Below are 71829 nucleotides of genomic sequence, written 5' to 3'. Positions count from 1 at the left end.
GAAATGCATTCTCTGGCAGTCCAACAGATGAATCTGGGTTTGGCAGATACTAGGAGAATGCTACCTGCCCGAATGCATAGTGCCAAATGTAAAGTTTGGTGGAGGAGGAATAATATTCTGGAGCTGTTTTTCATAGTTCGGTCTAGGCCCCTTAGTTCCAGTAAGGGGAATTCTTAACGCTACAATATACAATGTCATTCTAGATGATTTTGTGCTTCCAACTTTGTGGCAACAATTTGGGGGAAGGCCCTTTCCTGTTTCAGCATGACAATGCCCCCCGTGCACAAAGTGACGTCCATAGAGCAATGGTTTTTCAAGATCGGTGTTGAAGAACTTGACTGGCCTGCACAGAGCCTTGACCTCAACCCCATCAAACACCTTTGGAATGAATTGGAACACTGACTGCGAGCCAGGCCTAATCGTCCAACATTAATGGCGCCACACCAAACTGGAAGTCTTCCGACTAGCTTGGAAGGACGGTACCGTGCAGTACCGAAGAGCCCTTACTGCTGCTCGATCATCCTATTTTTCTAACTTAATTGAGGAAAATAAGAACAATCCGAAATTCCTTTTTGATACTGTCGCAAAGCTAACTAAAAAGCAGCATTCCCCAAGAGAGGATGACTTTCACTTTAGCAGTGATAAATTCATGAACTTCTTTGAGGAAAAGATTATGATTATTAGAAAGCAAATTACGGACTCCTCTTTAAACCTGCGTATTCCTCCAAACCTCAGTTGTCCTGAGTCTGCACAACTCTGCCAGGACCTAGGATCAAGAGAGACGCTCAAGTGTTTTAGTACTATATCTCTTGACACAATGATGAAAATAATCATGGCCTCTAAACCTTCAAGCTGCATACTGGACCCTATTCCAACTAAACTACTGAAAGAGCTGCTTCCTGTGCTTGGCCCTCCTATGTTGAACATAATAAACGGCTCTCTATCCACTGGATGTGTACCAAACTCACTAAAAGTGGCAGTAATAAAGCCTCTCTTGAAAAAGCCAAACCTTGACCCAGAAAATATAAAAAACTATCGGCCTATATCGAATCTTCCATTCCTCTCAAAAATTTTAGAGAAGGCTGTTGCTCAGCAACTCACTGCCTTCCTGAAGACAAACAATGTATACGAAATGCTTCAGTCTGGTTTTAGACCCCATCATAGCACTGAGACGGCACTTGTGAAGGTGGTAAATGACATTTTAATGGCATCGGACCGAGGCTCTGCATCTGTCCTCGTGCTCCTAGACCTTAGTGCCGCTTTTGATACCATCAATCACCACATTCTTTTGGAGAGATTGGAAACCCAAATTGGTCTACACGGACATGTTCTGGCCTGGTTTAGATCTTATCTGTCGGAAAGATATCAGTTTGTCTCTGTGAATGGTTTGTCCTCTGACAAATCAACTGTAAATTTCGGTGTTCCTCAAGGTTCCGTTTTAGGACCACTATTGTTCTCACTATATATTTTACCTCTTGGGGATGTTATTCGAAAACATAATGTAAACTTTCACTGCTATGCGGATGACACACAGCTGTACATTTCAATGAAACATGGTGAAGCCCCAAAATTGCCCTCGCTAGAAGCATGTGTTTCAGACATAAGGAAGTGGATGGCTGCAAACTTTCTACTATTAAACTCGGACAAAACAGAGATGCTTGTTCTAGGTCCCAAGAAACAAAGAGATCTTCTGTTGAATCTGACAATTAATCTTAATGGTTGTACAGTCGTCTCAAATAAAACTGTGAAGGACCTCGGCGTTACTCTGGACCCTGATCTCTCTTTTGAAGAACATATCAAGACCATTTCAAGGACATCTTTTTTCCATCTACGTAACATTGCAAAAATCAGAAACTTTCTGTCCAAAAATGATGCAGAAAAATTAATCCATGCTTTTGTCACTTCTAGGTTAGACTACTGCAATGCTCTATTTTCCGGCTACCCGGATAAAGCACTAAATAAACTTCAGTTAGTGCTAAATATGGCTGCTAGAATCCTGACTAGAACCAAAACATTTGATCATATTACTCCAGTGCTAGCCTCTCTACACTGGCTTCCTGTCAAAGCAAGGGCTGATTTCAAGGTTTTACTGCTAACCTACAAAGCATTACATGGGCTTGCTCCTACCTATCTCTCTGATTTGGTCCTGCCGTACATACCTACACGTACGCTACGGTCACAAGACGCAGGCCTCCTAATTGTCCCTAGAATTTCTAAGCAAACAGCTGGAGGCAGGGCTTTCTCCTATAGAGCTCCATTTTTATGGAACGGTCTGCCTACCCATGTCAGAGACGCAAACTCGGTCTCAACCTTTAAGTCTTTACTGAAGACTCATCTCTTCAGTGGGTCATATGATTGAGTGTAGTCTGGCCCAGGAGTGGGAAGGTGAATGGAAAGGCTCTGGAGCAACGAACCGCCCTTGCTGTCTCTGCCTGGCCGGTTCCCCTCTTTCCGCTGGGATTCTCTGCCTCTAACCCTATTACAGGGGCTGGGTCACTGGCTTACTGGGGCTCTCTCATGCCGTCCCTGGAGGGGGTGCGTCACCTGAGTGGGTTGATTCACTGTTGTGGTCATCCTGTCTGGGTTGGCGCCCCCCTTGGGTTGTGCCGTGGCGGAGATCTTTGTGGGCTATACTCAGCCTTGTCTCAGGATGGTAAGTTGGTGGTTGAAGATATCCCTCTAGTGGTGTGGGGGCTGTGCTTTGGCAAAGTGGGTGGGGTTATATCCTTCCTGTTTGGCCCTGTCCGGGGTGTCCTCGGATGGGGCCACAGTGTCTCCTGACCCCTCCTGTCTCAGCCTCCAGTATTTATGCTGCAGTAGTTTATGTGTCGGGGGCTGGGGTCAGTTTGTTATATCTGGAGTACTTCTCCTGTCCTATTCGGTGTCCTGTGTGAATCTAAGTGTGCGTTCTCTAATTCTCTCCTTCTCTCTTTCTTTCTCTCTCTCGGAGGACCTGAGCCCTAGGACCATGCCCCAGGACTACCTGACATGATGACTCCTTGCTGTCCCCAGTCCACCTGGCCATGCTGCTGTTCCAGTTTCAACTGACCTGAGCCCTAGGACCATGCCCCAAGACTACCTGACATGATGACTCCTTGCTGTCCCCAGTCCACCTGGCCATGCTGCTGCTCCAGTTTCAACTTCCACCTGACTGTGCTGCTGCTCCAGTTTCAACTGTTCTGCCTTATTATTATTCGACCATGCTGGTCATTTATGAACATTTGAACATCTTGGCCATGTTCTGTTATAATCTCCACCCGGCACAGCCAGAAGAGGACTGGCCACCCCACATAGCCTGGTTCCTCTCTAGGTTTCTTCCTAGGTTTTGGCCTTTCTAGGGAGTTTTTCCTAGCCACCGTGCTTCTACACCTGCATTGCTTGCTGTTTGGGGTTTTAGGCTGGGTTTCTGTACAGCACTTTGAGATATCAGCTGATGTACGAAGGGCTATATAAATAAATTTGATTTTGATTTTTTTTTTTAATGCCCAACCTCACTAATGCTCTTGATTTTTTCACTAATACCCATGATTTTGGAATGAGATGTTCGACAAGCAGGTGTCCACATACGTTTGGTCATGTAGTGTAAGTGAAAGGCTTTTGTAACAGTGTTTCTTTAATTTGCATTGGAATATTTGCATTAGTGAAATGTTGGAGAGATTCAGATGTTGACTCACATGTATTGTTACATTGACAAGTCCCTCACATCTGTTAGAATGGCATTGATGCTGTAAAATGGCTTGATTTGAAATAAGCTGCAGTGACGGTGTTTTCCAGTAGCAATGCGCGGATGTTTCATGATCATTTTCAGCTTTAAGATCTACTGATTAGAAGTAGTGTATAGTTGTAGCTGATAAGATGTATACTACATACTAGAATTTGTGAATTTGTGCTAATGAGATGTTATGATATTTGATGTGGATTGGAAATCAGTTGTCAAATGAAAATAATAACAGCAAAAAAGTAGTAGATTCATGCATGGATTTATTTATCTAGTACTATAATTTTTTGTTATTTATAAAATATATACAGGAAATGATGACAACAAAATAATTGCTAGCCTCACAATAACATAAAAATACAATCTCATGATACATCAAGACAAAAATGAGAGCTGTTCTGCAAGTCTGAGTTCCATCCATTTGTTACCACCTATGAGAGGCAAATTTCTGTTGCATTTGTTTGTTTTGGATGAGTATAAAATGTATGTCAAGTATATTTTCAACTACATTGAGTGACACAGTATGTGAGTGTATAGATTTGCCTTGTGAACTGGGTTGACTAGATTTGGTCTTATTGTTGAGCTCGGCTTAAGATTTCCTCATTGTCAATTATAGCCCTCCAAACTATCCATCGGACTGTCTGCCGACTCAGGTGAGATCATAGAGAACAAGAGATGGGTTCAGATGAATGTCAATACACTGCCCTGTTTTGGTCACTTCTGTGTTATCTGGAGTGACAGAGTCCAATCATTACAGCTCAAAACAGTATAATGTCCATTTGGTGAAAGTAGTGTGTCTTCAAAAGCAGTCCATGTAGAGCATCAGACAAGGGTAGAAATCAGAGGGTGGGAAGTGCAGGATGAGGGAAAGTCTATGCAGGTCCCACAGAAGACACTTCTGTCTTGCTTGTTGACACAGAAGTTTCATCTTCTTCTGCTTTCATCCCTACAGCAGCCAGCATGCAGCCACGGAACTGGGAGGGAAAATAATGAAAAGCACTGAGCATGACACATTAAGCAAACAATATATTACGTTGCTGCTAGGTCAAACTCAAAGAGTAAGTAAAAAAGGTAACATTTTTTATAATTTTCCCAACCTGTTTGTTCATCAACACATAGATAATGGGGTTGAACAAGGCTGAGCTCTTGGAGAAGAAGGCAGGTATAGCCATGGACTGGGCACTGAAGGCAATTCCTTTGTTGAAGAAGATGTAGGCAGCGAGGGTGGCATAGGGGGTCCAGGCGATCATGAAACCACAAACCATCAGGATGCACATACGTGTCACTTCCTTCTCAGCTTTCTGGGTAGATGCTGAGTCCTGCTGGGAAGCTGCAGCCTGAGAATGAAGATAATCAAGACATCAGAGTGGAGAACTATCATTTTGTACTATGTACACTATGTGGAACAGCTAGATAAATGTTGTTTGTGTAATAAGTCACTTACCGCCTTGACTGTGAGGACAAGACTTCCATAAGTGAAGGCGATCAAACAGACTGGGATGATGAAGTGGCAGCTGAACATGTAGATCACATATGATTCATTGTTGAAGCCTTCGGCCAAGGTGTAGTAGTCAGGTCCACATGAGCATTGCATGCCCTCTGGGATGTACCTAAGATAAATAGAAATGCACAAAATGATCATTGTGTGTAAGTGAGTAGGATTGGTGGTGGATGGAGCATGACTTGAAAAGCATGTAAATAACATTTGATGTCACTTCAGAATTCCTACACTGGTTACAGCTTACCTGGACCAGCCAAGCAGTGGGGGAGCAGCACAAGCCATAGCAGCTATCCAGGTGAATGCAACACCAGCACCAGCATGGGTGGAAGTGAACGTGAAGCTGCCCATGGGCTTGCAGACCACAATGTATCTCTCGACAGCCAGCACTACCAGAGACCACAGGGCAACCTCACCTGGAGAATGAAACCACAATCCAAAGTCAGTTACTTCAGTTCTAAATGGATTTAAATAACTTTTAGGCCAGTCCTTTTAGTTCCAAATTGATTAACAATTACTTTGGATACAGTTTATCATTAATTTAAATCCGTTAAATCTAAAGTGGATTCTATAGGTTCTGTATTTTTGAAGATTTCTTACCTCCAAGTGTAGCCATGAAGCCCTCAATAGCACAGCCCAATGGTCCCCAGATGAAGTAGCCATTGACAGCAGATGTGATGGTGATTGTGAATCCAAAGAGGACCATTATCATTCCAGCTGCAGCCAAGTTGACCAGGATGAAGTTAAGGGGTTGCCGGAGCTTCTTGTTTGTGGCTGTGACATACAGGGTCAGACCGTTGATGGGGAATCCAAAGCAGATCAGGAAGAACGTATAGACAGCAAGACAATAGTATTGCCATGGAGGCGCCAAGTAGTACTGTTGGTATAGAAAAGGACTCCTTACAAGCCCAGTCCGGTTGGACATGGGAATGTAGAAGTTGCTTCCTTCTGTGCCGTTCTGCATCTTTACTCAGTGGATGTCCAATGAATGCAAGAGAAAGGCAAGATGAGATCTGATCTGGCTGTGAACCTTTTGCCTATGCTAGGGTGTCCTGGCAGGGAGTTTTATACCCTTTTGGGGCCCTATGTCATTGGCTAAAATTGGCTGAATTAGCTTAGGCGGGGTTGTTACGAACTAATTCGTTAATTGATCTTATCCTCAGATATTAGGGAAGGGATTATAACACGTAATCACTGTGGATTTTGTCTAACTCATCAGGGAATAAAGATTATCACACTGACCTTGTTTAAACATTTGTTTTTAATGTAAAACATGTTTTATTATTGTTTGTTTTTTATTACTATACCTCTGTAGGATAATGTAACTAAGTATGGATAGGTAGTCTATAGCTTCTGCTTGCACCCAGTTACCGTGTAAGCGTTTTTTCAGGACACGTATGTTTGAACAGTGTTCAAATGACTAAAACCAGACATTGAGTATGTAGTAAAAATATTGTTTTTTTTATAATATCATCTTTGAGAACTAGCAATCGTCAAAATAAAAACTAGACAGTCAGAGAGACATGAAAATTCCAAAAACAATGAATTTATCAGTTTTGATTTTGTTGTTATGTTTGATCAAAAGATCACAGGATTAGCCATGGCAAAATGCATAGAAATGCAGGAAATTAGCTTTAAAATGGCAACATTTTCTCTCAGCTCCATCCAGAAATTACAGGAAATTGGCTTGCATTTTCAAAAATGTTTCTACTACGCCAAGATGTAGGCCTAATAAATATTAGAAAAGATCCAGCTGTGCCAAGGGACTGACAGTGCCTATTGCCATCCCCTTGCTACGTCTCATGGCACGCCCACCACCTAAGCCCTTTTTTTCCAGAAAAAGAGAGACATTTATGAGCATCTGGCGACCCCATTGTCTTAGGTTAGATAGCACAACAACTGTCTGCAATGATCTGGCTGAAATGGCTTCTGGCAACTGTCAGAAGCAGTGTATGTGAGCAGAGTTGAGCTGTTGGAAATCCCACTCAAGGCTCACGGAGCAGTGCTTGTGCACAGCTCCAGCGCTCCTGGTTCTTTTCAACCGTTACGCTAAAAACCACTCCTCGCTCAAAGGGAAAAAAACTGCCACTCAGAATTCGATCCATTAATTAAAATCAACAAAATCACACCCATCTATTTTTGTGTCTAACTGGACCCACCATTAGGTTTTGAAGTATTGAAACCATATGATTTGAATGGCAATGGCTATAGCCTACAAATAAATAAATTGTGAAGCATTTGTGAGTGCAACACACTAGGATGGCAGGAACATGAACTACCCATCATTTAAACAACATTGTGTTGTACTAAATCATTATAGTTTATAAATTGCGCATATAGGCTGTGACATACTTAGATTTAAACATGAAACAAAAAAAAATGCCTTATTAGGCTCAGTTGCCAGTGCCTTTTAATTCACTACTAGAAACACAAGTTTGGACAAAGTCTGTGGCTTCAGGCTCATACGATGGTGCCTGGAGATGAGGCAAGCAGCGGAGAATTCCCTTTCTGCACTTGCAGAGCCACTGGGGATGCAAAACACCCTTTGGGCCACTCTTGCCAGGCTGGTCATGGATGCGGAGTGGTTTTTAAAAGATTCTACGAAATAACCCAATCAAAACCAAAAACTCCTTGAAAGAGGTAATTTGTCAGGCCTATTGGTCCAAAATCAATGATAACCTATTGTATAGAAAATAGAATGAAAAGAAACTAAACTTTAAAGAGATATTTTCTAATTACTTTGCTAAAATGACACACTAAGGCAAGCTAACCACCTCCTTTCTAAATGTATTTTCAGATTTCACAATGATTCCTTAGTTGTGGACATTGCAAAGGATGCAATTTTGAATCCAGTGAAAGAAAGAAATCAACTGCCAAAGGTTGCAAGTTTGAATCCAACAATAGCAAGTTGTTTTTGAGATTTTTGTTTTAAGCCTATCCCAAACCTTAACCCATACCTTAACCATTCGCAGTTAATGCCTAACCTTAAGAGTTTGAGTTAATGGCTAAACCTTAAACATTTGGAGTTGATAATCTAACTGCACTGTCCAATTTACAGTAGCTTTTGCAATGAAAGAATGCCATGATACTTTTTGAGGAGATTGCACAATTTAATTTTGAACGTGAAAAGTTATTAATAGACAAATTAGGCACATTTGAGCAGTCTTGATATATCACTTTGAACAGAAATGCAATGGTTCATTGGAACAGTCTAAAACTTTGCACATACACTGCTGCCATCTAGTGGCCAAAATCTCAATTCCCCCTGGGCTGGAATAAAACAATGTGGCCTTTCTCTTGCGTTTCAAAGATGATGGTACAAAAAAAATACAAAAGAACGGTTGTTTTTTTCTTTGTATTATATTTTATCAGAGCTATTGTGTTATATTCTCCTATATTCCTTTCACATTTCCAGAAACTTCAAAGTGTTTCCTTTCAAATGGTACCAAGAATATACATATCCTTGCCTCAGGGCCTGAGCTACAGGAGGTGAGGGCACTCGGAGTGTGGTGCCAGAAAAACACCTCTCACTCAATATCAACAAAACAAAGGAGATGAATGAGGACTTGAGGGAGCACCCCCCCCCCTCCCCCTCCCCATCCACATCGATTGGTCCAGCCACACAGACAGCGTGATGAAGAAGGCACAACAGGGCCTCTTCAACCTCAGAAGGCTGAAGAAATTTGGCTTGTCACCTAAAACACTCACAAACTTTTACAGATGTACAATTGAGAGCATCCTGTCGGGCTGTGTCACTGCAATTGCACCGCCCTCAACCGCCAGGCTCTCCAGAGGGTGGTGCGGTCTGCACAACGCATCACCAGGGGCAAACTTCCTTCCCTCCAGGACGCCTTCAGCACCCGATGTAACAGGAAGGCCAATAAGATCATCAAGGACAACAAACAACCGAACCACTGCTTGTTCACCCCGATATCATCCAGAAGGCGAGGTCAGTACAGGTGCATCAAAGCTGGGATCGAGAGACAGAAAAACAGCTTCTATCTCAAGGCCATCAGACTGTTAAACAGCCATCACTAACACAGAGAGGCTGCTGACAACATACAGACTCAAATCTCTGTCCACTTTAAGTCAGTTAAGAACACATTCTTATTTTCAATGACGGCCTAGGAACAGTGGGTTAACTGCCTTGTTCATGGGCAAAACTACAGCTTTTAACCTTGTCAGCTCAGGGATTTGATCTTGGAATTTGTTAGATTACTTGTTAGATATTAATGCATTGTTGGAACAAGAAGCACAAGCATTTCGCATTAACATTTTTATTTTATTTTATTTTTTATTTCACCTTAATTTAACCAGGTAGGCAAGTTGAGAACAAGTTCTCATTTACAACTGCGACCTGGCCAAGATAAAGCAAAGCAGTTCGACACACACAACGACACAGAGTTACACATGGAGTAAAACAAACATACAGTCAACAATACAGTAGAAACAAGTCTATATACGATGGGAGCAAATGAGGTGAGACAAGGGAGGTAAAGGCAAAAAAAAGGCCATGGTGGCAAAGTTAATACAATATAGCAAGTAAAACACTGGAATGGTGGATTTCTGCTAACCATGCTAACCATTTCTGTTCGCAACATCTGCTAACCATGCGTATGTGACCAATAACATTTGATTTGATTTGATACAGGCAATTTGAATTGGGTATGTCATTTTAGGCGAAGATTGAAAAAAGGGGCGGATCCTTAAGAGGTTTTTAAGCATCTGCCTCTGATTCCAAAGATTGCAAGTTCAAGTCCAGCGATAGAATGCTTTTTTGGCTTTAAAAAAAAAAAACTATCCCAAACCTTCACTCTTACCTTAATCATTCGTAGTTAATGCTTAACCTTACTATTTTGGAGATAATGTGTAAACTTAACCCTAACCTAAAAAATTCTGAGGTAATGCCTAAACTTAACCTTAAATAATTCCACATTTGACATTTGCAACAATTTGACAGAAATGGATGAACGTCTAATTCTGACTCGTGACTGCGAGCTAATTGACAAGTGCATGCTGGGCTAAGCATGCCCTGAGCTCCTGAAGTGAAGTGAGCTCTACTGGAGATGTACTGGAGCGAAATTGGAGAGGGCGAGAATGCCGGTGCTGCAACCTTTGGGAAAGTCGCTCTGCGCTCCAGTCAAATTGGGTACGCTTCTCGCTCCAGGTCTGCTCACATGCTGGTGACCCTTGATCCCGTCCGGAACATGATGTCAGGTCTAGAGTGTTTTAAGCTCCAGAGGCCCTATGCAAAATGTGATGGTCACTTTCAGTAGCCTTAAACTACTGAATGTTTTTGGACTTTGTAGAAACACAAGTCATGGAAACGTTGAGAGAGATATCACTGCACATGGATACTACACTGGAGTTTGGCGGCACAGCAGGAGTTAAGTTTATTCCGGGTCGATACTGAACAATATATATAGTCTCTGGGGCCTCGCAGATCTTTTGAAAATGATGAGCATTTTTTCCCAACACACATCTGTACGGTGTGCCACAAGTGCATGAAGCTAAAGGTAGGCTATAGAATGCAATATCTAGTGCTTCTGTGATTCTTGGAGAATATAGGCTTGTAAATAACTAATAATACAACTGTGAAAAAAATGTATTCGTAATCAAACGTTTAACTACAACATGTGGTTAAATTATTATGATGATCTCATGGAGTGTGAGTACTCACACTCATAGCCCAACATTTATCCAGCCCCATCCCTCATTTGTACAGCAAATCGGTGCAGGACATCATTTTGGCTGAAAAAAGCACTGAACTAATTCAGGATTGTGGCATTAAAGAATTTGTCTCAAACTCATGAACTGTCATTCTTTACATCCATAGCAATGACTTTAAGGTTGCATTTCTCCAGCTGCCATTTTGCTGAAACTCAAACTCCATATTGTGACTTTAAATTGACTGTTTGTTATCCTTATGTTTTGTTTTGACTATTCCAGGTGGAGAGATGGACATAGTTGGATCCACAAGAAAGGTTTTGCAGACCATGAAGGAACCATGAAGATATTCACATCCAAGAAAATGCATTTTATTCCTTTTATCTGATAAGAATGGAACTCTCCTGATATTCTATAGCATACTCATTATTAGGCATGTTATTCTTTTACACCCTCTTTTTTCTGTTCTAAAGAGCTGTTCCACTTTTAAAGCTAAACATATGTGTTTAAGGCTGATGACACAATGAACACTAAGTCAATACCAAAGTGTGTCTCTCTTATTTGTGTTGCTACATAAGCCCTTCCATTACTCATAAAATACCACTGCTACCTTACTAGCTACTCTCTGGTCAGAAAACTGTTTTAACAGTAAATCTGATTTAACAGAAACACACTGACATTTACATGAGGCCAATATTTGATTGTTGTACTTTACACCATTTGTTCACTAAGTCTGCTTGTGACAATAAAAAGATTAGGAGCAATGGAGTATGTATTTGTTTCGGTCACTTTAATGTCAAACTAGTTGAACTATCTTTTTAAGCTTTTCACAAGTCACCATATACTTCAAGGTGTAGGCCTTTATTTCATTACTTGAAATGGCTAATGAGTATCTGAAAATCTCAGAGGCTAATGAGTGTACAGTATATGCTGTGATTTCTTACATGACTTAAGTTATTTCTAACAGGTTGTCCATGCAGAAATAAACATTGTGAACTCAATTGATGAGGTTAAGCTTGCCTTGTGTAATAACATGGGATATTTTTACATCTGCTCTGCACGCCTATGTGTCAAGATTACACTAATCTTGCATAAATAGTGGAACAGGATAGGGATAATACTATGCCACTAAAGGACTATAGCCTTTATTATGGAGTGGCACACTAGAACTACGGCAAGGTAGTAATAGAATGGTATTTAAAGTGATAGTTCAGCTCCATGAGTTAAAGTGTGATAAATGTGTAGATATCTAAACCAAGGTAGTGGGAATGTAGAGAGGCAATTCACTGCATTTTAACCTCAAATCCATCAGACCTGGGTTCAAATACTATTTACTGTATTTGAATTAGTATCAAATACATTTCGAAAAAAGTATTTGACAAACTTTCTTTGAAAATACAAATAGTTTAGTATTGGAATGTATTTGAAAATATTTTAAATAATTGCTTAAGCAACATTAGCAAGTTCAAAATAAGTTCAGACAGGATCAACACTGGGTCAGCATGGATCTCCGAAGGAAAGACATCAGCAACAGTGGGTGGAATTGAAATCATGAAGCGTGAGTTGATTAGTCCCATGTGGCTCTGTTAGTAGAGCATGGTGCTTGCCATGCCAGGGCTGTGGTTATGATCCCCCATGGGGGAACAGTAGGAAAATGTATGCACTCACTACTGTAAGATGCTCTGGATAGAAGTGTTTTCTGAATGCCAGGATATGTACACTGAGTATAAAGAACACCTGCTCTTTCCATGACATAGACTGAGAATATTAGGAAGGTTCCTATGTTTGGTACACAAAGTTTATATTGACTAGATACTCTAAGGGACGCTCTAACAATGAAAATACATGTATTTTAAAAAGGAAGGCAGTTTGGAGGCAAGATCAGATGGGATCATTCTAAACAATGAGAAAGCAGATATGTGTGTGAACTAGTTAACACAGCCACAAAGTCAGAATTGGCTAGCCTATATTAGGAATGTGTAGAATATGCAACATTAGTGCTAATGATCTGGACTAGAAATCAGTAAACAAATGTAAATGACCAACAAAAAGTAGTAGTTTCATGCATGTATTTATCTAGTTTATAAATTTATAAAATACTGTATACACAGGAAATGATGACAACAAAATAATTGCTGGCCTCGCCATAAAATAAAAATAAAATGTCATGATCCATCAAGACAAACATTAGAGCTGTTCTGAAAGCCTGAGGCTCATCCATTTGTTACCACCTATAAGAGGCAAATCAGCTGTTTCTTTTGGACGAGTATAAAATGTATGTCAAGTCAATTCTCAACTACATTAAGTGGCACAGTCTGTGAGCGTAGAGAGAACAACAGAGCCCAATCATTACAGGTCAGTACAGTTTAATGTCCATTTGGTGAAAGAAGTGTGTCTTCAAAAGCAGTCCATGTAGAGCATCAGACAAGGGTAGAAATCAGAGGGCAGGAAGTGCAGCGTGAGGGAAGTCTCTATGCAGGGCCCACAGAAGACACTTCTGTCTTGCTTGTTGACACAGAAGTCTCATCCTCAGGGGCTGCTATGCCTACAGCAGCCAGCATGCAGTTACGGAACTGTCGAGAGAGAGCGAGACCACAATGTCAGAGATGGAAGAGTCAAGATGCTAGAGTACTAGCACAGACAGTTGAAATTATTTGTATGATATAAGTAGGCGTATGTTGTTGGTGACCTGTGACCAACCTATTTGTTGAACACTAAAAAGGAAAGACCAAAATCCCATGTTACCAACCTGTTTGTTCATCAGCACATAGATGACTGGGTTGAAGATGGCTGAGCTCTTTGAGAAGAAGGCTGGGACAGCCATGAACTGGGCAGTGAACGCAGCTCCTTTGTTGAAGAAGATCCAAGCAGCAACAGAGGCATAGGGGGTCCAGGCAATTAGAAAACCCATAACCATCAGGAGGCACATACGTGTCACTTCCTTCTCAGCTTTCTGGGTGGATGCTGAGTCCTGCTGGGAAGCTGCCGCCTGAAAATGAAGAGAAGCAAAATAAATGCTTGTGTGACTTATTAGAAATCATATCCTTAGCACAAGAATCCAAATGCTATGACTTTGTGGGTCTGCTAGTTACATTTTCTGTGTCTAAGAACCACATACCGCCTTGACTGTGAGGACAAGGCTTCCATAAGTGAAGGCAATGATGAAGACTGGAACCATGAAGTGGCAGACAAACATGTATATGACATATGAGTCATTGTTGTAGCCTGGACTCAGAGTATAGTAGTCAGGTCCACATGAACACTGCATGCCCTCAGGGATGTATCTATGAGGGAAAGTCAGTTGATGAGAGTTTTAGATTATACATTATAAGAAGATCATCAGTGTTAACCTTGACTAACAACCAAAATCTCTACAGTAAATATTTTGGTATGTCGACAAAACAAAATACACGAGGCAAGGTGGGATCTTTTTGTGTCTGTAAAATTAATTATATGAAGAAATGTCAGTGGAAAAGCTTTTACCAGCAAATATTTATATAACAACTATCAAAGTAAACTTGGAGTCACGCAATTTACATGTTGTGTGGTCCCCTCCACTATGACTCATCGCTAAATCATGCACTTTATTAGGTTACAGATTCAATAAATGATGATGAACTTCAGAGGGTGGTGAAAGTGGAAAGTGATGAGCATGATGCTTCTTTCCAATAAATAGCAAAGGTCTTATTCTGGTGACATGATAATTGATGCTAAGGCTGCCATTTGACAAATAATAATAATCTCATCATTTAGGTTATATGTGTGCTCTAGCCAACTGCGTGCCAATACCACTCATTATATGACACAACATTTTTTTTGCGAAAACCATCAATAGAGTTGAAAATGCGATGGAAACCCATTTAACTTGTATTTAGTTTATTAAGGAAACATGGAATTTAACCGCAAAAGGTATTTTATGTGAACTTCATCCCGCAGAACCTTATATCTGCAACAAGTCAATTTGATAGAAATACATCACTGGTGGGAAAATGTGTGTATTGTTTTAATGCAGATTTTAGAATATTCGCATGGAAATCTGTCACCAATTGGATGGAAACCTAGCTAATGTCACTAAAATGCAATAACACAAAAAAGCCAACAACTTTTGCTAGAGAATACCATGATTGACCAAATGCATTATATGTGTGATGCATTGTATTGAACCTAACCTATTATTGTCTTTACATCATTGTTTGATCTCATCTCATAGACATTACACCTGAATTTATAATGAGTGTGTAATTGATGTGATCAAAAGATCAGACAATTATATGAATTGCAACTTGCAACATAAGGGGATGGTTTCTCTTAAGCCATCTATTGGATTAGAAAGCATGGTCAATAAAGAGTCTCTATTGAAATAGCTTTTTAGTCCAGGACTAAGCTTAATCTGTGTCAGATAAATGTAGTATCTTTGTGTTTTACTTTTATATCATATTACATGCACTGTACCTGGACCAGCCAACCAGTGGGGGAACAGCGCAGGTGGCAGCCATCACCCAGGTGAATCCAACACCAGCACCAGCATGGGCGACACTGAATTTGAAGCTGCCCATGGGCTTGCAGACCACAATGTATCTCTCAATTGCCAGCACCACCAGAGACCATAGAGCCACCTGACCTTGAATTGAGAATAGGAAAGGGAAGAGATTTGTTTTTGCTTGTCCTGCATTTGTTAGGCAAAGGAGGTTGGAGCATGGAGATGCAAACAACAGAGAAGGGGATCTAATTGCTGCATAATATGGACTGTATGGAATCTTGGATCTTACGATACAACGTTATTTCTAAATGATCAGACTATTATTTCATTACTTCTAAATTCTTTAATCTTGATTGAGACTATCCAAGTATATTTGACAACAATCTGATTGCATACCCAACAAGGTAAACTTTATTGAAACTACTTCTTCATATGTTAAACAATGAAGTCAAGAAAACTCTGTTGCTGTGAACACTAATTAATTAATGTACCATATGGGGAGAAGACAGCAGGAGAGTGAACCTTTATGCTCTCGCCAACTTCATTTGCTGTCATTGTAATGCCAATTCAATAAGAAACAGACTGGCACCCTTGCTAGCCAAAGTGAACAACCTGCACAAAAGATGTCTCACCTCCAAGTGTAGCCATGAATCCCTCAATGGCACAGCCCAATGGTCCCCAGATGAAGTAGCCATTGACAGCAGATGTAATGGTGATAGTGAATCCAAAGAGGACCATGATCAATCCAGCTGCAGCCAAGTTGACCAGAATGAAGTTTAGAGGTTGCTGGAGCTTCTTGTTTGTGGCTGTGACATACAGGGTCAGACCGTTGATGGGGAATCCAAAGCAGATCAGGAAAAACATGTAGACAGCAAGCAGATAGAATTGCCATGGATCCGCCAAGTAGTACTGAGGGTATATAAAAGGACTCCTTACAAGCCCAGTCCTGTTGGACATGGGGATGTAGAAGTTGTTGCCCTCAGTGCCATTCATTTTGAGTAAATGGACAGGTGGTAAGGTGAAGAAAAAGTTGAGTAATTTGGTCAACCCTGTCTCTTTGGATGCAGCAGCTCTCTAATGCAAATGTTGTCTTGAGATTGATTTTATACAGTTTTGTGGAGGCTGCTTTCAGGGGATTTAAAATCTGTTGATTAGATTAGTCGGGGATTATGCGATTCAAAGTCTTACAGTTGTCTAACCTCTGATTCCAGGGGATTTGGATATTTATTCATAGGCCTTTGAAGTGTCTATGATAGTTCAAGTTGTAGAGACATTTCACAGGTTGGTATAAAAAGAACAAAAAGGCTGTGTATGCACCCAATTATCACCTTTATTTTATTAATTTGTTTGTTTATTTGTTTGTCTGTTTTTGCACTCAGCTCCCCGAAAACACAATAATTTCAAAACATTTAAATTACACTAAAATGTCAATTTACCTCAAAGGTCAATGTATAGACTTGTAGTTGAGTCAGAGATTGCACATTTTAATTTATAAACCCAATTATACATCTTATAAATAACTTCAGTCAAATATGTACACAAAAATACTACTAAAATACTAATATGAAGTGAAAATATACAGCAACTAAGATTGCTTGTAGGCTGGGTCCATTATGCTGTGGTTTGTTGAGCTGATAAATGTATATACAGTAGCCTATAAAAGCATTCACAACGTACAGTATGCAGCAAAAGTGGGCATAGCACTTTGGTGTTCTCAAATAAAATCTATATGTTATACTGTTATTCAATTCTGCCACATTGTGAGATGGGGGTCATATTATGTTCACTTGATAATATATAAAAATATAATACCATTAATATATAATACAAAATAATATATACCAATTAGCACACCATTTTATCCAAAGCATCTTACAGTAGTGTACAGATCTGGGTTCAAATACATGCATATTGTATGTCAATTACATAAACTCAGCAAAAAAATAAACGTTCTCTCACAGTAAACTGCGTTTATTTTCAGCAAACTTAACATGTGTAAATATTTGTATGAACCTAACTAGATTCAACAACTGACACATGAACTGAACATGTTCCACAGACATGTGACCAACAAAAATGGAATAATGTGTCCCTGAACAAAGGGGGGTCAAAATCAAAAGTAACAGTCAGTATCTGATGTGGCCACCAGCTGCATTAAGTACTGCAGTGCATCTCCTCCTCATGGACAGCACCAGATTTGCCAGTTCTTGCTGGGAGATGTTACCCCACTCTTCCACCAAAGCACCTGCAAGTTCCCTGTGATTTCTGGGGGAAATGGCCCTAGATCTCACCCTCCGATCCAACAGGTCCCAGACGTGCTCAATGGGATTGAGATCCGGGCTCTTCGCTGGCCATGGCAGAACACTGACATTCCTGTCTTGCAGGACATCACACACAGAACGAGCAGTATGGCTGGTGGCATGCTGTCATGCTGGAGGGTCATGTCAGAATGAGCTTGCAGGAAGGGTACCACATGAGGGAGGAGGATGTCCCCCCTGTAACGCACAGCATTGAGATTGCCTGCAAAAAAAAAAAAGAAGCTCAGTCCGATGATGCTGTGACACACCGCCCCAGACCATGATGAACCCTTCACCTCCAAATCGATCCCGCTCCATAGTACAGGCCTCGGTATAACGCTCATTTTTTCGACGGAAAACGAGAATCCGACTCATCACCCCCGGTGAGATAAAACCGCGACTTGTCAGTGAAGAGCACTTTTTGCCAGTCCTGTCTGGTCCAGCGACGGTGGGTTTGTGCCCATAGGTGACGTTGTTGCCGGTGATACCTGCCTTACAACAGGCCTACAGGCCCACAGTCCAGCCTCTCTCAGCCTATTGCGGACAGTCTGAGCACTGATGGAGTGATTGTGCGTTCCTGGTGTAACTCAGGCAATTGTTGTCGTCATCCTGTACCTGCCCCTCAGCAGGTGTGGTGTTCGGCTGTATCGGTTCTGTGCAGGTGTTGTTACATGTGGTCTGCCACTGCGAGAACGATCAGCTGTCCATCCTGTGTCCCTGTAGCGCTGTCTTAGGCGTCTCACAGTACGGACATTGCAATTTATTGCCCTCATGCATCCTTGCAGTATGCCTAAGGCACATTCCCGCAGATGAGCAGGGACCCTGGGTATCTTTCTTTTGGTGTTTTTCAGAGTCAATAGAAAGGCCTCTTTAGTGTCCTAAGTTTTCATAACTGTGACCTTAATTGCCTACCATCTGTAAGCTGTTAGTGTCTTAAGGACCGTTCCACAGATGCATGTTCATGAATTGTTTATGGTTCATTGAACAAGCATGGGAAACAGTGTTCAAACCCTTAACAATGAAGATCTGTGAAGCTATTTGAATTTTTACAAATTATCTTTGAAGACAGGGTCCTGAAAAAGTGACGTTTCTTTTTTTGCTGAGTTTATTTTCTGTGTATTTAAGTATTTCCAAATACACTGGCCAAAGTTTCTGAATGTCTACCAATGGTAATTGGTAATTGAAACGGTAATGGTAATTGAAACCATTTTTAAATATTGTTTTTCAAAGACATTTAAAATATCCATTAAATATTCTGCTATAAAAATACATTTAAAAATCCATAAACTAGTATGTTGGAGCCCCCTTGTTGTCCTAGGCTCATCTTAATTTGAATGCAAGGCAAACTGGTTGTGGGCTTCTAGGGGTAAAGCATTAGTATTTGAAAGTACACTTTTCAGTGTGTTTGACTATTTTCAACTCCACAGCCAAAAACAACTACAGTCATGACTGAAATTATTGGCATTGACCTTAATCAATAAGGGCCCCAGGACCAATGGAAGCGAAATATCTACATAACATCAAAGATTCACCACCATATTTGATATTAGGTAGTTCTTTGCATCCTTTTTTCGATGTCAAACCCACCACTGGTTAGTGTTGCCAAAGAGCTCTATTTTGATGTCTTCTGACCATAGCACCAGTTCCAATCTAAGTGCCAATGCTGTTCAGCAAACTTCAGGAGTTTACATTTATTGTATGACATGAAAATAGTGCTCTTTGGCAACACACACCAGTGGTGGGTTTGGCAACGAACGAAGGATGCAAAGAACACCATGCCTACTGTAAAATATGGTGGTGAATCTTTGATGCGGTGTGGCATATCACATCAGGGTCACCACTTGTAGTGCTAAGCAATATTTCAAGTATCACTAATATGTCTGAATTCAGACATAGTTTAGCAAGAAACTGATACAATTCAATATTGTATGAATAGATTTCATGCCTACCAATATTGACTCGTATGAGTTTCTTGCTAAAGTGTGTCTATGAATATTAAAGGTTATGTACCTATCTTGTAGTTGTGTGTTGACTACCAACCATGTTGGTTATGTATCTGTAATGTACTGTGTTGAAGCCTCAGGGGTGAGGGGTCAACTTGCAATTGACTGTCTCAAGGACAAATAAACATTATTGAATAGAATTTAGCTTGAACGTGAGTTGAAGCTGACCCCATTTCAGGTCAGTGAAAGGAAAAGCTATCTAAAAGTCAACAGTAAAATCTAGTAAAAGACTTACCTGACAGCTTTTTTCCATTTAGTGACACACTGGCCACGTGTGACTTGTCACAATCACTTGTTTCATCATTCTAGATTGCAGCTGGTAGCAACAAGAAGCACTGCGATGTGTGTGGACCCAAATAGGACAGGACGACACAGTACACAAGTGCAATAAATAAATTTGCAACACACACACAGTAAACTCAGTCCTTCATGTGGTGTGTAGACCGGCCTTAATTTGTGTTCAATGGGCTCATTTATCATGTCCATAAAATACTGTACGTAACATTTGTCCTTCCAATTTGCTCAGTTCAAAGAAAATAAATATCAATAGTGATTAAAACCTTGTTTCATTTATATTTGTTCAAGATTAACATGATTTATTCAACCCATCTCTTGATTACAATTTATTTAAATGAAATGAACAGCGATTTTATTGATAAATGTGATCGAGCAGAGGTAAATGGCAAATATTAATCATGTATGCTGTCTATATCGCTTGCAATTGACATAAGTCAACATCTAAGTATTAAGTATTAAGAATTTTGACTTAAGTTGTTATGGCTGTATTGTTTTAATCTCAGGGCCAGGCGTCCTGCTAGACGTATAACAAATTCTTGTTAATCTAACTGCGCTGTCCGATTTACACTGAAAGCGTGCCATGCGATTGTTTGAGGACGGCGCCCCACATCAACATAAAAAAATATCCCAAAAAGTCAGTTTAGTTGGCGCCGATTTAAGTAATCCACTCGTTCAACGTGCAGAGAAAGGAATCCAAAAAGCTACCGCTAAACTTTGTTAAAACACGTCAAAATATGTTTCTATTTAATTCTCAGGTACCCTAAACTGTAATTAAACTATAATATTTCAAACGGAAAGAAGTATGTTCAATAGGAAAACGATATTAGCAGGTGCGCGTCCTCTTCATCGCGCGCGCACAGACTGATTTCCAACTCTAAGTCTCAGTACAAAAACTCATAATTCTTTCTCGTTTGGGAAGAAAAAAACCTGAAACCTTGAACTAGGACTGTTGACATCTAGTGGAAGCCATAGGAATTGCAATCTGGGAGCTGGATTTGGATATGCCCTTATACTTTCCATTGCAAGAGGATGGGCTCTCAAAGAAAATAATCTGGTTGGTTCTTCTTTGGATTCTTTCCAACCATATCTATTGTGTTATAGTCTCATACATTATTTTGAAAGTTCTACAAACTTCATAGTGTTTTCTATCCAATGGTACCAATTGTATGCATATCCTGGCTTCTGGGCCTGAGTAACAGGCAGTTTACTTTGTGCACGTCTGTCAGGCGGAAATTCAGAAGCGCTTTTATTGATAAATGTGATCTAGCAGAGGTAAATGGCAAATATTAACCATGTATGCTGTTTATATCACTTGCAAATTATATAAGTCAACATCTAAGTATTAAGTATTAAGAATGTTGTTTAAATTGTTATGGCTGTATTGTTTTAAAAACCCAATAATGTTGTGGGTCCATCAGACCTGCAAACATTGGATGAATAACAAAAACATGAACACCACATAAGGGTTAAAAAACAAATGGAAGTATGGTTGTTTTAAGCCTACCCCCCAACAATCTCCTTGATTTAGCACAGACACTTCAAAACCTTATGTCTTATAATACATTTGTGGGTTATTAGGTTGTTGTTACCATTTTACCATGTTCTTTCTCAGTTAATACCTGGTCATTTGACTATTTTGTGCATTTTAACTAAAAATATTGTCTTGTTGAGTGCATGAACCACCAAACAATCAAAAACAAGAATTCAATGACACAGACACTTTTTATCCATGCATTCATTTATCTAGAATTACATTCAGCATTTATAAAATATTTAAAGCAAATTTTGACATACAGCTGGCCAACAAAGTAATTTCTTGCCTCACATAATACAAATTAAGTTTGTAAATTAAATCAATCCCTCAAGACAGATCGTCGTATGGAGTAGACCAAAGCGCAGCGTGGTTAGAATACATTCTTCTTTATTTAAATGAAGAAAACGAAGAACACTTAAACAAAAAACAACAAAACGATTAAGACGACCGTGACTGCTATATAAACACTGCGCTAACATGCAAAATAACATAGACAATCACCCACAACCCACAATGACAAAACAGGTTACCGAAATATGGTTCCCAATCAGAGACAATGACTAACACCTGCCTCTTATTGAGAACCATATCAGGCCAAACACAGACACAGACAAACTAGACATACAACATAGAATGCCCACTCAGATCACACCCTGACCAAACAAAACATATAAACATACAAAGCAAACTATGGTCAGGGCGTGACAACAGAACCATCAGAGTAGTTCCACTAAGGGCCGATTGAGACTTAGTAAATGTACATCTTTCCTATACAATTCTCATTAGTTGATATTCAGATTTACCTTATGCAGGTGCATAACAGTCTTTGCAGGTGTGGTTCCCTTGCGAGCACTGAATACATTTAATTAAACCGCTGAAAACCCTCCCACTTGCTGGCCAACAGATTTTCTCATCCCTTTATATACAGTTTACATTTAATTATAATTTTTGTCAACAGATACATCAAGACCACGGGTTCAGAATATAGGGATTAATGGAAGAAAGCCATCTAAATAGTGTATATGCATGTTCGTCTGTTTCAGCGCCAACTGGTAGATTAAAGATATTCTGATGTTGTAGATCATTTAGACATATTTTGGGGTTAGGAATATATGTATGAATCATAAAAAACAGGTTTGGATAGCCTATAAAATATATATTGATGAATAAAGGATACCGTGGTTTCATTCATCCTGAAAGTTGTCATACTCAAGTTAAATCCATACAATTTTGGAAGTTGGGAAAACTTTTAGAATAGGGGTTGAACAATAGTCAAAAAGTCTTCCCTAATCATCACTAATCATGGAACTGTACGGCAATGGTCCAGTTGTTGTGAAGTGTGTGCCAGGCTCCAGGTTTAAATTGCTACTTGTTCCATAATGATCCCATGTTAGCATAATATGATCCACTATTGCTAGTGACCCTCAAGAACAACTACAAGGACATGACTGAAGAAAGGTAAACGGAATGAAATTATGCAAAATGTAGACTACAAATTGAAGGAAACTAACACTAAAGTGACCGTTATAAATGTACACTGAGTATACAAAGAACACCTATTATTTCCATGACATACACTGACCAGGTGAATCCAGGTATAAGCTATGATCCCTCATTGATGTCACTTGTTGTCCACTTCAATCAATGTAGATAAAGGGGAGTAGACGGGTCAAAGACAGGTTTTTAAGCCTTGAGACAATTGAGACACCCCGGCCGTCCTACAATCTAAGCTAGATGCTCTCAATCTCACACAAATCTTTAAGGAACCTACTAGGTACAACCCTAAATCCGTAATCATGGGCACACTCTTAGATATCTTCCTGACCAACTTGCCCTCTAAATACACCTCTGCTTTGTTCAACCAGGATCTCAGTGTTCACTGCCACATTGCCTGCGTTGCCTGCGTGCGTAATCACTGTCAAACGCTCCCTAAAACACTTCAGCGAGCAGGCCTTTCTAATCAACCTGGCCCGGGTATCCTGGAAGGATATTGACCTCATCCCGTCAGTAGAGGATGCCTGGTTGCTCTTTAAAAGTGCTTTCCTCGCCATCTTAAAAACCACTCTGGGATATGTGGGACGCCCACCTGGCCAAAAGCCAGGGAAAATGCAGAGCGCCAAATACAAATAAATTACTGTAAAAATCAAACTTTCGTGAAATCACACATGTAAGATACCAAATTAAAGCTACACTTGTTGTGAATCCAGCCAACATGTCAGATTTCAAAAAGGCTTTCTGGCAAAAGCAAACGGTGCTATTATCTGAGGACAGCACCTCCGTGAACAAAGAGAGAAAAAAAAGCATATTTCAACACAAAACGCAGAAATAAAAATATAATTCATGCCTTACCTTTGACGAGCTTCTTTTGTTGGCACTCCAATAAGTCCCATAAACATCACAAATGGTCCTTTTGTTAGATTAATTCCGTCGATATATATCCAAAATGTCAATTTATTTGGCGCTTTTGATCCAGAAAAACACCGGTTCCAACATGTGCAACGTGACTAGAAAATATCTCAAAGGTTACCTGTAGACTTTGCCAAAACATTTCAAACTACTTTTGTAATACAATTTAAAGTATTTTTTAAACATAAATAATCAATAAAATTTAAGACGGGATGATCTGTATTCAATACAGGAGGAAAAAAACTGTAGCTAGCTTTCTGGTCATGCGCCTCTATCTAACAGTACACTACACATGATCCTCGTTCTGAACAGGGCTACTTCTTCATTACACAAATTAAAAACCTCAACCAATTTCTAAAGACTGGTGACATCCAGTGGAAGCGGTAGGAACTGAAAGAAGGTCCCTTAGAAATCTGGATTTCCAATGAAAACGCATTGAAAAGAGAGTGACCTCAACAACAAACAAAACAATCTGAATGGTTTGTCCTCGGGGTTTCGCCTGCTAAATAAGTTATGTTATACTCACAGACATGATTCATACAGTTTTAGAAACTTATGAGTGTTTTTTATCGAAATCTACTAATAAGCATATCTTATCTTTTGGGAATGAGTAGCAGGCAGTTGAATTTGGGCATGCATTTCATCCGGATGTGAAAATACTGCCCCCTGTCACCAAGAAGTTAAATAAGCATGCTACATTCAAATACATGTAGAACTAAGAACAGATATAGCCCTTGGTCCACCCCAGACTTGACTGCCCTTGACCGGCACAAAAACATCCTGTGGCGTTCTGCATTAGCATCGATTAGCCCCCGCGATATGCAACTTTTCAGGGAAGTCAGGAACCAATATACTCAGTCAGTTAGGAAAGCTAAGGCTAGCTTTTTCAAGCAGAAATTTGCACCTCAAACAGAAATTTGCACCTTCTCCCAGCTGCCCACTGCACTGAGGCTAGGAAACACTGTCACCCCCTATAAATAAATCAATAATTTCAATAAGCATTTCTCTATGGCTGCCCATGCTTTCCGCCTGGCTACCCCAGCCCTGGCCAACAGCTCAGCACCCCCTGCAGCAACTTGCCCCCCCCCACACTTCTCCTTCACCCAAAACCAGAGAGCTGATGTTCTGAAAGAGCTGCAAAATCTGGATCCCTACAAATTAGCTGGGCTAGACAATCTGGACCCTCTCTTTCTAAAATTACCTGCCAAAATTGTTGAAACCCCTATTAGTAGCCTGTTCAACCTCTCTTTCATATCATCTGAGATCCCCAATGATTAGAAAGTTGCCGCGGTCATCCTCCTTTTCAAAGGGGGAGACACTCTAGACCCAAACTGTTATAGACCTATATCCATCCTGCCCGGTCTTTCTAAAATCTTCAGAATCTGTTATCAAACAGATTACCGACCATTTAGAATCCCACCGTACCTTCTCCACTAAGCAATCTGGTTTCCTAGCTGGTCATGGATGTACCTCAGCCACGCTCAAGGTCCTAAACGATATCATAACCGCCATTGATAAAAGACAGTACTGTGCAGCCGTCTTCATTGACCTGGCCAAGGCTTTCGACTCTGTCAATAACCGCATTCTTATCGGCAGACTCAATAGCCTTGGTTTCTCAAATGACTGCCTCGTCTGGTTCACCAACTACTTCTCAGATAAGTTCAGTGTGTCAAATCTGAGGGCCTGTTGTCCGGACCTCTGGCAGTCTCTATGGGGGTGCCACAGGGTTCATTTCTCGGGGTGACTTTTTTCTCTGTATACATCGATGATGACTCTCTTGCTGCTGGTGATTCTCTGATCCACCTCTACGGAGACTACACCATTCTGTATACATCTGGCCCTTCTTTGGACACCGTTGTCATGACGTTGGCCTAGGAGATAGGTTTATGACAGTCATAAATACCTCTTCCCCCTTTTTCCTCTCTCTAACCTACGGAGGTTACATTTTTCAAAAAACCTTGGTTAACATAGAGATTCTGCGAACATCAGAATGTGGGGGGAAATTAACTATATTTTGGTAATCAGAACAATTGAACATATTCTGTGGTACTTAATGAATATGATGTCAGTTCGGTTGTCATCTGAGACATTCTCATCAATGATAAGATGACATAAACTCTACAGTGGAAAGTCTACACATCAGAGTTATCGGATTCACATGGAATTGATGTTCAATTTAAATTTTTGAATATGAAATTATTTGTGATGGGATGAAATGTGATTTTAGCTTCTAAAATGTGAGATGTGGGTTTTCATAAGTTAGGGCTGCTCACTCAGTGGCCAGCCTCTGTGAAGGGAAATGGTCTATAACCCTTTTCAAACACGCCCTCTTCTCCCTTCCTATATAAGCCCTTGACGACAACATAACTTCCTGTTCCGAGGATATGAGGGCGACGGTCCTATGTCAGAATGGTTTAGATAATAACTACAGAACGAAGCCACCATCAGCATGAGCTTTGGTTGCGAATGGTATGAACCTTTGAACTCTTATTCACTACAGAAGTGATACCTCCTAGCTGTTGAGTTAGCGACCGCAGCTGCAAAAGCAGGTTAGGAAGGAACAGACAGACTCTCGTTGGCTGGCCCTCACTACATATTTGTTGCCAAACCCACTGGCTCCAGTTCATCTATAAGTCTTTGCTCGGTAAAGCCCCGCCTTAGCTCACTGGTCACCATAGCAACACCCACCCGTAGCACGCGCTCCAGCAGGTATATTTCACTGGTCATCCCCAAAGCCAACACTTCCTTTGGCCGCCTTTCCTTCCAGTTCTCTGCTGCCAATGACTGGAACGAACTGCAAAAATCACTGAGGCTGGAGTCTTATGTCTCCCTTTCTAACTTTAAGCATCAGCTGTCAGAGCAGCTTACTGATCACTGTACCTGTACATAGACAATCTGTAAATAGCACACCCAACTACCTCATCCCCATATTTTGATTTATCCTCTTGCTCTTTTGTACCACAGTATAGCTTCTTGCACATCGTCATCTGCACATCTACGACTCCAGTGTTAATGCTAAATTGTAATTATTTCACCTCTATGGTCTATTTATTGCCTTACCTCCCTACTCTTCTACATTTGCACACAATGTACATAGATTTTCTATCGTGTTATTTGACTGTACATTTGTTTATGTGTAACTCTGTGTTGTTGTTATTGTCGCACTGCTTTGCTTAATCTTGGCCAGGGCGCAGTTATAAATGAGAACTTGTTCTCAACTGGCCGACATGGTTAAATTAAGGTGAAATAAAAAAATACAATTAAATTGTGTATGTGTGCCATTCCGACAGTGAATGGGCAAGACAAAAACATGTAAGTGCCTTTGCATGGAGTTTCGTAGTAGATGCCAAGCACACCGGTTTGTGTCAACAACTGCAATGCTGCTGGGCATTTCACGCTCAACACCATAATTTGCAAATAAATTCATTAAAAATCCTACAATGTGATTTTCTGGATTTTTTTTCCTCATTTTGTCTGTCATAGTTGAAGTGTACCTATGATGAAAATTACAGGCCTCTCTCATCTTTTTAAGTTGGAGAACTTGCACAATTGGTGGCTGACTAAATACGTTTTTGCCCCACTGTATGTAATTGTGGCATTTAATTTTTTTATATAAATTAGCAAACATTTCTAAAAACCTGTTTTTGCTTTGTCATTATGGGGTATTGTGTGTAGAATTGATCAATTTTAGAATAAGGCTGTAACCTAACAAAATGTGGAGAAAGTCAAGGGGTCTGAATACTTTCCGAATGCACTGTATGTCTTACCACCAAGTTTTAAAAAAACAATTGTTGAGCAACCCCTGAGAGAAGTATTAAAAAAGGAGACGCTTCTTGGCTGAGGTGTACCTTCTTATACACAGTTACAGTGTGGTGCTTAGACGTGTTTTGTATCTTAATATGGCCTTTCCGTGTATACATTAACCTATTGATCAAATTCATGGTGACATTATAGGTTAAACACAGAGCTTAGTGTCACTGTCAGCACTATCAATCACCGATATCTGACACCAACAGCGACTGTCAGGCACATAAGAGCAGCTTAGAAAGAGGAAATAGATTGCAGAGAGGATTCAGAGTCCCAAAAGACAACAGAAGACTCTGTGCATGCCCCAGAGAAGACAGTCCTGTCTTGCTTGTTGACACAGATTAATCCCCCTTATCACCCATTGAGTTCTTGCCATAGAACAAAGTTGTCAGGGTGTATGAAACTGTAGAGAAAAAATAAGGATCAAAGCCAGGGAATAGATACAGAATTGTACAGACCTGACCATTAAGAGGAATTAGTACTATATCAAATTCTTTTTTTGGTAGCACCTTGTGTATAAATTTCAGTATTTTTGGTAGCACCTTGTGTATAAACACAAATATTTTTAGTAGCACCTTGTGTATAAATGTTAGTATTATTGGTAGCACCTTGTGTATAAATGTTAATATTTTTGGTAGCACCTTGTGTATAAATGTTAATATTTTTGGTAGCACCTAACGTGTGACCAACTGTGATCAAACATGAATTGTCACAGGGGAATAATTATATTTTTGTACATAGTCCAGTCAAAAGCATTCAATGACACAGAAATATTTTAATGCATGCATTTATTAATCTAGAATAACATTTTCATAAGAAGTATTTATAAAACTTATTCAGCAAATGATAATATACAAGTGGCCAACAAAAGCCACACGTATGTAGCCTCACATTGTACCAATTAAATCTCAATCCTTCATCGTCAAAGTATGAAAGTAGTTCAGTATGTCATTCCAAGCTCAACCATTCACAATAGGTATCTTTCCACCTCAGCCATGATTTGGTATGTATGTCACCCTCTTAACATAAATGACAGTCAATATATCAAGTGCATATTTTTGAAAGAGTAGAGACCCCTTGATGTGTGCAGTGTAATTACATATATATTTTAGTAATTTAGCAGGCGCTCTTCTCCAGAGTGACTTACTGTACAGGAGCAATTAGGGTTAAATGCGTCGCTCAATCAAGGGCACACGGACATATTTTTCACTTAGTTGGCTAAGGGATTCGGACAAGTGACTCTTCAGGTACTGGCTCAACGCTCTTAACTGCTATGCTACCTGCAACCACCCATAATTGGCAAGAATCCACTTTGTGTCAAAGTAGCATGACTTGCCTTTTAGTGGTATTGCTGTTCATTAATGCAGGTGTTGCTCAGAGAGGAATTGTTTGTCTCACTTTGAAGAGTGCCCAAAGCTACGGAGCTAAAACAAAACCTTCAAGTGGTTCGTCATGAAAACTCTTGAGGATTCAACTTGCTGGGGGAAAAAATGAAAAATCACAACTTGAAAGTTCTCCTGTGCTCTGGTGGTCTAAGGAAATACAACATATATTGCACAATAAAAATGGGCTATGTTTGATTAAGCAACGTTTTGTGTTTTGAGGACTGTACTGTAAGAGGGCATCTTCTGATTAGAAAATAAATCCACCTAATTGAAAATATGCCAGTCCATGTAAAAAATAAATCCTTGGAAGTTGTTATGCAGGGCCCACAGAGGACACTTCTGTCTTGCTTGCTGAAACAGAGGTCTCATCTTCAGCTCCTGAACTAATTCCTACAGCAGCCAACATGCAGCTACGGAACTATAGAGAGAGAAGGATAATTAGAGAAATAGATTGTTAGCATTTTTCACTTTTCCCAACATGAAGCATTTTTTATTGATACACAAAAGAGAGAGCCCAACATACACTGTATACAAAACATTAAAGACACCTGCTCTTTCCATGACATAGACTATCCAGGTGGTCCCTTCTTGATGTCACTTATACCATTTATACCACACCATTTACGGGGTGAATGGGCAAGTTAAAATATTTAAATTTCTTTGAACAGGTTATGGTAGTAGGCGCACCGGTTTGTGACAAGAACTGCAATGCTGCTGGGGTTTTCACACTTTCACATTTTCATGTGTGTGGGGGGTTGTTTGGTATAGTCAGTGTTTGTTACCAACCTGTTTGTTCATCAACACATAGATGACTGGGTTGAAGATGGCTGAGCTCTTTGAGAAGAAGGCTGGAATAGCCATGGCTGTGGCTGTAAAGGCAGCTCCTTTGTTGAAGAAAATCCAGGCAGCAAAGCTTGCATAAGGGGTCCAGGCAATCAGAAAACCACAAACCATCAGGAAGCACATACGTGTCACTTCCTTCTCAGCTTTCTGGGTAGATGCTGAGTCCTGCTGGGAAGCTGCAGCCTGAAAACAAACAAGGGAACACACATGAAATCAAATAATTGTTTGAAAAAATGTATGGGCAGTATATCTCAACTACATTCAACCACCGAATATCGAGTGATTCATTTGTTGTGTTTAGGAAAAAGGGATAGACAAACTGTCTGTCTGAGCAGTGTACTAGAATTAACCGCCTTACCGCCTTGACTGTGAGGACAAGGCTTCCGTACGTGAAGAAGATGGTGACGACAGGAACACAGAAGTGGCAGGTGAACATGTAGATCACATATGATTCATTGTTGAAGCCTTCGGCCAAGGTGTAGTAATCAGGTCCACATGAGCACTGCATACCCTCTGGGATATATCTATGTGGGAAAGACAATAAATGAGCCTGTCTTAAAATATTTTGCTTTAAAATTTATAAAAGGTTATCACAGTTATTCACTTGATGAAGTATTTGAGTTGTAAACTCCAATCTGAAAGACCATTACTGTAATTACTATACTTGTTAAATGTATTAATCAGATCATTGACTTAGATGCTGTATAACTATACTTATGCAGTATAATCCAATGAGATTATGAGTTTTTGCCCTTTCTCAGAGCCAAATCCAATCCTGAAGGGCAGAATGTTGAGAGGCTATTGTCATCATTCTAAAAACACAAACTCACTAATAAAAACACTACTTCCACCTACTTCCACCTCACCTCACTCCATCTCACCAGATCAGATCACAATATTTTCCAAAACATTCCTGGCCACTATGATTGGATCTTGGTGAACCAGAAACTATTTTAAATTCAGGTGTAAATATAATTAATTATTTCAAATACAGTTTTCACCTCATTTGGAAGAGGAAGTAGTCAGTTTACTGTGCCTGTTAAGTTTTAAGAATACCATTGCAACAACAATGAGAGAACTGAGAGGCAAAGACTGACAAGAGCTACTGTACAGTACTGTAGTAGAGAACTAAACAAGTGCTCCCAGTTTATTGAAGTGGGGGAAGGTCGGCAGATTACCTGCAGATTGCTTGCCTGCCCTCTCTACAGGGTACAAACAGTACCAAACCAATATCAATCATTTACTTCTCATCCAGTTTTGCATTAACTAATCAGACTGGGTATTTAACATTGTTTGTAATTGATCTATCCATTGTGGGTGAATCTTAACTTCCACTTATCTCAAATTTTCACTTACTCTCCCATTGAAATCACTGCACGACAAAGTGAAACTTAAGTGGAAGTTGCGATTCCAGAACCAGCAACTGCCATTTGTGGTCAGCAAGATGAGTTACCCCTTTCAATGTAAAGCTCTGTGAGACCTCTTATTAATCAATGTTTTGAGTTACCTAGACCAGCCAACCAATGGGGGGGCAGCACAGGCCATTGCCATGACCCAGGTGAATGCACATCCGGCACCAGCGTGGGTGGTAGTGAATGTGAAGCTGCCCATGGGCTTGCAGACCACAATGTATCTCTCAATGGCCAGCACCACCAGAGACCACAGAGCAACCTGACCTAGAATGAGACAAGGAAAGTGAGCAGTTATGACTTGTTTTCCATTTGGTTGCTGAGACTTCTTCCAGCATCTCCATCAATGTGTGTATGTCAAACAATTCATATTTTCTTAGACCAGGATTGGTTGCTTATATCAGTTGGTTTGTTCAGACATAAATTGTTGATCTAAATATAGCAACAAAATAACTATAATTTGACCTAGTTTGGCTGTATTACACAAATCCAGTGAGACCAGGTGAGACAACCACATATCACAGTCATAGAATGTACATTTTCCCTTAATCCATTAGTTATGAGGAAAGTCAGTGCTAGTAAGAAAATACACATTTGTCTTATGTGTGTATGTGTGTGGGTGGGGGGTGTGTGTGTATGTGACTAGATGTTCTCTTACCTCCAAGTGTAGCCATGAAACCCTCAATGGCACAGCCCATAGGTCCAAAGACGAAGTAGCCATTGACAGCAGATGTAATGGTGATGGTGAATCCAAACATTACCATGATCATTCCAGCTGCAGCCAAGTTGACCAGAATGAAGTTGAGGGGTTGCTGGAGCTTCTTGTTTGTCGCTGTGACATACAGGGTCAGACCGTTGATGGGGAATCCAAAACAGATCAGGAAAAACATGTAGACAGCAAGCAGATAGAATTGCCATGGATCCGCCAAGTAGTACTGAGGGTATTCAAAGGGACTTCTTACAAGTCCAGTCCTGTTGGACATGGGGATGTAGAAGTTGTTTCCTTCAGTGCCGTTCTGCATCTTTAACCAGGGAGTGGTTGAGATGAAAAGTGGAGAATCTGCTCTAGCTGCAGTCTAGTGTCTGGCTCCTTTATTATCAGGGATTCTATGGGTATGGTTATATACCCTTCTAAGCAGCCTCATCAGGGATCAACTGGTGATCAAGGAGAGTACCACGTGGAGGGGGAGGCAGGGGGTGGGGGCACGTGGGGAGACGGGCGGGGGGATTTGAATGAGAGTGATTGGATAATTGGTCTTGTCATAATCACCTAGATCAAGGGTAGGCAACCCTGGTCCTGGAGTACATTTCATGCTATTGATTTATCTGACATGAAAGACCAGATGTTTTGAATTTAGGCAATCACTGAACTGATCAATTTGGTAAGTTTGGGTTCTAGTTTGGGTTCTGTTCTATATATAAAAAACAGTTTTATTCAGAGATCATGACAGACAGAGCTGATGCAGTCACTCTGGCACCACCATAACATGCAGCCTGCTACTGAGAGTGTGTGTGTGTGTGTGTGTGTGTGTGTGTGTGTGTGTGTGTGTGTGTGTGTGTGTGTGTGTGTGTGTGTGTGTGTGTGTGTGTGTGTGTGTGTGTGTGTGTGTGTGTGTGTGTGTGTGTTGTGTGTTTTAATGAGAGAGATCTGGGATTTTAATGAGAGAGATCTGGATAATTGGTCTGCTCAGAATCACCTAGATGATCTTATTGCAAAACATATACAGTACCAGTCAAAAGTTTGGACACACCTTATCATTTAAGGTTTTTTTTATTCATTATTTTCTACATTGTAGACATCAAAACTATTAAATAACACTTTTGGAATAATGTAATAACCAAAAAAGTGTTAAACAAATCCAAATATATTTTAGATTTTAGATTCTTCAAAGGCTTCAAAGGCTTCAAGGGCTGTCTTCTGTATCCCACCCCAACCTTGTCACAACACAACTGGCTCAAATGAACTTTTAGCAAGGCATACCTGTCAATTGAAAAGCATTCCAAGTGACTACCTCATGAAGCTGGTTGAGAGAATGCCAAGAGTGTGCAAAGCTGTCATCAAGGCAAAGGGTGGCGACTTTGAAGAATCGAAAATCGAAAATAAATGTTTATTTATTTAACACTTTTTTGGTTACTACATGATTCCATATGTGTTATTTCATAGTTTTTATGTCTTCACTATTATTATACAATGTAGGAAAAAGTTTTTAAAAAATAAAGAAAAACCCTTGAATGAATAGGTGTGTCCAAACGTTTGACTGGTACTGCATATTTGGTATCCAGTTTCAAATTTGGGAGGTGGTTTAACATTTAGGGATTGAGGGCTGTCGCCAAAAATATAATATTGAGAGGGAAATAGTGCTGTTTTGTTTTACCTGAAAATGAAGTTAACCACATGTCACCATCTGCAGTAAAAAGGCAAATATACATAATTTGAGTAAGATTCCATAGGATACTGTTTCAGGATCAGCACCTTTCAAATGAGAAATAGGGCATAATTCTTTATCTCAATCAGCCAGGCAGTTAGCAGAACAGGTTCATATGATTTGGATTTAGATTCAGTTAGACAATTTTTTAGACATACCTTTTCTAGTAGGCTTAAATTGAAGATTTGGCAAATAGGAGTGGCAATATTGTCTGCTATTATCCTCAGTAATTTTCCATCCAGATTGTCAGACCCTGGTGGCTTGTCATTGTTGATAGACAACATCAAGAAATGTCACCTCTTCCACACTGAATTTACGGAATTCAGAAGCACAATGCTTGTCTATCATAATTTGGTCAGATATACTTGGATGTGTGGTGTCAGCCTTTGTTGCTGGCATGTCATCCCTAAGTTTGTTTTTTCTTGCCAATGAAAAAGTCATTAAAGTAGTTAGCAATATCAGTGGGCTATTCAATGAATGATGGAGGCGAGTTGTATTTGTTACCAAAAATGTCATTTAAGGTGCTCCAAAGCTATTTACTATCATTCTTTACATAGTGCGTGTTTGTATGTTGAGCCAAAGTAAGCTTTATACAGTGCCTTGCGAAAGTATTCGGCCCCCTTGAACTTGCGACCTTTTGCCACATTTCAGGCTTCAAACATAAAGATATAAAACTGTATTTTTTTGTGAAGAATCAACAACAAGTGGGACACAATCATGAAGTGGAACGACATTTATTGGATATTTCAAACTTTTTTAACAAATCAAAAACTGAAAAATTGGGCGTGCAAAATTATTCAGCCCCCTTAAGTTAATACTTTGTAGCGCCACCTTTTGCTGTGATTGCAGCTGTAAGTCGCTTGGGGTATGTCTCTATCAGTTTTGCACATCGAGAGAGTGAAATTTTTCCCATTCCTTCTTACAAAACAGCTCGAGCTCAGTGAGGTTGGATGGAGAGCATTTGTGAACAGCAGTTTTCAGTTATTTCCACAGATTCTCGATTGGATTCAGGTCTGGACTTTGACTTGGCCATTCTAACACCTGGATATGTTTATTTTTGAACCATTCCATTGTAGATTTTGCTTTATGTTTTGGATCATTGTCTTGTTGGAAGACAAATCTCCGTCCCAGTCTCAGGTCTTTTGCAGACTCCATCAGGTTTTCTTCCAGAATGGTCCTGTATTTGGCTCCATCCATCTTCCCATCAATTTTAACCATCTTCCCTGTCCCTGCTGAAGAAAAGCAGGCCCAAACCATGATGCTGCCACCACCATGTTTGACAGTGGGGATGGTGTGTTCAGGGTGATGAGCTGTGTTGCTTTTACGCCAAACATAACGTTTTGCATTGTTGCCAAAAAGTTCAATTTTGGTTTCATCTGACCAGAGCACCTTCTTCCACATGTTTGGTGTGTCTCCCAGGTGGCTTGTGGCAAACTTAAACAACACTTTTTATGGATATCTTTAAGAAATGGCTTTCTTCTTGCCACTCTTCCATAAAGGCCAGATGTGTGCAATATATGACTGATTGTTTTCAGAGTCTCCCACCTCAGCTGTAGATCTCTGCAGTTCATCCAGAGTGATCATGGGCCTCTTGGCTGCATCTCTGATCAGTCTTCTCCTTGTATGAGCTGAAAGTTTAGAGGGACGGCCAGGTCTTGGTAGATTTGCAGTGGTCTGATACTCCTTCCATTTCAATATCATCGCTTGCACAGTGCTCCTTGGGATGTTTCAAGCTTGGGAAATCTTTTTGTATCCAAATCCGGCTTTAAACTTCTGTACAACAGTATCTCGGACCTGCCTGGTGTGTTCCTTGTTCTTCATGATGCTCTCTGCGCTTTTAACGGACCTCTGAGACTATCACAGTGCAGGTGCATTTATACGGAGACTTGATTACACACAGGTGGATTGTATTTATCATCATTAGTCATTTAGGTCAACATTGGATCATTCAGAGATCCTCACTGAACTTCTGGAGAGAGTTTGCTGCACTGAAAGTAAAAGGGCTGAATAATTTTGCACGCCCAATTTTTCAGTTTTTGATTTGTTAAAAAAGTTTGAAATATCCAATAAATGTCATTCCACTTCATGATTGTGTCCCACTTGTTGTTGATTCTTCACAAAAAAATACAGTTTTATATCTTTATGTTTGAAGCCTGAAATGTTGCAAAAGGTCGCAAAGTTCAAGGGGGCCGAATACTTTCGCAAGGCACTGTATATATGTATATTAAATGCAGCTTTCAAGATCTACCAAAATCTGGTTTTGGTTTCTGGTACAACTATCAGTTCCTTTCTGACTGGGTCTTGCTTGTTATCTACAGCCAAAACATTTTTGAATGAAAAACACCCACTTACATTGCATGCTTAATGTTTAATGGTTGTATATAGTATGATAATCTCAAGTCTCATCTTGAATGCTGCAGGTTAGCTAGCAACAAGTAACATAAAAAAAAAGTTACAGACGCACAAATACTATACCCCTCCTAAAATGCCAACCTCTTTCTCACTCATCATTGAAGATCATTATTCATGATTCATTCATGACTATCAATAATCATCCATATCAGCGTAGAAGTGTTAAGAAACATAATATTTTGATTTACAATAAAAGTGACTCCAAAACGACACAATACATTATTCACCATTCAATTATATTGTGAACAGAAAAATCTGAAATACAACCAAAACAAACAGCAAATGCATCCAACAAGTTTGTACGGTCACAAGCCTGGTGTAATCATTGCCTGCTAGGAATATGGGACCAAATACTAAACTTTTGACTACTTTATTACACATATTAGTGAATTTGAGCCAATACTTTTGGTGCACTAAAATGGGGGAGCTATGTACAAAAAGTGCTGTAATTTCTAAATGGTTCACCCAATACGGATGAAAATGCCCTCAAATTCTATCTGACAGTCTGCACTTGAACCTCAGTCTTTGTTTGATTTCAAATACAAACTTTTGGAGTAAAGAGCTAAAATAAGAAAACATGCTTCACTGTCCCAATAATTACGGAGGGCACTGTATTTGTCCTACATTTGAATGTTTTTACAAAACATTTACAGAATTTTATTCATGGCCCCAAAACTATCATACATTGGAAAAGGTATCAGAGAATGAGGACCAAACGTCAGTGAACAAGGTACTACATACAGACACAGGATATGACCAACAACATGTGACCTACTGGGGTTCAACCTGGGTCTCAAGCATGGCACAAGACAGCATCATTAGTTTTGGGAGGTACTGTAACACAACTCTTCAGGACAGATTTTTCCGAACCACCTCTGAAAATAAGGATGATGACCTCAGGAGAAAGGCTTTGCTATAAGGCATTTATAAAATAAATCTCTTAAAATGGTCACTGATCAGTGAGTTTGCATCATAACATTATTATGGTCTTGATCAATCATTTTGCCGTATTTCCAGATACAACATTTCATGATTATACTGATGAATCATTTGGTAAGTGATCAGCTAATCAAACAGCTAAACAAATCAGCTCAACAAACAAAATAGCAAAGTAAAAATAAAAATAAATTAACTGTATAAAAAAATACATGATTTATGCATCCATTTATTTGTCCCATCCTACATTACATAGAAATACATGTTTATATAAATGTTTATAATACATTTTTACGTTACATAGAAATACATGTTTATTCAATGGTCTCTTAGAATGCATCAATGCATCCAAGTGCAGACAACACAATCAAGATTGCAACATCCAATCCAAATAAAGTTCCATATATGTCTTAACACCAAAAATAAACTACTCGGTTGAGCAACCTCTGAGAGGAGCATTAAAAAAGGACGCCTCTGGGCTGGGGTGTAACTTCTTACATACTGTTACAGTGTGGTACTTGGCTGTGTTGAGAGTAGAATTTCAGACGTGTTTTGTATCTAAAAAACGTGTCCTGCATTCAAATGACCTAGTGACCTCATGGATGGAATGTTATTAATATTTTTCATAATTTAACAATTAATAAATGTTTCTTTTTTTGGGGGGGGGGGCAAAAATCCAGTGTTTCTATGTCAAACTGTTTTGCTATATTTCAGTCTTCTGTGATGTACAGTGGGGCAAAAAAAGTATTTAGTCAGCCACCAATTGTGCAAGTTCTCCCACTTAAAAAGATGAGAGAGGCCTGTAATTTTCATCATAGGTACACTTCAACTATGACAGACAAAATTAGAAAAAAAAATCCAGAAAATTACATTGTAGGATTTTTAATGAATTTGCAAATTATGGTGGAAAATAAGTATTTGGTCACCTACAAACAAGCACAATTTCTGGCTCTCACAGACCTGTAACTTTTTCTTTAAGAGGCTCCTCTGTCCTCCACTCGTTACCTGTATTAATGGCACCTGTTTGAACTTGTTGTCAGTATAAAACACACCTGTCCACAACCTCAAACAGTCACACTACAAACTGCACTATGGCCAAGACCAAAGAGCTGTCAAAGGACACCAGAAACAAAATTGTAGACCTGCACCAGGGTGGGAAGACTGAATCTGCAATAGGTAAGCAGCTTGGTTTGAAGAAATCAACTGTGGGAGCAATTATTAGGAAATGGAAGACATACAAGACCACTGATAATCTCCCTCGATCTGGGGCTCCACGCAAGATCTCACCCCGTGGGGTCAAAATTATCACAAGAATGGTGAGCAAAATCCCAGAACACGGGGGACCTAGTGAATGACCTGCAGAGAGCTGGGACCAAAGTAACAAAGCCTACCATCAGTAACACACTACGCCGCCAGGGACTCAAATCCTGCAGTGCCAGATGTGTCCCCCTGCTTAAGCCAGTACATGTCCAGGCCCATCTGAAGTTTGCTAGAGAGCATTTGGATGATCCAGAAGAAGTTTGGGAGAATGTCATATGGTCAGATGAAACCAAAATATAACTTTTTGGAAAAAACTCAACTCGTCGTGTTTGGAGGACAAAGAATGCTGAGTTGCATCCAAAGAACACCATAACTACTGTGAAGCATGGGGGTGGAAACATCATGCTTTGGGGCTGTTTTTCTGCAAAGGGACCAGGATGACTGATCCGTGTAAAGGAAAGAATGAATGGGACCATGTATCGTGAGATTTTGAGTGAAAACCTCCTTCCATCAGCAAGGGCATTGAAGATGAAACGTGGCTGGGTCTTTCAGCATGACAATGATCCCAAACACACCGCCCGGGCAACGAAGGAGTGGCTTCGTAAGAAGCATTTCAAGGCCCTGGAGTGGCCTAGCCAGTCTCCAGATCTCAACCCCATAGAAAATCTTTGGAGAGAGTTGAAAGTCCATGTTGCCCAGCAACAGCCCCAAAACATCACTGACCTAGAGGAGATCTGCATGGAGGAATGGGCCAAAATACCAGCAACAGTGTGTGAAAACCTTGTGAAGACTTACAGAAAACGTTTGAACTCTGTCATTGCCAACAAAGGGTATATAACAAAGTATTGAGATAAACTTTTGTTATTAACCAAATACTTATTTTCCACCATAATTTGCAAATAAATTCATTAAAAATCCTACAATGTGATTTTCTGGATTTTTTTTCTGATTTTGTCTGTAATAGTTGAAGTGTAAAGTATAATATTGGGATACAAACTCAACATTGAATACATTTCAACCCTATATCTGATATGGTACAGGTGTCTTCTTTTTTGTAAGCCCATACCTATATGTGTGGTGTATACTTTTGTTTCAAAGTACATTTGTTTAAGACTACCAATAAGCACTGTGTGTGACCCTGATTTAGCCCATTGCAGTAAAAGGTTAATATGGCCTTTCCGTTTATACATTAGCTTGTTGAGAAAATCCATGGTGACACTATAGGTTAAACACAGAGCTTAGTGTCACTGTCAGGACTATCAATCACCGATATCTGACACCCACAGTGACTGTCAGACACATAAGAGCAGCTTAGAAAGAAGAAATAGAATGAAGAGAGGATTCAGAGTCCCAAAAGACAACAGAAGACTTGGCCCAGAGAAGACAGTCCTGTATTGCTTGTTGACACCGAAGAAGCCCCCTCATCACCCATTGAGTTCTTGCCACACAACATGGTCAGGGTGTATGAAACTGTAGAGAAAGAATAAGGACCACAAGCCAGGGACTAGATACAGACTCTTGTATAGGACATGGCAATTAAGATGAATTTGCAATAAATTAACAACTTTTTTTGGTAGCACCTTGTGTATAAATCAATTAATATTGTTGGTAGAGCCTAACATGTGTGACCAACTGGGATCAAAACAACCAAACATTAATTCTCATATAATTATATTTTTGCACATATCCAGTCAAAAACATTCACTGACACAAAAACCTTTTGATGCATGCATTTATTAATCTAAAATAACATTAATAAGTATTTATAAAATGTTTTCAGCAAATTATAGCATAAAGGTGGCCAACAAAAGCCACATCAGGAACACCTCCTCTTTCCATGAAAAAGACTGACCAGGTGAATCCAGGTGAAAGCTATGATCCCTTATTGATGTCACTTAATCAGTGTAGATGAAGGGGAGGAGACATATTAATGAATGATTTTTAAACCTTGAGACAATTGAGACATGGATTGTGTATGTGTGTCAGTCAGCGGGTGAATGGGCAAGACAACATATTGAAGTCCCTTTGAACAGGGTACGGTACAAGGTGCCAGGCACATCAGTTTGTGTCAAGAACTGCAACGCTACTGGGGTTTTCACACTCAGCAGTTACCCATGTGTATCAAGAATGGTACAACACTCAAAGGACATCCAGCCAACTGAAAACAACTGTGGAAAGCATTGGAGTCAACATGGGCCAGCCTCCCTGTGGAATGCTTTCAACACCTTGTAGAGTCATGCCCTGACAAATTGAGGCTGTTCTGAGGGCAAAAGTGTGTAATAAATAGAACAATTATGATTGTCGGCTCCTAGGCAATTTAACCTCCCAACAATCCACATATTTGTTATTAGAGACTTCTCTCTTCCTGGATTCCCCGCAGGGGAAGGGACAATAGGGGCACAATCAGCAACTCAATATTAGGAAGATATTTTTAATGTTTTGTACACTCAGTATATGTAGCCTCATTTCGTACCAATTCAATCTCAATCCTTCAAGACAAAAGCATGAGAGTAGTTCGCTATGCCATCTCAAGCTCAAGCAATTATGTAGAGAAGGTATTGTGTGAAGCAATGGAAAAGAGTCCTAATTTGGTATGCATGTCACTTTTTTGAAAAAGAATGACAGTCAGTATACCAAGTGCAGATTTGTGAAAGGGTGGAGAAGCCTTGAAGCGTAATTACATTTACATTCTAGTCATTTACCAGACACTCTTATCCAGAGTGACATATAGTAGAAATGATGGTTAAGTGCCTTGCTCAATCAACAGTTTTTTCACCTAGTCGGCTCTGGGATTCAAGCTAGCAACCTTTTGGCTCTTAACCGCTATGCTACCTGCTGCCCCCTCCCCTGTAATTGGCAAGATTCCACTTTCTGTCACAGTAGCATGACTTGCCTTTTAGTGGTATTGCTGTCCTTTACAGCAGGTGATGCTCAGAGGGGAATTGTGTCTCACTGTGACGGGTGCCCAAAGCTATGGAGCAAAAACCAAACCTTCAAGTGGTTAATCATGAAAACTCTTGAGGATTCACCTTGCTGGGAAAAAATGAAAAATTACAATGTGAAAGTTCTCCTGTGTTTCGGTGGTCTAAGAAACTGCAACATAAAATGCAGAGTAAAAATTGGCTATGTTTGATTATGCAATGTTTTGAGGACTGTACCATAAGAGAGCATCTTCTGATTAGAAAATAAATCTACCTAATTGAAAATATGCCAGTCCATGTAAAAAATGTAATCCTTTGAAGTTGTTATGCAGGGCCCACAGAGGACACTTCTGTCTTGCTTGCTGACACAGAGGTCTCATCATCAGCTCCTGAACTAATTCCCACAGCAGCCAACATGCAGCTACGGAACTGTAGAGAGAGAAGGATAATTAGAGAAATAGACTGTTAGCATTTTTCACTTTGCCCAACATGAAGCATTGTTTATTGATGCACAAAAGAGAGAGATCAAAATATGTTACCAACCTGTTTGTTCATCAGCACATAGATGACTGGGTTGAAGATGGCTGAGCTCTTTGAGAAGAAGGCTGGAATAGCCATGGCTGTGGCTGTAAAGGCAGCTCCTTTGTTGAAGAAGATCCAGGCAGCAAAGCTGGCATAGGGGGTCCAGGCAATCAGGAAACCACAAACCATCAGGAAGCACATACGTGTCACTTCCTTCTCAGCTTTCTGGGTAGATGCTGAGTCCTGCTGGGAAGCTGCAGCCTGAAAACAAACAAGGGAACACACATGAAATCAGATAATTGTTTGAAAAAATGTATGGGCAGTATATCTCAACTACATTCAACCACCGAATATCGAGTGATTCATTTGTTGTGTTTAGGAAAAAGGGATAGACAAACTGTCTGTCTGAGCAGTGTACTAGAATTAACCGCCTTACCGCCTTGACTGTGAGGACAAGGCTTCCGTACGTGAAGAAGATGGTGACGACAGGAACACAGAAGTGGCAGGAGAACATGTAGATCACATATGATTCATTGTTGAAGCCTTCAGCCAAGGTGTAGTAATCAGGTCCACATGAGCACTGCATACCCTCTGGGATATATCTATGTGGGAAAGACAATAAATAAGCCTCTATTCAAATATTTTACTTTAAAATGTATAAAAGGTTATCACAGTTATGCCTTGGATGATGTCTTTGAATGATATTCTTTCAGAAAGGAGTTTACTATGAATACAATGCTTGTCAAATGTATAAATCAGATTGACTTGGATGCCGTTTATCTATACGTATGTAGTATAACCAGATGAGATGGTACATTTTTCCTCAACAACGTAACTATCAGTAGAGCCAGATTTAGAATGGGGGGGGGTTGGACTGTTTGAAGAGGTAGGGTTTCAGATGTTTTCGGGAAAATGGGCAGGGACACCGCTGTACTAGCTTCAGGGAGAAGCTAGTTCCAATATTGGGGTGCCAGGACAGAAGAACTTGGACTGGGCTGAGCGGAACTGCCATACCGTAGGGGCGGGAGGGCCAAAAGACCTGAGGTGGCTCAGGTGTAGGGTTTGAGCATAGCCTGAAGGTAGGGAGGGGCAGTTCCTCTTTCTTTTCCATAGGTAAGCACCATGGTCTTGTAGTGCATGCAAGCTTTGACTGGAAGTCAGTGGAGTGTGCAGAGGAGTGGGGTGACATGAGAGAACCTGGGAAGGTTGAAAATCAGGTGGGCTGCAGCGTTCTGGATAAGATGCAGGGGTTCAATGGCACAAGTGGGGAGCCCAGCCAACAACGAGTTGCAGTAGTCCAGACGTGAGAGGACAAGTACCTGGATTAGGACCTGTTCCGCATCCTGTGTGAGGTAGGGTTGTACTTTACGGATGTTGTAGAGCATGAACCTGGGTGTCAGAAAGGGGGAAGGATTAAAGTAGTTGAGTGTCATCTGCATAGCAATGGTAGGAGTGACCATGTGAGGATATGATGGAGACGGGTGACTTGGTGCATAGAGACAAGACAAGAGGGCCTAGAACTGAGCCTTGGGGGACACCAGTAGTGAGAGTACGTGGTGTAGACAGATTCTGTCCACGTCACCTGGTAGGGGCGGCCTGCATAGCCTGAGATGCCCAGCCCTTAGGGTGGAAAGGAGGATCTGATGGTTCACTGTGTCGAAGGCAGCGGATATATCTAGGTGGAAAAGAACAGAGGAGAAAGAGTCAGCTTTGGCAGTGCGGAGAGCCTCCGTGACACAGAGAAGAGCAGTCTCAGATGAGTGACCCATCTTGAAGCCTGACTGGTTAGGGTCAAGAAAATCCTTCTGAGAAAGGTAACGAGAAAGTTGATCAGAGACGGTGCTCATCCAGAAGTGGTGCTCCTAGTGGCCGGGGACTTTAATGCAGGAAAACCTCATCTCTACCAGCATGTCACATGTGCAACCAGAGGAAGAAAAAAAAACTCTGGACCTTTACTCCACACACAGACATAAACAAAGCTCTCCCTTGCCCTCCATTTGGCAAATCTGACCATAATTCTATCCTTCTGATTCCTGCTTACCAGCAGAAACTAAAGCAGAAAGTACCAGTGACTCGCTCAATACGGAAGTGGTCAGATGACGTGGATGCTAAGCTACAGGATTGTTTTGCTAGTACAGACAGAATATGTTCTGGGATTCATCCAATGGCATTGAGGAGCATACCACCTCAGTCACCGGCTTCATCAATAAGTGTGTTGCCGACGTTGTCCCTACAGTGACCGTACATATCCCAACCAGAAGCCATGGATTACAGGCAACATCCGCACCAAGCTAAAGGTTAGAGCTGCCACTTTCAAGGAGCGGGACACCGCAGGATGCGGTTTCAAGGAGCGGGATGCCTTAAGATGAACCATCAAACAGGCAAAGCATCAATATAGGAATACGATTGAATCCTACTACACAGGCCCTGATGCTCATCGGATGTGGTAGGGCTTGCAAACAATTACGGACTACATACGGAAACACAGCCGCAAGCTACCCAGTGATGTGAGCCTACCAGATGAGCAAAATGCCTTTTATGCTGGCGTCGAGGCAAGCAACATTGAAGCACGCATGAGAACACCAGCTGTTCCGGACTACTGTGTGATCATGCTCTCTGTAGCCGGTGTGAGCAAGACCTTTAAACAGGTCAACATTCATAAGGCCACAGGGCCAGACGGATTACCAGGATGTGCACTCAAAGCATGCACGGACCAACTGGCAAGTGTCTTCACTGACAATTTCAACCTCTCCCTGACCGAGTCTGTAAAACCTACATGTTTCAAGCAGACCACCATAGTCCCTGTGCCCAAGAAAGTGAAGGTAACCTGCTTAAATGACTACCGACCCGTGCACTCACGTCAGTCTCTAAGAAGTGCTTTGAAAGGCTGGTTATACCCACTCCAATTCACATACTGCCCCAACAGATCCACAATCTCAATTGCGCTCCACACTGCCCTTTCCCACCTGGACAAAAAAAACACCTATATGAGAATGCTGTTCATTGATTGCAGCTCAGCGTTCAACACCATAGTTCCCACAAAGCTCATCACTAAGCTAAGGACCCTGGGACTAAACACCTCCCTCTGCAACTGGATCCTGGATCTCCTGATGGGCCACCCCCAGGTGGTAAGGGTAGGCAACGACACATCTGCCACGCTTATCCTCAAGACTGGGGTTCCCTCAGGGGTGCCTGCTCAGTCCCCTCCTATACTTCCTGTTCACCCATGACTGTGTGGCCAAGCACAACTCCAACACCATCATTAAGTTTGCTGACAACACAGCAGGAGGCCTGATCACCGACAACGATTAGACAGCCTATAAGGAGGAGGTCAGAGAACTGCAGTGTGGTGCCAGGACAACAACCTCTCCCTCAATGTGCGCAAGACAAAGGAGATGATCATGGACTACAGGAAAAGGAAGGCCGAATATGCCCACATTCACATTGACAGGGCTGTAGTGGAGCGGGTTGGGAGTTAGGTTCTTTGGTGTCCACATTACCAAACTATCATGGTCCAAATATACAAAGACAGTCGTGAAGACGGCACAACAGGTTAGTGAATACGGCCTAATACGTCACTGGGGCCAAGCTTCCTGCCATCCAGGACCTATATACTTGACGCTGTCAGAGGAAGGCCCAGAAGAATTTGACTCCACTCACCCAAGTCATAGACTGTTCTCCCAGCTACCGCACGACAATCGGAGCACCAAGTCTATGTCCAAAAGGCTCATTAACAGCTTCAACCCCCAAGCCACAAGACTGCTGAATAATTCATCAAATTGCCACCCCGACTATTACCATTGACCAACCCCACCACTTTGTTTTTACACTCTCCTACTTGCTGTTTATTTTCTATGCTTAGTCACTTTACCCCTACCTACATATACAAATGACCTCGACTAACCTGTAACCCCGCACCTTGACTCGGTGCTGGTGCCCCCTGTATATAGCCTCTGTATTGTTATTTTCTTAACTCCATTTCTTGAACTGCATTGTTGGTAAGGGCTTGTAAGTGAGCATTTCACAGTAAGGTTGTTGTATAACACCTGTTGTATTCGGCGCATGTGACAAATAAAATGTGATTTGAGACAGCATGCGCAAGTGTTTTCGAAAGAAAAGAATGGGATACAGGTCTATAGTTTGATGTCAGATGAGTCAAGTGTTGGTTTCTTGAGGAGGGGAGGCCAACTCAGGCCAGTTTGAAGTCAGAGGGGATGCAGCCAGTGGTCAAGGATGAGTTGATGAGGGAAGTGAGGAATGGAAGAAGGTCTCCAGGGAGACGGGAGGAAGGGATGGGGTTGAGTGGGCAGGTTGTCGGGCGGCCATACCTCACTAGTCACAGGATGTCATCTGGAGAGAGAGGTTAAGGCGTGGGGTAGTTCTATGGCAATGAGACCACTGGACTCAATAGGCTGAGTGAATAGCGGATGTCGTCAACCATTTTCAAAGTGATTGATAAAATCATCCGCAGAGAAGGAGGACAGAGGGGGAGGGATTGAGGATTAAGGAGGGAGGAGAAGAGGTTCATAGGGTTAGACACAGAAGCTTGAAATGTAGAATATGGCCTTTAGCAGTGGATACAGAGGAGGGAGTGAAAGGATGATAGGTCCTCCGGAAGTTTACATTTCCTCCATTTTCGCTCAGCTGCCCTGTTCTGTAAGCTCTTTTTGCTCGTAACGAGTCACTAGGCCACGGAGCAGGATGGGAGGGCTGAGCTGGTCGGAAAGAAAGGAGACCGGAGGTGCAAATTATAGGATGTGGAAAGGGAGGAGAGTAGAGTCGAAGATTCAGAATCAGGAGACCGGAGGGAGAATGATTTAGCAGAAGGGGGAGATGATATGGTAAAAGAGGAGAGAGAGTGAAGAATGCGATGGTGCATTACCATCTAGGTAGGGTAAGATTAGTTAGGATTGGAGGAAAGGTAGACAGAAAAGGAAACAATGTAGTGATCATAGACCTGGAGGGGGCAAGAGAGGCAAGGAGGGGGGAGAGAGATGGAAAGGAATGAATCTAAGTCAGACGACGGGAGGTTGAAGTCGCCAAGTATGAAGAGCAGTGAGCCATCATCAAGAAATGAGCTTGAGGAACTCTCCAAGGGCACCTGGTGGGTGATAGATGTCCACTCAAGCTTAACATTATTGACAAGTGGCAATGACAGCATGGAATTTAAATAAGGAGATGGATAGATTGAGAGAGGGGGAAAAGGGAAAACCTCCACTTAGGAGAAATTACAAAACATTGCAGCCAAGGGGTGGGGAGCGTCTGTAAAGTCTAAAGTCTAGAAAACATACACACATAGTTGACAAAGCTACAAAAGAGCAAAAGGAGATATGTAAATAACTAGGTAAGATACACAAGTGACAGAGTGGTGTGGAGCCTTCCTCTCTCGAAGAACGTTGCAGAACAACTCAGCAGAACCGTCTTTGTTTCGGTGATGGTCTTAGTTTGAGACACGACCGCCACTTACACCTGCTGTTGAGAAACCAGTGGAGACTGAAGAACTAACACTAATTGCTAATTGCCTAGCAGAGGTGCAGAGCACACCTCCCTGTACTAATTTCTGATTGTTTAGTAGAGGTGAAACCACTCCCCCTCCAATACAGCCACTGATTACCAAAAACAAGCCACAAATTGCCCTGCCCCTTGATTCTGGTTGATGTGTTAACAACTATCTGCAAATGATGAGCAGTCAGGAGTTCACACACCAAGTAGGCTACTGGGAAGGCAGTATTAGACAGATAAAGACCAAAACATGATACTTATCACTCCTGGAGATATCAGGAGTCCTCTAGCTATAGAATGATTTGAAGTTACCAATCAGACAAGCTAAGCTGCAGTAGCAACATCAGTCAAGTGATCTGAGTCAGATAAGATCATGTAAGCTATCTCACTGACCTAAGGTCTAGCCTAGCCTATGGGAGAGAGTATTTAGGTTCATGCTAAGGTATCAGATCAGATTCAGTGAACTACATCAACTAAACATACTTGGCCTTAACACCTGCATTCTTTTGTTGGCTATCATGTTCTAAGCTACTCAAGATTGGGCCTCATTAGGTCTGGTTGGACATGGTTAAATTTAAAATCTGTTCACACTATCCTTAAAATGCAATCATTTCTAGCCTAAAATTGGCATTATCCCTTTTCACCTCTCCACTAAAAAGGCTGATGTGGCAAGGTTTCCAGAAAAGGCTATTTGTGGTGAGCAAGATGAGTTACCCCCTTGCAATGTATATCTCTGTGATCCCTCTGGCCCAGGACATCCACTGTGGCTCTTTTCCTAATCACATTCCTTCATCGCCGCCGTGTTTTGGCCAAGTTGAAACCAGCCTTATCCACAAAGATGAATATGTGGGGTGTTTACCTGGTTTCAATCTACATGATAATAATATTACGGTAGTTTACATTATACCTAAAAACACGCCATTGTGTGCCTCTGCCCTGTTTAGTTTTGTTCAAACCCAGTTCTGTGTTTTATAGTCATCTTACCTGGATATATTGGTTTCTGAGTTGCTTGACTCGTTCAGAGATCCTCTCAAAGGGGACAGTATACAACTGCTTCATACTGACTTGATATTGTTTCAGGACTCTAGAAATATTTGTTATGCTTACATTGTGAATATTTCCAAATGTAATGTTGTCTGCAAAAACTCTGTTCTGAAAATCTGTGAGTTGTATGCCTTTGTTTCTGATGACCATATCAACATTTGCAGTTTCCTGCACAGCAGTGAAAATCCTACCTCTCCCGCCTGTGGGAGGTAACCGTTGGGTCCTAAGCAGAAATACAAAAACAATTACGCACAAGTGGATTTGGAGGCTTTGCTCAATTTACTTCTGTAATGTACAGTTCTGTCAGATGCCCTTGCAGAATGCACATCTTATCTGTTGTTTTGCCGGACATTTCTCACAATAGGTGCCACTGTTGAGCGTTGCAGATTTGCTGCACTCTCAGACCAGCCTTTCTCATTCATAGACCATGATTTATTACATGATCAATTATAGTAGCCCTAATCTCATCTGAGACTACAGCTCTTGATCTTCCTCTCAGTCTTCTTCCACCACGCATACGTACTCCTCTCCCTCTCCCCTCTCCCTCTCTTCTTACTCTGTCAGCCACTTCTCTATCTCTGGCTGGGTCCATGTTTACATTACAGTACAGCATTATTCCTAAGATGTCCCCTTTTGTATAGATGGTAATGAAATTGATAGGCTAACACCCGGGTAGGTGTTCAGCTACAATGGGATTCAGCTGTGGTTGGTCTAATTGTTTTGATAGTATTTCATTTTTGGAATATATTTGGAATATATTTCAATACGGTATTACTGTAGAAATGTAGCAAATTGCTGTCTTATTCAATTTTATGTTATGTTAGGTTTTTTTTACTAAAGTTTAACAGTTTTGAATAGATATTTGAAAGATGTAGTCATTGAATGCATTTTGTGCCAAAGCAATGAACAATGATCCACAGTTTAGCCCACATAGACTGCTGTTGTGCTCACTGTGGGAAGAGTTTTGAAAAAGTGACCTAAGTATTGAGAAATGTGTCCTCGCGATTGTAAAAATAAAATAAAACTGTAATCAAAGTTTTGAGTTACCTAGACCAGCCAACCAATGGGGGGGCAGCACAGGTCATTGCCATGACCCAGGTGAATGCACATCCGGCACCAGCGTGGGTGGTAGTGAATGTGAAGCTGCCCATGGGCTTGCAGACGACAATGTATCTCTCAATGGCCAGCACCACCAGAGACCACAGAGAAACCTGACCTATAATGAGACAAGGAAAGTGAGTAGTTATATCTTGTTGTCCAATTGGTTGCTGAGACTTCCCCCAGCATCTCCATCAATGTATGTATCTCAAACAATTCATGTTTCGTAGACCAGGATTGGTTGATAATATCAGCCGGGTTAGTTGAGACATAATGGTATTATGTAAATATAGCAACAAAATAACTAGAATTTGACTTAGTCTGGCTGTATTACACAAATACACTTTTATCCAGTGAGACGAGGTGAGACAACCAGATATCACTGTCATAGAAAATACATTTTCCCATAATTCAGTACTTATTAACAAAGTCAGTGCTAGTAGAAAAATACAAAGTTGTGTCTTGCGTGGGGGTGTATGTTACTGGATGTTCTCTCACCTCCAATTGTAGCCATGAAACCCTCGATGGCACAGCCTATAGGTCCAAAGACGAAGTAGCCATTGATGGCGGTAAGGAAGGTAATGGTGAATCCAAAGACTACCATGATCATTCCAGCTGCAGCCAAGTTGACCAGAATGAAGTTTAGAGGTTGCTGGAGCTTCTTGTTTGTGGCTGTGACATACAGGGTCAGACCGTTGATGGGGAATCCAAAACAGATCAGGAAAAACATGTAGACAGCAAGCAGATAGAATTGCCATGGATCCGCCAAGTAGTACTGAGGGTATTCAAAGGGACTTCTTACAAGTCCAGTCCTGTTGGACATGGGGATGTAGAAGTTGTTTCCTTCAGTGCCGTTCTGCATCTTTAACCAGGGAGTGGTTGAGATGAAAAGTGGAGAATCTGCTCTAGCTGCAGTCTAGTGTCTTCTGGCTTCTTTATTATTTGGGATGCTCTGGGTATGTTTATATACACGTCTAAGCAGCCTCACCAGGGATCAACTGGTGATCAACTGGTGATCAAGGAGAATACCACATGGGGGGGGGATTTGATTGAGAAAGATTTGGATAATTGGCCTTGTCATAAACACCTAAGTGATCTTATCACAACAACATATCTATTAAGGATCCAGTTCAGAGTGGGTTCTGTTCTATATATAGAAACCAGTTTTACTCACAGAGCCTGACAGATTGAGCTGATGCAGTCGCTTTGTCTCCATCACAAACACAGCCTGTTACTGAGAATTTGTGTGTGTGTGTGTGTGTGTGTGTGTGTGTGTTCGTGTGTGTGTGTGGGTGTGTGTGTGTGTGTGTGTGTGTGTGTGTGTGTGTGTGTGTGTGTGTGTGTGTGTGTGTGTGTGTGTGTGTCTGTGCGTGTGTGTGCATGTGTGTGCATGTGTGTGTGTGAGAAAGATGTTGAGATATATAATATCTCTGCTGTTTGTTTTTACCTGAAAATAAAGTTGACCTCATGCTACCATTTGCAACAAAACTGAAATTCGAAATCATTTGAGTAGGATACCATAGCACACTGTTACAGGATCAGCACCTTTCACATGAGAAAATGGGGCTTAATGCTTTATCTCAATCAGCCAGAGACACATTTATCTCTCAATGGTTTTCAAAAGGAGTACCAGAATATCAAAATTATTTGATACTGAAGTAAAATTGAAACATACCTATTACACGCTGTGTGTTTATATGTTGAGCCAAAGTAAGCTTTATAGTTCAAATGTATATATGTATATTTATTGCAGCTTTCAGGATCTACCAAAATGTGTTTTTTGCTTCAGGTACAACTATCAGTTCCTTTCTGACTGGGTCTTGCTAGTCATTTCAATCAATAATGTTTTTTGAATTATAAACACCCACTTACATTGAATGTTTAAATATTGCATGTTTAATGTTTAATAGTTGTATATAGTATGATAATCTCAAGTCCAGTATTGTATGCTGCAGGTTAGCTAGCAAGAAGCAACATACTGTATATTCAGCATAGCAATATGTAGCTATTTATTAAAGGAATATAACTAATTGTTTTTTCTGCTTGTTAAAATAACTTATCTATACATTATGCACTGTGATTGGCTATTATTTACATTGAAAATAGAATATTGGATTATATTCACTTTGCATAAGGTCATCAATAGAAGGCACTGTTATAGATCTGTTGCTAGCAAGCTAACCGTCAGTCGGTTAGCTAGCTAGGTAGTAGACTGCATTTCAATTCATGATTGGAATAATCTATTACTTGTTTATATCATATACAAAAGGAAATGTTTGATACCAAAGGTCAGTTATTTTGTATCATACAATTTCAATGGTCTTGATCAACCTGAGGAATCTAATAAAGTTATATTTTTGCTAACTGATCAGCTGAACAAATAAAAAAAGCAAAACAACAAAAAACTAAACCACCAAAACATTATTATGCATACCTTTATTTGTCCTACATTTTTATGATTTTACAAACTATCCACAGCATTTGATTCAAGCCCCCCCAAAATTTATAAAAACACCATACATTGGAAAAGGTCTCTCAGGATGCTTCAACGCATCCAAGTGCAGATCACAAAGTCAAGGTTGAGACATCCATTCTTCAGATGTTTAAATTAACTACCACATGTATTCCACAACAAGAATAACAACTCAGTTCAGCAAACTTGTTGAGAGCAGCCATTTCATGATGTATTGACTGGGCTGTACCATCTTATTTAGTGTTGTAGTGTTGTACTTAAATATGGTGAACGTAACCTTTTACTGCAGTGGGCTAAATCAGTGTCACGTGGAGTGATTCTTGGTAGTTTAAAAAACAAATCTATTTTGAAACAAAAGTACACACATAGTTATGGCCTTACAAAAAAGAAGACACCTGTACCATGTCATTGACTGCAGGAAAGGCCTCTATGACCTATATGTGTACACCTTAGCTTCATGAGCGTCAGGGTAGCCTAGTGGTTAGAGCGTTGGACTAGTAACCGAAAGGTTGCAAGTTTGAATCCCCGAGCCGACAAGGTACAAATCTGTCATTCTGCCCCTGAACAGGCAGTTAACCCACTGTTCCTAGGCCGTCATTGAAAATAAGAATATGTTCTTAACTGAGTTGCCTAGTAAAATAAAGGTATAATGTTTTTGTTTTTTTATGAGAATATCCATGCTCTATTGCTTAATTAACACAGAGTTTAGTGTCAGTACTGTCAATCCCAAATACAAATCGCAGACACTGACCAGTGGCCAAGGAGGACATGTATGAGGATACTGTATGTTTCTATGCAGGGAAGGCACCTCTGTCCTGCTATTTGACATAGAAGAAGCTTCTTCATCACACAATGGGTTCTTGCTACAGAACAAAGTGATCAGCATGCAATTACGGAAATTAAGGTAAAGAATGAGAACCAAAAATCTGTGAACAAGGTACTAGATACAGACATAGGATATGACCACTAACATGTGACCAACTGGGGTTTGACCCGGGTCTCCTACATGCCACAAGAGAGCGTAAGTCCCTTGAGCTAAAGCCAATACATTTGTTTTGGAGGTAACATCTCGTCAGGCAAGATTTCTCCGAACCATCTCTGAAATTAAGGATGAAGACCTCAGGAGAAAGGCTTTTATTATAAGGCATTCAGTGGTGTAAAGTACTTAAGTAAAAATACTAGAAAGTACTACTTTAGTAGTTTTTTGGGGGTATGTGTACTTTACTTTACTATTTATATTTTTGACAACTTTTACTTTATTAATGCTTAGCAAGACAGGAAAATGGTCAAATTCACACATTTATCAAGAGAACATCCCATATCATCGCTTCTGCCTCTGATCTGGCGGACTCACTAAACACAAATACGTTGTTTGTAAATTGAGTGTTGGAGTGTAACCCTGGCTATCCTTACATATAAAAATGGGGCTGTCTAGATTGCTTAATATACAGAATTTAAAATGATTTATATGGGGGCAAACTACCTGCCCTCCAGGACACCTACACCACCCGATGTCACAGGAAGGCCATAAAGATCATCAAGGACAACAACCACCCGAGCCACTGCCTGTTCACCCCGCTATCATCCAGAAGGCGAGGTTAGTACAGGTGCATCAAAGCAGGGACAGAGAGACTGGAAAACAGCTTCTATCTCAAGGCCATCAGACTGTTAAACAGCCACCACTAACATTGAGTGGCTGCTGCCAACACACTGACTCAACTCCAGCCACTTTAATAATGGGAATTGATGGAAATTGATGGAAAATATATCACTAGCCACTTTAAACAATGCTACTTAATATAATGTTTACATACCCTACATTACTCATCTCATATGTATATACTGTACCCTATATACCCTATATAATCTACTGCATCTTTATGTAATACATGTATCACTAGCCACTTTAAACTCTGCCACTTTGTCTACATACCCTACATTACTAATCTCATATGTATATACTGTACTCGATACCATCTACTGCATCTTGCCTATGCCGTTCTGTACCATCACTCATTCATATATCTTTATGTACATATTCTTTATCCCTTTACACTTGTGTGTTTAAGGTAGTAGTTTTGGAATTGTTAGGTTAGATTACTCGTTGGTTATTACTGCATTTTAGGAACTAGAAGCACAAGCATTTCGCTACACTCGCATTAACATTTGCTAACCATGTGTATGTGACAAATAAATTTGATTTTATTTGGTTTTGATTTGATACTTAAGTATATTTTAGCAATTACATTTCCTTTTGATACTTAAGTATATGTAATAACAAATACTTTTAGCCTTTTACTTAAGTAGTATTTTACTGGGTGACTTTCACTTGTGTCATATTCTATTAAAGTATCTTTACTTTTACTCAAGTATGACAATTGGGTACTTTTTCCACCACTGAAGACATTTATTAAAGAAAATGGTCAATAGTCAGTGAGATTGTAACATAACATTACTATGCTTTTGACCCCTCATTTGGGCGTATATCCAGATACAACATTTCATGATTTCGCAGATGAGTCATTTGTGAAGTGATCAGCTAAACAAATTGAAATAGCAAAGTAAAAAATACATTTAAAAAAGTGTGACTAAATAAATTATTTAAGCATCCATTTATTTGTCCCGTCCTACATTTGTATGTTTTATAATAAAGTACGTACATTATTAGATTCATGGCCTAACAGTTACAGTACATAAATATAAAGATCTATTCAATGGTTTCTCAGAAGGTATTAATGTATCCAAGTGAATTTAAATAAAGTTCCACGTATGTCTTACCACCAAGTAAAACAACTCATTTGAGCAAACCTTGAGAGGAGCTTTAAAAAAGGACGCTTCTGGCCTGGGGTGTACCTTCTTATATACAGTTACAGAGTGGTGCAAAAACCTTCTCCTGTTGTCAAATGACCTATTGGCCTCATGGGTGGAATGTTATTCAAAAATGTCATTATTTAATCATTAATAAACATGTCTTTTGGGGGGTGGGGGGTTTATGACAAAAATTGGGTTTTTCTATGTCAAACAGTTTTGTTGTATTTCAGTCTTCTGTGATGTATATAAAGTGTAATATTGGAATACAAACTCAAAATTGAATACATTTCAATATATCTGACATGGTACAAGTGTGTTATTTTTTGTAAGCCAATAATCATGTGTGTGAGTTGTATACTTTTGTTTCAAAGTAGATTTCTTTAAGACTAACAAGAAACACTGTGTGTGACCCTGATTTAGCCCACTACAGTAAAACGTTAATATGGCCTTTCCGTTTATACATTAGCTGATTGAGAAAATCCATGGTGACACTATAGGTTAAACACAGAGCTTAGTGTCACTGTCAGGACTATCAATCACCGATATCAGACACCAACAGTGACTGTCAGACACATAAGAGCAGCTTAGAATAGAATGAAGAGAGGTCCCAAAAGAGTCCCAAAAGACAACAGAAGACTTGGCCCAGAGAAGAGAGTCCTGTCTTGCTTGTTGACACAGAAGAAGCCCCCTCATCACCCATTGAGTTCTTGCCACAAAATAACATGGTCAGCATGTATGAAACTGTAGAGAAAGAATGAGGACCAAAGGTGCAGCTCAATATTAAGAAGGTGTTCCTTATGTTTTGTGCACTCAGTGTGTGTTCTCACTTTCTACCAATAAAATCTCAATCCTACAAGACAAAACATGAGAGTAGTTCACTACGTCATCCCAATGTCATCATTTCACATTAGGTTTCTTACCACCTTAGCTATGAAAAGCAATAGGAAGGTTTTGAATGGAGCAATGGAAAATTGTCCTAATTTCGTATGCATGTCACTGTCTTAACATAAATGACAGTCAGTTCAGATACTGTATGTGAAAGAGTAGAGGTGCTTTGAAGTGTGCAGTGTAATTACATTTATATTTGAGTCAATAAGCAGACCCACTTATCCACAGCGACTTACAGGAGCAATTAGGGTTAAGTGCCTTGCTCAAGGGAACATCGACCAATTTTTCACCTAGTCGACTCACGGATTTGAACCAGCAACATTTCAGTTCCTGACCCAACGCTCTTAACCACTAGGATACGTGCCGCCATCGCTGTAAAGGCAGCTCCACCAGGCAATCAGGAAACCAAAAGCCATAGGAAACCACAAGCCATAACAAACCTCATACGTGTCACGTATGGGTAGATGCTGAGTCCTGCTGGGAAGCTGCAGCCTGAAAACAAACAAGGAAAGACACATGAAATCAGGTAATTAAGTAATTGTTTGATAGAAAAATTATAGTCAGTATACACTGAGCATACAAAACATTAGGAACACATTCTCTTTCCTTGAAGCTATGATATCACTTGTTCAGTGCAGCTGAAGGGGATGAGGGGAGGAGACAGGATAAATAATGATTTTTTTTAGCCTTGAGACAATTTAGACATGGAATATGTATGTGTACCATTCAGAGGGTGAATGGGCAAGACAAAGATTGAAGTGCCTTTGAACGGGGCATGGTAGTAGGTGTCGGGCACACCGTTTTTAGGTGTTTTTGTCTTTACCTGTTGTGGTCTAGTACTATATTTTTGATAGCTAGGGTCATCTACACTAAGTGCTGCCTGTCTTCCCAGTTGCTGATGTGGACCGTGAACTGCTGACTGCTCTTAATTTGCAGATAGTTGTTGACACAACCAGGATCAGGGGGCAGGGCAATTTGTGACTTGTTTTGGTAATCAGTGGCTTTATTGGGGGGGGAGTGGTTCACCTCTCTAAGCAATCACCAATTAGTACAGGGAGGAGTACTCTCCACCTCTGCTAGGCAATTAGTGTTAGTTCTTCAGTCTCCCCTGGTTTCTCAGCAACAGCTGTAAGTGGCGGTCGTGTCAGCGGTGGTTTTGTCGCAAAACTAAGACCATCGCCGAAACATAGACGGTTCTGCCGAGTTGTTTGAGGAATGTAAGAGAGGAAGGCTCCACACTACTCCCTCACCTAGTTATTAACTTCTTACAGATTTTGCAGCTTTGTCGACTATGTGTGTGTTTTCTATACCTGTTCCCACCTCTGTCCGGTAGGCTTTAAATACGCTCCCCACCCCTTGGCTTCAACACATCTAATTTAGTTTACCTGGCACGCACAACCTATGTGGAATTCTGGCTCTCTGGCAGCGTCTGGAACTGCCGATCTGCAGTCAAGAACACCGAATTCATCTGAGCCTATGCTGCCCTTCTGTCCCTTGACTTTTTGGCCTTGACTAAGACATGAATCACTTCAGAGAACACTGCTACTCCAGCAACTCTTTCTTCCTCTGACTATGTTTTCTCTCATAGTCCAAGAGCTTCTGGTCATTGCGGTGAGGCACAGGTCTACTCATTCCTCCTAAGTGGAAATGTTCTATTTTCCCTCTCTCACCTGTCCATTTCCTCATTTGAATTCCATACTGTCACTGTCACTTGTTCACTCAAGCTTAACATTATTGTCATCTATCACCCACCAGGTGCTCTTAAAGAGTTCCTCAATGAGCTTGACATGTTGATAAGCTTATTTCCTGACGAGGGCTCACCGCTCTTCGTACTTGACAGCGTCAACCTCCCGATGTCTGTCTTCAAATAATTTATTTCCAAATCTCTCTTTCCCCTCCTCTCTTCTTTTGATCTCACCTTTTCCCAATCTCCTTCAACTCACAAGAAAGGCAATACGCTTGACCTCCTCTTTACTAGAGGCTGCTCGCCTATTATTCTCACTGCAACCCTCCTCCAGGTCTCTGATCACTACATTGTTTGCTTTTCTGTCTCCCTATCCTCCAACCCTAACCACTCAGCCCCTACCCAGATGGTCATGCACCATTGAAATCTTCGCTGTCTCTCTCCCACTACTCTCTCCTCTTCTATCCTATCTTCTCTCCCTTATGCAAAATCCTTCATCCTCTGGTCTCCTGATTCTGCCTCTTCAATCCAACTCTCCTCCATTTCCGCATCCTTTGACTCGCACTGTCCACTTTCCTCTCGGCCGGCTCGGCCCTCTCCTCCTGCTCCGTGGCTGAGTGACTCATTGCGAGCTTACAGAACAGGGCTGCGGGTAGCTGAGCGAAAATGGAGGAAAACTAAACTGCCGGAGGACTTATCATCATTTCACACACTCCTCTTTAGCTTCTCTTCCTCTGTATCTGCTGCTAAAGCCACTTTCTACCACTCTAAAATTCCTCATTTCCCTCATCAACTCATCCCTGACCACTGGTTGGGCCCCCTTTGACTTCAAAATGATCCGAGTTGCTTTCCTCCTCAAGAAACCAACACTCGACTCATCAGACTTCAAAAATGATTGACCTGTATCCCTTCTTTCTTTTCTTTCCAAAACATTTGGGTGTGCTGTCTCTGATCAACTTTCTCATGATCTCTCTCAAAACGACATTTTTGACCTTAACCAGGCTTCAAGATGGGTCACTCAACCGAGACTGCTCTTCTCTTTGTCACGGAGTCTCTCTCTCCTCTGCTCAAAGACCTGTCCATCACGGTTGACAACTCCACAATGTCACACTCCCAGAGGGAAAAGAACCTTGGCGTGACCCTGGACAACACCCTGTCGTTCGCTGCAAACATCAAAGCAGTGACTCACTACTGCAGGTTCATGCTCTACAACATCCGTTGTAGAGTACTGTCCTATCTCACAAAGGAAGAGGTGGAAGTCCTAATCCAGGAACTTGTCCTCTCCCATCTGGACTACTGCAACTCGCTATTGGCTGGGCTCCCCGCTTGAGCCATGAAACTCCTGCAACTTCTCCAGAATACTGCAGCCCTCCTGGTTTTTTCACCTTAACAAGTTCTCTCATGTCACCCCGCTCCGCTGCACACTCCACTGCCTTCCAGTCGATGCTTGTTTGTCTTGTCTCGTCAAGCCTACCAGTATTTTCCTGTACTCCTCTTTTTCTCTCTAGTCCCTGTATTCTAGTTTTCCTGTTTTGACCATTCTGCCTGCCCTGACCCTGCCTGCCATTCTGTACCTTGTGACACTGCCCTGGATTACTGACCTCTGCCTGCCCTGACCGTGAGCCTGCCCCTTGTTTTTGTAATAAACTTTTGTTACTTCAACATGTCTGCATCTGGGTCTTATCCTGAGGTCTGATAGGGTTTACTGTGAGGACAAGGCTTCCTTTTAAGTGAAGACAATGGCGATGGCAGGAACACAGATGTGGCAGGAGAACAAGTACAAGACATATGATTAATTGTTGAAGCCTTTCGGCCATTGTGTAGTAGTCTGGTCCACATGAACACTGCATCTATGTGGGAATGACAAATAAGCCTGTTAAGATATTTTACCTCAAAAAGTATAAAAGCTTTTATCCCTTGAATGAAGTTTTTAAATGTTAAACTTCTTTCTCAACGGCCATTACTATAAATACTATATTTGTCAAATGTACGAATCAGATTATTGACTTAGATGCTGTTTAACTATATGTATGCAGTATAAGCAGATGGGATGGTTTTTGCCCTGTTTTAGTGCCAAATCCAATCCTGAAGGGCAGAATGTTGAAAGGCTATTATCAACATCCTAAAACACAAATTCAATATGTATACTTCCACCTCAGGGAGCAGTCTCAACAAATCAGATAACAATCTTTCCCAAAACATTCCTGGCCACTATGATTGGATCTTGGAGTACCAGATAGGATTTAAATATCTGGTGTAAATGGAATTCATTATTCCAAATACAATTTTCACCGTATTTGGAAGAGGAAGTGGTCAATTAAGTTTTATGAATACCATTTTAACAAGAAATTGAGAGAACTGAGAGGCCAAGGCTGACAAGAGTTCCTCTACAGTACTGTAGTAGAGAACTACTTAAACACTCCCAGTCTTAAGCTCCAAATCTATTGAAATGGGGGAAGGGTGGCAGATTGCCTCCAGATTGCTTGCCTGCCCTCTCTACAGTGTACATACAGTACCAAACCAATATCAATCATTAACTTCTCATCCAATTATGAATTAACTAATCAGACTGGGTATTTGGCATTGTTTGTAATTTATCTATCCATTATGGATGAATCCTAATTTCCACTTATCTAAAATGTTCAATTCGTCTCTCATTGAAAAAAAAAATGACTAAGTGAAACTTAAATGGATGTTAGAATTTGCACCAATGTGATCAACAGGGTATCAAACCCTGGTGGTACTCACACCGCAAGACTACATTAGACAGGGTTTCCCAAACTCAACGTCTCAGCTAAGGTTCAGTGAACTACCTTGACGAAACATACTTGGCCAAAAAAAGGAATGCAGCTTGGTAAGGCTATCATTTGCTAAACTACTCAAGATTGGGACTGGTTGGGTCTGGTTGGACATGGTTAAATTCAAAATTTGTTCATACCATCCTTGCAATGCAATCATCTCTAGTCTAAAATTGGCATTATCCTTCCTCACCTCTCCACAATAAAGGCTGATGTGGCATGGTGTCTTTAGCAAATAACAGAAACTGCCATTTGTGGTGCCCAACATCAGTTACCCCCTTGCAATGTATAGATTTGTGAGATCTCTTATTTATCAAAGTTTTGAGTTACCTAGACCAGCCAGCCAATGGGGGGGTGGGGGGGCAGCACAAGTCATAGCCATGACCCAGGTGAATGCACATCCGGTACTAGTGTGGCTTGTACTGAAATTGAAGCCTCCCATGGACTTGCAGACCATAATGTATCCCTCAATGGCAAGCACCACCAGAGACCACAGAGAAACCTGACCTAGAATGAGACAAGGAAAGAGAGAAATACAGTAGTTATAACATGTTTTCCATTTGGCTTCCAGCTGAAACACCCTGACCATAGTTTGCTTTGTATGTTTCTATGTTTTGTTTGGTCAGGGTGTGATCTGAGTGGGCATTCTATGTTGTGTGTCTAGTTGGTCTGTTTCTGTGTATGGCCTGATATGGTTCTCAATCAGAGGCAGGTGTTAGTCATTGTCTCTGATTGGGAACCATAATTAGGTAGCCTGTTTTGTGTTGGGTTTTGTGGGTGATTGTTCCGTTCTCTGTGTTTGTTGCACCAGATAGGGCTGTTTCGGGTTTTTCACGTTTATTGTTTTTGTATATTGTTCATTTATCATCTTTATTAAAGATGTATAAAAGTAACCACGCTGCATTTTGGTCCGCCTCTCTTTCGACAGAAGAAAACCGTTACAGAATCACCCACCACAACAGGACCAAGCGGCGTGGTAACGGGCAACAGCAACAGCGGAGCAAAGAGGAATGGACATGGGACGATGTATTGGACGGCAAGGGTTGCTACACATGGGAGGAGATCCTGTCGGGAAAAGATTGCCTTCCATGGGAACAGGTGGAGGCAGCTAGGAGAGCAGAGGCAGCCGGAGAGAGGAGCCGGCGATATGAGGGAACACGGCTGGCAAGGAAGCCCGAGAGGCAACCCCAAAAATTTCTTGGGGGTGGCACACAGGAAGTATGGCGAAGCCAGGTAGAAGCCGGCTCTACGCATCTGGTCTCCAGTGCGTCTCCTTGGGCCGGCTTACATGGCACCAGCCTTGCGCATGGTGTCCCCGGTTCGCCTGCATAGTCCAGTGCGGGCTATTCCACCTCGCCGCACTGGTAGGGCGACCGGGAGCATTCAACCAGGTAAGGTTGGGCAGGCTCTGTGCTCAAGAGCTCCAGTGCGCCTTTACGGTCCGGTCTATCCGGTACCACCTCCACGCATCAGCCCTCCCGTGGCAGCTCCCCGCACTCGCCCTGAGGTGCATGTCCTCGGCCCAGTACCACCAGTGCCGGCACCATGCACCAGGCCTACAGTGCGCCTCACCTGTCCAGCGCTGCCGGAGTCTCCCGCCTGTCCAGCGCTGCCGGAGCCTTCCTCCTCTCCAGCGCTGCCGGAGTCTCCCGCCTGTCCGGCGCTGCCAGAGCTTCTGACCCTCATTCCAGAGGCGCCAGAGCTCCTCAGTCCAGCGCTGCCAGAGCCTTCCTCTCCAGCGTTGCCAGAGCTGCCCGTCTGCCCAGCGCCGCCTGTTCCTGTCTCTGTGTTTGTTGCAACAGATAGGGCTGTTTTTTCACGTTTATTGTTTTTGTATATTGTTCATTTCTCATCTTTATTAAAGATGTATAAAAATAACCACTCTGCGTTTTGGTCCGCCTCTCTTTCGGCAGAAGAAAACCGTTACACCAGCATCTCCATCAATGTGTGTATCTCAAACAATTAATGCTTTGTAGACCAGGATTGGTTGCTTATATCAGTCGGTTACATAAATGGCATTATGTAAATATAGCAACAAAATAACAATAATTTAGTTTGGCTGTATTACAGAAATAAGCTTTTATCCAGTGAGAACCACATATCACAGTCATAGAAATCACCTTTTCCCTTAATACAGAAGTTATGAGAAAAGTCTGTGCTAGTAAGTATATTTGTATTGCGTGTGTGGGGGGGATATCAGGATAAACATGTAGGGTCAGACCATTGATGGGAATCCAAAACAGAGCAGGAAAAACATGTAGACAGCAAGCAGATAGAATTGCCGTGGATGCACCAAGTAAAACTGTGGCTATTCAAAGGGACTTCTTACAAGTCCAGTCCTGTGGACATGGGAATGTAGAAGTTGTTTCCTTCAGTGCTGTTATGCATCTTTAACCAGGGAGTGGTTGAGATGAGAATCTGCTCCAGCTGCAGTCTATTGTCTTTTGGCTCAATTGTTGACAGGGATGCTCTAGGTATGGCTATATACCCTTCTAAGCAGACTCATCAGCGATCAACTGGCGATCAAGGAAGGTACCACGTGGCGGTTGGGGGGTATTTTATTGAGATATTTGGATAATTGGTCTTGTCATAATCACCAACATGATCCTATCGCAAAACATATAGAGTATTTAGGATCCAGTTTCAGTGGGTTCTGTTCTATATATAGTAACCCGTTTTATTTACAGAGCATGACAGACAGAGCTGATGCAGTCACTCTGTCACCATCATCAACACACAGCCTGCTACTGGGAATGTGTGTGTGCGTGCGCGTGTCGTGACTTGAAGACTGTTATTTACCTAATTAGCTAATTATGTTTAATTTTTACCCAAATAAATGAATCATGCAACAATTAACTCATTAGGATCTGGGGCACCACGAGAGCGGTTCTTTCAAAAGTTACCATCTCCCAAATTAAACTCTATCACATCTATAAACAGTAAACTTATTAATCATGTTAATCATGTCCTCGTATAGTATCATATCATTCTGAACAGTCGTAACCTCTTTGCATCTGCAAAAACCAGAGCGTTGCTTACGACTCAGTACTACACAAATTGGTTTAATTATTTATTTACTAGCTAATTAAATGGGAACACAGGATAAACATACACACTCTGCACCGGTTAATGACATTTTTTATTTATTTTTTTATTTCACCTTTATTTAACCAGGTAGGCAAGTTGAGAACAAGTTCTCATTTACAATTGCGACCTGGCCAAGATAAAGCAAAGCAGTTCGACACATACATCGACACAGAGTTACACATGGAGTAAAACAAACATACAGTCAATAATACAGTATAAACAAGTCTATATACGATGTGAGCAAATGAGGTGAGATAGGGGAGGTAAAGGCAAAAAAAGGCCATGGTGGCAAAGTAAATACAATATAGCAAGTAAAACACTGGAATGGTAGATTTGCAATGGAAGAATGTGCAAAGTAGAAATAAAAATAATGGGGTGCAAAGGAGCAAAATAAATGAATTAATTAAATACAGTTAAGCGGTAGTTGTTTGGGCTAAATTCTAGGTGGGCTATGTACAGGTGCAGTAATCTGTGAGCTGCTCTGACAGTTGGTGCTTAAAGCTAGTGAGGGAGATAAGTGTTTCCAGTTTCAGAGATTTTTGTAGTTCGTTCCAGTCATGGGCAGCAGAGAACTGGAAGGAGAGGCGGCCAAAGAAAGAATTGGTTTTGGGGGTGACTAGAGAGATATATCTGCTGGAGCGTGTGCTACAGGTGGGAGATGCTATGGTGACCAGCGAGCTGAGATAAGGGGGGACTTTACCTAGCGGGGTCTTGTAGATGACATGGATCCAGTGGATTTGGCGACGAGTATGAAGCGAGGGCCAGCCAACGAGAGCGTACTTGTCGCAATGGTGGGTAGTATATGGGGCTTTGGTGACAAAACGGATTGCACTGTGATAGACTGCATCCAATTTGTTGAGTAGGGTATTGGAGGCTATTTTGTAAATGACATCGCCAAAGTCAAGGATTGGTAGGATGGTCAGTTTTACAAGGGTATGTTTGGCAGCATGAGTGAAGGATGCTTTGTTGCGAAATAGGAAGCCAATTCTAGATTTAACTTTGGATTGGAGATATGATATTGATATGGGTCTGGAAGGAGAGTTTACAGTCTAACCAGACACCTAAGTATTTGTAGTAGTCCACGACATGAGACGTAATTCGCTGAAAACAGGTCCCTAGCAGAATGACAACAACATTGATGCTTGTTAAAGAAGAGATGGAGAGGGAGAGAGACAGAGACACTTAACATTAGTACATACTTTGCACACAAACTGCCGCCCACTTTGAGTAAGAAATCAGGAATGTATTTATGTGAAGAGAGCAGCCTTGGAAAGAGGATTGGGCCTTTTCACGGGCACGCTTGTAAGGCTCTGATTGTCCGAAATGGTTCTATTGTTGTCCTTCTTTGTAGTTGTCCTGTATCCAGTGACTTGTCATGTAGTCCTGAACAGAACTACAGAGTTGACTTTTTCTTCCATTCACTCTTGAAGAGGCTTCTTTGAAGATGGGCTATTCAGCCATATCGATGGTTTGAGCAGAGTAACAGGATGGTCCTACTTAAATTGACTTTCGAATATACTTTAATTAGGACAGCTAATCAGCCGTACCAGTGATTGTCCAGGAAGTGCATTTATCGTCTACACCTCGTGTTGAGATTCAAAGTTCAAACCACTTTAAACTTGCAGCTGCAGCTTAACTTTTTTTTGTCTAATGTTTTTTTTTCTCAACCCATCATTCATACAGATTGCTCAAAAGGGGCATTTCTGGACAGCTAACAACCTCTCTGACCTCACTTCGGGGAGGTGACTATTCACTGTGCAAAGTTTATGGAAAACAATAATCTCTCATGGTTTCTCAAATCACATCCCTCTCTTAACAAAAACACTTTCATCATTGTTCACATTCCATGCACAACGCATAGTATGGAAACTTTGTATATGTAGTGGGTATACTTTCCAAGTTACAGTATTTCCTTTATAGCATTTTTTATGACATCACAAAATAACAAACAAAATGACATAGTAATCTATAGATCGCCTCTGACCATTCTCCACATTCTGTTTTGAAATATTTTTCCAGTATTCGCTTTTGAACGTGTTGGAGTTTCAGCAGGAATAGTCTGTTGGAACAAAGCACATTCCTTTGGTGAATCTTGAGAGCACAGACCTGAATCTGCGCCGTTGATTTACAACTGGTTTGTTAACCCCCACACCCTAAAGGATGAGACGGGGTCTGATTGAAGTTATTCATTGCAAACTTGATCTGACATATTTGGATTATCGTGGACAGTCATGACACTGGTGTGGCCAGATGTGATGAGACAATAGACAGATATTTCACATCAGTAGCTGCCTGGAAAAGAGTTGCAAGAAGGCCTTCCTACATCACTTAGATATGTACTCTGTTTTTGAAACCATGTTTGCAATTCATTTGAGCTATATGAGATGGAAGGGAGTTCCATACAATAATGGGAATATATAATAGTGTACACTTTCTTGAATTTGTTCTGGATTTGGGGACTGTGAAAAGACCCCTGGGGGTATGTCTAGTGGGGTTTTCAACACAATGATTCTTATAAAAGAAGAAGTTATGCAGTCATTCTCTCCTCAACTCTTAGCCAAGAGAGACTGTCATTCATAGTATTTATATTAGCCCTCTGACTACAAAGAAGAGCAAGATGTGCCGCTCTGTTCTGGGCCAGCTGCAGCTTAACTAGATCTTTCTTTGAGGCACTTGACCACGTGACTGGAAAATAATAGAGCCTGCAGGACTAGCTTTTTGGAGTGTCAAAAAAGCAAAGCATCTCTTTAGTATGGACAGACCTCTCCCCATTTGTACAACCATTGAATCTCTATGTTCTGACAATTTACAGTTAACAATCTAAGGTAACACCAAGTCATTTAGTCTCCTCAAAGTTTTCAACAGCCACACCATTCATTACCAGATTCAGCTGAGGTGTTACGGTTTTCTTCCGTCGAAAGAGAGTCGGACCAAAACGCAGCGTGGTTAATACGATACATCTTTAACTTCTTGCGTCGAGCCATCCCGGATCCGGGATCGTGAATACAGCCTCAAGCTCATTACCATAACGCAACGTTAACTATTCATGAAAATCGCAAATGAAATGAAATTTTTGTTAACAACACTGTCATCTCAGATTTTCAAAATATGCTTCTCAACCATTGCAAAATAAGCATTTGTGTAACAGCTAGCGCGGCTAGCGTAGCATTTAGCGTTAGCATCAGCAGACAACATTTTCACAAAAACCAGAAAATCATTCAAATAAAATCATTACCTTTGAAGAACTTCAGATGTTTTCAATGAGGAGACTCTGTTAGATAGCAAATGCTCAGTTTTTCCTGAAAGATTATTTGTTTAGGAGAAATTGCTCCGTTTGGTGCGTCACGTTTGGCTACCAAAAAAAAACGAAAATTCAGTCTTCAAAACGCCGAACCTTTTTCCAAATTAACTCCATAATATCGACTGAAACATGGTATACATTGTTTAGAATCAATCCTCAAGGTGTTTTTCACATATCTCTTCATGATATATCGTTCGTTGAAAGCCTCCTCTCTCCTCTCAATCACTGGATGACTGGCTTGTAGATTACGCACCAATTTAGACAAAGGACACCGGGCGGACACCTGGTAAATGTAGTCTCTTATGGCCAATCTTCCAATGATATGCCTACAAATACGTCACAATGCTGCAGACACCTTGGAGAAACGATAGAAAGGGCAGGCTCATTCCCGGCGCATTCACAGCCATATAAGGAGACAATGGGAAACAGAGCTTCAAAAATTCTGCCCATTTCCTGGTTGAAGTTTCATCTTGGTTTCACCTGTAGCATGAGTTCTGTGGCACTCACAGATAATATCTTTGCAGTTTTGGAAACCTTGTGTTTTCTTTCCAAAGCTGCCAATTATATGCATAGTCGAGCATCTTTTCGTGACAAAATATTGCGCTTAAAACGGGCACGTTTTTTATCCATAAATTAAAAGAGTGCCCCCTATATCCAAGAAGTTAATGAAGATGACACACGATAATACAAAACAACAAACGGAACGTGAAAACCTATACAGCCTATCTGGTGAATACAAAACACTGAGACAGGAACAATCACCCACGAAACACTCAAAGAATATGGCTGCCTAAATATGGTTCCCAATCAGAGACAATGAGAATCACCTGCCTCTGATTGAGAACCGCCTCAGGCAACCATAGACTTTGCTAGAACACCCCACTAAGCCACAATCCCATAACCTACGAAAACCCCCAATACACAAACACACCACAAAATAAACCCATGTCACACCCTGGCCTGACCAAATAAAGAAAGAAAACACAAAATACTAAGACCAGGGCGTGACATGAGGTCTAGAGCTTAGGGAATGATTTGTACCAAATACAATGCTATTAATTTTAGAGATGCTCGGGACCAGTTTATTACGGGCAAACCATTCCAAAACTGACTGCAACTCCTTGTTAAGAGTTTCAGTTAATTCATTAGCTGTGGTTACTGACACGTATATGGTTGAATTATCAGCATACATGGAAACACAGGCTTTTTAAAATGTCAGTGGCAGGTCATTTGTTAAAATAGAAAAGAGTAGATGGCCTAGAGAGTTGCTCAGTGGTACACCACACCCTACATATTTGACATAAGAGAAGCTTCCATTAAAGAAAACCCTCTTAGTTATATTAGATAGACAGCTCTGAATCCACAAAATGGCAAAAGTTTACAATATACAACTTACACTACCGGTCAATAGTTCAAAAAGTCTTTCTTTATTTTTACTATTTTTTCTACATTGTAGAATAATAGTGAATGCATCAAAACTATGAAATAATACATATGGAATTATGTATTAACCCAAAAAGTTTTAAACAAATGAAAATATTTTAGATTTTAGATTCTTGAAAGTAGCCACCCTTTGCCTTGATGACAGCTTTTTATCCCCATAAATCTACACACAATACCCAAAAGCAGGTGTTTAGAAATGTTTGCTAATATATTAAAAATAAAAAAAATGAAATATCACATTTACATAAGTATTCAGACCCTTTACTCAGTACTTTGTTGAAGCACCTTTGGCAGAGACTTCAACCTCGAGTTTTCTTGGGTATGACGCTACAAGCTTAGCACACCTATATTTGGGGAGTTTTTCCCATTCTTCTCTGCAGATCCTGTCAAGCTCTGTCAGCTTGAAATGGGGAACGTCACTGCACAGCTATTTTCCGGTCTCTCCAGAGATGTTCGATCGGGTTCAGGGCTCTGGCTGGGCCAGTCAAGGACATTCAGAGACTTGTCCCGAAGCCGCTCCTTCGTTGTCTTGGCTATGTACTTAGGGTCATTGAACAAAAAATATAAATGCAACAATTAACAATTTTACTGAGTTACAGTTCATATAAGGAAATCAGTCAATTGAAATAAACCGCTCACCGCTACCATGGGGCATTCTGTTCACAACGTTAACATCAGCAAACTACTCACACACACAACACCAAACACACATTCTGCAATCTGCCCGGTACAGTTGAAACTGGGATTCATCCGTGAAGAGCACACTGCTCCAGCATGCCAGTGGCCATCGAAGATGGGCATTTTCCAACTAAAGTCGGTTACTGCAGTCAGATCATGACCCTGGTGAGGACGACGAGAACGCAGATGAGCTTTCCTGAGACTGTTTGTGCAGAAGTTCTTAGGTTGTGCAAATCCATGGTTTCATCAGCTGTCCCGGTGGCTGGTCTCAGACGATCCCGCAGAAGCCGAATGTGGAGGTCCTGGGCTGGCATGACTACATGTGGTCTGCGGTTGTGAGGCTGGTTGGACGTACTGCCAAATTCTCCAAAACATTGGAGGTGGCTTATGGTAGAGAAATTAACATTACATTCTCTGGCAACAGCTCTGGTGGACAGTTAGCATGCCAATTGCACGCTGCTTCAACTTGAGACATCTGTGGCATTCATTTGTGTGACAAAACTGCACATTTTAGAGTGGCCTTTTATTGTCCTACAGAACATGATGCACTTCATTGATTCCGGCACCGACAGAGATGGTCGCCTCGCTTCGCGTTCCTAGGAAACTATGCAGTATTTTGTTTTTTTGTGTGTTATTTCTTACGTTACCCCAGGAAATTTTAGGATTAATTACATACTGTCCGGAGGAACTATTGGATATAAGAACAACGTCAACTCACCAACATTACGACCAGGAATACGACTTTCCCAAAGCAGATCCTCTGTTTGGCCTACCAGCCAGGACAATGGATCGAATCGCAGCCAGCGACCCAAAACAACGGTGCCTTAGAAGGGGCAGACGGAGCGGTCTTCTGGTCAGGCTCCGAAGACGGGCACATCGGGCACCTCTCCTTAGCATACTACTCACCAATGTCCAGTCTCTTGACAACAAGGTAGACGAAATCCGAGCAAGACTAGCCTTCCAGAGAGACATCAGAGACTGTAAAGGTCTTTGTTTCACGGAAACATGGCTCACTCAAGACACGCTATCGGAGTCGGTATAGCCACCTGGTTTCTTCACACATCGAGCCGACAGAAACAAGCATCTCTCTGGTAAGAAGAAACACGGGGGTGTATGCCTTATGATTAACGAGAGTGGTGTGATCATAACAACATACAGGACCTCAATTCCTTATGTTCAACTGACTTAGAATTCCTCACAATCAAATGCCGACCGCATTATCTACAAAGAGAATACTCTTTGATCATAATCACAGTCGTGTTTATTCCCCCCCAAGCAGACACATCGACGGCCCTATGTAAACTGGAAACCACATATCCTGAGGCTGCATTTATTGTAGCTGGGGATTTTAACAAGGCTAATCTGAAAACAAGGCTCCCTAAATTCTATCAGCATATCGATTGCACAACCCAGGCTGGCAAAACCCTGGATCATTGTTATTCTAACTTCTGTGACGCATATAAGGCCCACCCCCGCCCACCTTTCGGAAAAGCTGACCTCGACTCCATTTTGTTACTCCCAGCCTATAGACAGAGACTAAAACAGGAAGCACCCGCGCTCAGGTCTGTTCAACGCTGGTCCGACCAATCGGAATCCACGCTTCAAGATTGCTTCAATCACGTGGACTGGGATATGTTCCGCATAACGTCGAACAACAACATTGATGAATACGTTGATTCGGTGAGCGAGTTTATTAGCAAGTGCATCGGTGATGTTGTACCCACAGCGTCTATTAATACATTCCCCAACCAGAAACCATGGATTGATGTCAGCATTTGCGCAAAACTGAAAGCGCGAACCACTGCTTTTAATCAGGGCAAGGTGACCGGGAACATGACCGAATACAAACAGTGTAGCTATTCCCTACCAAAGGCAATCAAACAAGCTAAGCATCAGTATAGAGACAAAGTGGAGTCGCAATTCAACGGCTCAGAGACGAGAGGTATGTGGCAGGGTCTACAGTTAATAACGGACTACAAAAAGAAAAACCAGCCCCGTCGCGGACCACGATGTCTTGCTCCCAGACAGACTAAACAACTTCTTTGCTCGCTTTGAGGACAATACAGTGCCACTGACACGGCCCGCTACCAAAACCTGTGGGCTCTCCTTCACTGCAGCCAATGTGAGTAAAAGATTTAAACGTGTTAACCCTCAAAAGGCTGAAGGCCCAGACGGCATCCCTAGATGCGTCCTCAGAGCATGCGGAGACCAGCTGGCTGGTGTGTTTAAGGACATATTCAATCCATCCTTATCCCAGTCTGCTGTTCCCACATGCTTCAAGAGGGCCACCATTGTTCCTGTTCCCAAGAAAGCTAAGGTAACTGAGCTAAATGACTACCGCCCTGTAGCACTCACTTCCGTCATCATGAAGTGCTTTGAGAGACTAGTCAAGGACCATATCACCTCCACCCTACCTGACACTCTAGACCCACTCCAATTTGCTTACCGCCCCAATAGGTCCATGGACGATGCAATCGCCATCACACTGCACACTGCCCTAACCCATCTGGACAAGAGGAATGCCTATGTAAGAATGCTGTTCATCGACTACAGCTAAGAATTTAACACCATAGTACCCTCCAAACTCGTCATTAAGCTCGAGGCCCTGGGTCTCAACCCCGCCCTGTGCAACTGGGTCCTGGACTTCCTGACGGGCCGCTCCCAGGTGGTGAGGGTGGTAACAACATCTCCACGCCGCTGATCGTCAACACTGGGTCCCCACAGGGGTGCGTTGTCATCCCTCTCTTGTACTCCCTGTTCACCCATGATTGAGTTGGAAGCATGCATGGCTACGCTGTCATCAAGTTTGCAGACGACACTACAATGGTAGGCTTGATTACCAACCATGACTAGATGGCCTACAGGGAGGAGGTGAGGGCCCTCGGAGTTTGGTGTCAGGAAAATAACCTCACACTCAATGTCAACAAAACAAAGGAGATGATCGTGGACTTCAGGAAGCAGCAGAGGGAGCTGGCTGGTTCACTAAATGGATTATTGAAGTCAGATCTAGCTAGCACAGCCGCAGTGCCCGTATTGACAGTAGGCAGCACAGCTTCAGGTAGTCTAGGCTATCTGGCTAACTAGCTCTGTGTGAATTACAAGCCAGACTAGCTTAATTTCATTCATTAGGGCAGTATCCTGTTTTGAATATAACAAGTTATCTGGCTGAGGACAGTTGTGCTTGAGAAGGACATGCTACCT

The 71829-nt window shown here is 41.2% G+C and overlaps 4 protein-coding genes and 1 pseudogene across 4 annotated transcripts; all 5 read right to left on the bottom strand.

Annotated features, from left to right (window-relative positions):
- Nucleotides 1-3964: 3964 nt before the first annotated feature.
- On the bottom strand, nt 3965-6251 carry LOC112254819 (green-sensitive opsin-2). Its single transcript, XM_024427705.1, has 5 exons — nt 5817-6251; nt 5464-5632; nt 5163-5328; nt 4816-5055; nt 3965-4692 (listed from the first exon to the last, which is right to left on the bottom strand). Exons 1-5 carry the CDS (start codon nt 6178-6180, stop codon nt 4591-4593), a joined length of 1041 nt encoding a protein of 346 aa, XP_024283473.1. The 5' UTR covers nt 6181-6251; the 3' UTR covers nt 3965-4590.
- Nucleotides 6252-12938: 6687 nt separating this feature from the next.
- Nucleotides 12939-16425, bottom strand: LOC112254820 (green-sensitive opsin-3-like). Its single transcript, XM_024427707.2, has 5 exons — nt 15996-16425; nt 15336-15504; nt 14002-14167; nt 13633-13872; nt 12939-13456 (listed from the first exon to the last, which is right to left on the bottom strand). The coding sequence occupies exons 1-5, from the start codon at nt 16354-16356 to the stop codon at nt 13355-13357; spliced, it is 1038 nt and encodes a 345-aa protein (XP_024283475.1). The 5' UTR covers nt 16357-16425; the 3' UTR covers nt 12939-13354.
- A 12053-nt stretch (nt 16426-28478) lies between these two features.
- On the bottom strand, nt 28479-32423 carry LOC112254818 (green-sensitive opsin-like). The gene is made up of 5 exons (XM_024427704.1): nt 32003-32423; nt 31443-31611; nt 30294-30459; nt 29879-30118; nt 28479-29510 (listed from the first exon to the last, which is right to left on the bottom strand). Exons 1-5 carry the CDS (start codon nt 32364-32366, stop codon nt 29406-29408), a joined length of 1044 nt encoding a protein of 347 aa, XP_024283472.1. The 5' UTR covers nt 32367-32423; the 3' UTR covers nt 28479-29405.
- An 8710-nt stretch (nt 32424-41133) lies between these two features.
- Nucleotides 41134-50384, bottom strand: LOC112254817 (green-sensitive opsin-like). The gene is made up of 5 exons (XM_042324611.1): nt 49964-50384; nt 49415-49583; nt 42258-42423; nt 41843-42082; nt 41134-41728 (listed from the first exon to the last, which is right to left on the bottom strand). The coding sequence occupies exons 1-5, from the start codon at nt 50325-50327 to the stop codon at nt 41624-41626; spliced, it is 1044 nt and encodes a 347-aa protein (XP_042180545.1). The 5' UTR covers nt 50328-50384; the 3' UTR covers nt 41134-41623.
- Nucleotides 50385-56087: 5703 nt separating this feature from the next.
- On the bottom strand, nt 56088-62507 carry LOC121846738 (annotated as a pseudogene).
- Nucleotides 62508-71829: the final 9322 nt, after the last annotated feature.

The sequence above is a fragment of the Oncorhynchus tshawytscha genome, linkage group LG07 (genome assembly GCF_018296145.1).
Source record: "Oncorhynchus tshawytscha isolate Ot180627B linkage group LG07, Otsh_v2.0, whole genome shotgun sequence".
NCBI lineage: Eukaryota > Metazoa > Chordata > Actinopteri > Salmoniformes > Salmonidae > Oncorhynchus > Oncorhynchus tshawytscha.
Note: the sequence above shows the minus strand (reverse complement) of the source record. Positions and strands in the feature narration are given on the sequence as shown.

Excerpts from the sequence above, each read along its gene's own strand:
- LOC112254818 (XM_024427704.1), bottom strand. The coding sequence starts at position 32,366 with ATGCAGAACGGCACTGAAGGAAACAACTTCTACATCCCCATGTCCAAC. Across the intron at positions 30,460-31,442 it reads CCATTGGTTGGCTGGTCTAG|ATATATCCCAGAGGGTATGC; the intron begins GTAACTCAAAAC and ends TTTCCCACATAG. Across the intron at positions 29,511-29,878 it reads ATGTGTTGATGAACAAACAG|TTCCGTAGCTGCATGTTGGC; the intron begins GTTGGTAACAAA and ends CTCTCTCTATAG.
- LOC112254817 (XM_042324611.1), bottom strand. The coding sequence starts at position 50,327 with ATGCAGAACGGCACTGAAGGAAACAACTTCTACATCCCCATGTCCAAC. Across the intron at positions 49,584-49,963 it reads TTTCATGGCTACAATTGGAG|GTCAGGTTTCTCTGTGGTCT; the intron begins GTGAGAGAACAT and ends GTCTCATTATAG. Across the intron at positions 41,729-41,842 it reads ATGTGCTGATGAACAAACAG|TTCCGTAGCTGCATGTTGGC; the intron begins GTTGGTAACATA and ends CTCTCTCTACAG.
- LOC112254819 (XM_024427705.1), bottom strand. The coding sequence starts at position 6,180 with ATGCAGAACGGCACAGAAGGAAGCAACTTCTACATTCCCATGTCCAAC. Across the intron at positions 5,633-5,816 it reads CTTCATGGCTACACTTGGAG|GTGAGGTTGCCCTGTGGTCT; the intron begins GTAAGAAATCTT and ends TTCATTCTCCAG. Across the intron at positions 5,056-5,162 it reads TTGTCCTCACAGTCAAGGCG|GCTGCAGCTTCCCAGCAGGA; the intron begins GTAAGTGACTTA and ends CTTCATTCTCAG.
- LOC112254820 (XM_024427707.2), bottom strand. The coding sequence starts at position 16,356 with ATGAATGGCACTGAGGGCAACAACTTCTACATCCCCATGTCCAACAGG. Across the intron at positions 14,168-15,335 it reads CCACTGGTTGGCTGGTCCAG|ATACATCCCTGAGGGCATGC; the intron begins GTACAGTGCATG and ends TTTCCCTCATAG. Across the intron at positions 13,457-13,632 it reads ATGTGCTGATGAACAAACAG|TTCCGTAACTGCATGCTGGC; the intron begins GTTGGTAACATG and ends CTCTCTCGACAG.